The following is a 68,418-nucleotide window of genomic DNA, read 5'->3' on the forward strand; positions in this document are numbered from 1 at the left end:
CCTCTAGGGCAAAGAAAGAATGAGTCTGGCAGAAGGATCCAGAACAGACAGGAGAGTTGGTTCTGTCTTATCCAAAGGAAACCGGAAACCAAACGATTTTCTCTTCCTTTTTCCCGAATCTCATCTTTCACTCTGTTCAGAGAAAGAACACAAGCGCTTTCTTCTTGCTAATATCAGGAATCTGGAATCTGGAAGGTCATTAACCCTTTACACACTGCCCTTTGGGGATGGTTTCTACCAGCTCTAAGGGACACACTTTCTGGAATGTTCTGCCATGAACAGAGTGATTAACTGAGCTGAGTCGAGCGCCTCGGGTGCCTGAGGACAGCCAGGCAGTGAAGCAGCCGGGCCTGCAGGAGAGCAGAACTCAGTGAGACTGTTACTGTTCTACTTCCATGAACAAAAGGAAAGTCACACAACAGAATGACATCCCAGGGGGAAAAAACATCAGCATTTGGATCCCCCCTAAGAAATGTCACAGACTCCTTTTCCTTAGACTCTCTGTTTTCTTAGACAAGGTTGGTCCTACCCTTGAGGACACTGGATGGTGAGATCCTTTCCAAAAGAGGGGAGAACCACCGTGGGGACAGCTCAAAAACGCTTTCCCATCCCTCAGGCTCCAGCTGGGACAGCTCCCCAGCAGGACAGTGGCCCCCTGGCTGCCTGCCACCACCTTGGGGCTGTCATTTCCACAGCAGCCTCTGGGATTGTGTTGAGCAGCTGCTGTTGGCACAGCTCAGGTGCCTGTGCTGGCATTTGCCTGCCCTGACAATACTTCTTGCCTTGTGGTTCCTTTTGCTTAGAGCTAGCTGCTCTTCAGCACCTTGTGCTTTTGTTTCCTGGGCAGCCAGATGTGCAAGGCTTGCCCTCAGTGCCAAGGGCTCAAGTAGGGCCTGTATCTCAGAGGGTGCTTTAGACAGCAACAGCACGGGTGTCCTTCCCTCCAGCCAGAAAGGCAAAGTGTAGCTTTGGCTGCTCCTCCCATCAGCCTCCTGCTGTCCTGCATGCACAGGGAACTCACAACCCCTGACATGTCCTGTTGCTGCAGCCTGCTTTGTCAGTGGAACACGGCAGGTTTGGGCTGCACGTGTTCTGCCATGAGCACAAACACGGCCCTGACACAACTCCAAACAGTCCCTCCGTGTGATCCCCAACGTGGCTCTGCACAGAACCGGCCCCTCGGCGTCAGTGCAGGGGGGAGCTGGGAATGCAAGCTGGGAAATGGCTCAGCAAAGCAAACACGACAGCACAGCCACACTGCATCTGAAGTTTCTAAACACAAAGGGTGTAAATCTGCATCCCTTGTTCAGGCAAACCTCCAACTGCTTCTCTGTTATCAGAATAGGTCCCCAGTAGGAGATCTGCTCTAGAGTGCCTGTTCTTGTCCCTGTGACAGCACCCAGAGACATTTCTTATTGGTACCAATTAGAAACCAGTTAAAGACTTTCCTTTGGGATGGCTGCAGTAAAGCTAAAACTTTATCACCAAAGAATTTCTTCCTAGCACATCTCTCCAGAGTGTGACCAGTGCTGTCAAACAGACACAGGCACCATGTTATTCCAGTTTCAGGTCATCGTGGAAATCCAGCAGGTTACTGCTTGAAATATGCCAAGATATTTGGAAGGAAAAAGAAAAGCAAGAAGCACCTCTCTATCAACTCCAGCACTCACAGGTCAGAGCAGAGTGTTTCTTCCACTGACACCTTCCCTTTCCACACCTTCAGGCAGTTTCCTGCCTGAGGCAAAGCACCTCCTCCCTTCTCCAGTCAACTGGAAGGCGTATTTCAAACAGGCATGTGCCAAAGCCACACTGTAATCAACTGTAACAAAGCCCAGCAGCTCAGGCTGCAAAAGGATACTTGCCATGATCTCCTGGGAGTGCCACTGGGGCACAGTGTCTCAGTGAAATACACATTTCTTGGCTTCCCCAAACAGAAGCAGCAGCTACAGAAATGGAAACCACTGCCTAGCTGTGACTCCACGGCCATACAGGAGGTGCAAAGGATGCCAGGCTAGAAGGTCATTGAAGCAGTCAAATCATCAGTTCTGGCTTTGTCTCCTCTGCCCTGAGCCACCAAGGGAGAGAATGTTTCAAATAGGCCTGTCATGCTGTTTGGCATCACACCCCCACAACGCTTAAAAGGCACAAGGAAGGAGCAACATACTCAGAAAAACACCTTCTCTTCCCTTCTCTGCCCAGAATGGCTCTGCTGTGGCTCTTTGGCACTTCAGCAGAGGAAGGCAGGAGGGTACAGAAAAAAGAAACAGAGGTTCCAGCGGTCAGTGAGAACACTGTGAATCCCATGCACCAAGTTCACGTGCTGTGCTGGCTCTGTTGTACCTGCGCCAGACTCAAACAACGTGTCTCGGCATAGATGGGATTGACAGAGAAAAACATTCCTGTCAGCTACAGACACGCTTCCATCTCTCTGTACAGGACTCTTGTCTGGTCAAAGTACAACCTTCTACCATTGCAGCAAGTGGCACACTTATGCTTTTTCGTTCATACTCTTCATAACAATCTGAGACTCAAAGAGGCAACAATGCACTCACCCAATTCTTTGAGTGTATCATTCCCCTGCTCTGTCCTCACTGCCCACTCCAGTGGCAACAGTTGAACACACACACAAATCTAGGGGGAGAACAGTTGGGTAAGAAATGTGCAGTATACTCTGTACCAACTGGGACCCTGACCCACGAAAAGGTCAAACTGTTCCCATCAGCTTCAGCAGATCTGCTCCATGGCTTGTCTTTTTTGGGAGCTGGGTGGAGGATGGGAGTTGCTGCTCTACACATCTCTCTCCTACACTCACTGCTCTTGAGCAGGCTGATGGGCTCTTTGAGACACGAGAAGCAAAAGAGGGATGAACAATGAGCTCAGCCTGGCTGTGCTTTGCCAGGGGTTCTCACACATCTGCAGAAAAGCCATTGCAGAACATGGCATCACAATTTCTTTTGACCAGGCCAGACCATTTCCAAAGGACTCACTGGAATAGAAAGAGCAAAACTGCAACAAACCCAAAAGCCTCACACAGCCTCGTGTGGCAAGAGCAACTGACTGCAATCCCACTTAGAGGGGGTGCACCCTAAACCAGACCTGCCATAGCACAGGTTGTTGTCATACAAATAGGTATGGAGGGGAATTGGACTGGGCTGGAACTATGAGCTCATTTCACAGATACCAAAGCACTGCTGTTGCACAGGAAAGGTCCCCGAGAAGAGGTGGATTTGAACCAGTAGGCCTTGACATACAGGTCACCCTCAAACTACTGATGTCTTGAGCTTTACAGCCTGAAGAAGGGGAACCAAGAGCAAGCAGGTGGCTTGCTGAGGACAACAGACCACGTTACAAAGATTACAAGCACATCTTGAGGACAACAGCTGGTAATGCATCTGTGACACCTCTGTCTCTAAGCGGAAAAGAAAGTATTTTAAATCACTAGGGGAAGCTCTCCAGAAACTAATGTCCACCATGGGTCAAATTCCTGCTCCTGAAGCCCTGCATTTAATTCTAATGGTTTACACACACTGACTAAACACCCAGTAGCAGGAAAAAGGAAAGAAAATAGCATCCCCGTTCTAAATATACCTTCATACAATAAGCTGAGCCAAGACACCCCAGAGGATTTAGATGCACTAGACAGAAAACAGCACAGGAGGTTCAACAGTTTGGGACAGCACTTGAAAAGAAATGAATCTGCACATGGAGCTCGTGAGAGATTTGCCTCCAACTGAAATGCCCACAGAACACTGAACAGCAAGAGAAAATGTATCACTCTAGTTAATGGAAAAGAGCTGGACAGCACACCCAACAGTATCCTCCCTTTTAGATCTTGTTTCCAAGCTGACAGTAGACACAAGGAAAACTGCCAGTGCACTTATTCTGAAGCCACAGAGACTGCAGTGCCACCAGCACAAAAGGGCTTTTCACAGCTGTCCTTGCCTAAGGGCTGAACACACTACTGAAAATCTCCCTCTTGCTTGCCAAGCTGTAAAGCTGCACCCAAGAGGCTTCAGATGAGCTCAGGTGACTTCTGGTTTATGACAGTCTAGGTGGGATATTGGCTTACAATGGCATCTGTGGTCTTCCTGCAGGACAGAAGGCGATGTAGCACGAAAGAAACTGCAACTTGGGCTCCTACAGCCAAGCAGCTGCTGTTTCCAACAATTTCATCATATTTACAATGTATTAAATGCCTGCAGAGCTCAAATGATTCAGTTCAGTACACAAATGGAGTCAGACAAGTGTTAGAGTTACTGGCTGCAACCAGTAATGCAGCAAAGAACTGAAATGGATGCCAGCAACTTTGACAGCACCAGTGCGACATATCTGGGAGTTAGAAAGACAGCACAGATGTGTTTCTGTCTGCACACAGCTCTTTTTCTGTAGAATTCTGCAATGCTTTACAGCTGGGAGATTCATGGTGTCCATGATCCTGCCTTTTTTCCACTGTACCATCACAGAAAAGGGATTCGCTCATCTTCCTGCCCTGAAGTTATACTTACCCTACACAAAAAGGAGCAGAAAAGGCTTTCTCAGGTGAAGGGAAACAGCTGGAAAGCTGATAAATGCTATTTTGGCTCCAGACATGACAAATATTCCCAAAGAGATTTCAGAACTCCCCAGACGGTGACGCTGTACATCACAGTCTGGGAATGGCTGGGACACACAGAAGCGTGCAAGTGGCAGGTTTCCTTCCAAAATGTCTGGAATGGACTTGTTCTGAAGAGCTGCAAAGCACACACACATCTGATGGCATAAGATGCACCTCCCCAAAGGGCCTGGTCTCACTTCTACCAAGTTCCTGTCTTTACTTAGACAGCAGAAATTGAGGAAACTTCATGGTGTTTTCAGCTTCTCTTCACTCTTAGGGTTTGAAAGGCTGCAGGGAACACACCGTGGCTGCAGGAACAAATCAATAACTAATAATCCAAATTCCAGACAAAGCTTTTAGAACTAGAAAGCAATTAGTGCAATGTGCCTCTCCCTCCACTTCCCTGGTCTTGGTTGGTCACACACATGTACCCACTGCTTAAGGAGTGGCTTCCACCATTGGAAAGAGCTCTTATGACTAAACCTCCATAACCTGAATAATCAGTCACTCAGTGGCTTCCTCTGGAAAATAACTCTCTGTTGCACACTGCTGTAACACATAACCAAGTACAGAACCTAGCAGCAGGCACCATATAAGCATTTGAACCATAACATAATGCAACCCACTAGCACAGATGTCTAGTTACTGTCTGCATGCTGTGTCACCTACTGAAATGTACAGCACCACACACCCTGTCCTGCTCTGGGTACAAAAAAGGACAATCCTGGCAACTTCCAAAATTCAGCAGCTGGTACAACTTCAGGTATCAGTGCTGCTTGAAAAGAAACTTTCTTCAAGTACCTATAATGCAGTTTGAAACTCTGGATGATTGGTTGCCCATCTAAAACAGAAATGTACCACTGAAAGGGCTCTTCTTCTGAAATCTCCTCTGGGGAGCATGTTCCATTGCACAGTCTCACACAGCTACAACACAGCCTTGTCAGGATGAGTTAGCTTTGATACTAATTCTGGGCAGCTCCCCAAATCAACAGAGCCCTCCCATCTGCAAATGATACTTTGATTCATGCCATGACACTTCCCATTGCCTGCCTATGATGCACCAAACTACTCAATTTCACTCTTCATAAGGTCAACATGACCTTGTCTATTGTACATCTACCTGCTGTCTCCCAAACCAAGCTGTTCTTTTGGTGGGCTACTTCCTTTTGGGATGCTTGGTGTGAATTATTGTTTGGAGGAAACCCCAGGATTACTGAGTTTGTTCAAAATGACACCCAAAGACAGCAAAGGAAGCCTTTGGAAATCAGCCTTCCACATCACTGGGGCCTTTGATCAAAAGCTGCCTCATTCACAAACTGGCAGACACAAATTTGATCAGCTTTTAATTTGTCTCTTTGAAAAGAATCCCCTGAAATGCATCTAAATCTGGATTTCAGGCTATTCACACATCCTATCAGTTGAGTGCTGATGCATCCACTGATGCATTCTGGTTTAGACACAGGGAATTTTTTCCTTTGAAAGCACAATTACCCTACTTCTGGGTTCTTCAAAAGGGCCATGTTCTTCCAAATGAGGCCAGCAGAGTGCTTGGGGCAGTTCTGAATGACAGAGCTCCTCACTTAGTCTCTACTTAATGCTCACAGCACAGATCAGGGAGAAGTTCAGTTGGGAATTTCAAACTATGGCCTTGTAACCTTAGTTCTCCCCCATCTGTTGTCATTAACACAGCCATGAGCAGAAACTCTGCAATTATCTCCTTCTTTCCACCTCCTCCAACTAGTTCTGTTCCACAGCAGCTTTTAGGAACCCACAGGCCAGTTGGGCAAGCGCAGATCAGAGTCCACATGCAGGTGGTTCAGGCAGGAGCCTGCTCTGCAGAAATGCTCAGCGAGCACAGGCGGCAGCAGCGGCTCCCAGGCTGCTGCCTTTCAGACCACCTCCATCCATCAGCATTTCCTGAGACACAGAAAAAGGTGACATCTCACTGGCATCCCCTCAGCTTTGCCAAGAGACAGACACAGAGCAATGGCCAATTCCCACAGCACCTCAACACCCTTTGCTGGGTTTGGCAAAATTCGGCTTACTCCTGTGGGCCCTGAAACTTCACGAGCTCCCTGAGGCAGCTGCGTGCTCTTGACCTCACCAGCACTGACCCCACCAGGCAAAGGCCAGCTGACGGGAGACAAAGATTTGCTGCTCTAGAGAAATCTGGATTTCTAAAGCATTTTCTCATCCACCATACCTTTCACACAGCTGCCAGCTTCAGTTTTCCCTCTGGTCAGAGGGTAAAACATTGGATAAAACATTTCTGATTTCCTTCCATTCTAAAGTGGCTTCAAGGGCAAAGACTCAGATTTCTGTCTGAACGCTTCAACCATTTCCTCTACATTTGAAAGCTTAGACCCTTTCTTGGGAGACTTTGCAGACTCGGGCACCGAGGCTTTCAGACACGTTTCAGATGGGGATCCCCACTTGTCTGCCTCTGATCTGCTTTCAGGACAACAAACTTACCAGGAATGCTACAGAGCCAATTGATTGATTGGATTCACACAGATGATTCCCTGGCCTAAAGATCAGAAAAAGGAACCAAGTCAGTACTAAAGGTTTACTCATCACCCTGCCAAAGCTCTGCTGTGCATTTGTGCAGCCTGAAGAAACCACTCCAAAAGTTCAGGACTCACCACGCTCCTCCTGCAATCCTGCCAAATGCATGTGTTAGCTCAGATCCTTCACGTGCCTGTTCCAATATACAAGTTACCCTGTCAACAAATTAAATCCAAGGTGTTGTTCTCCTAAGGACCACAAAGTCTGCACCCATCTGCAGCATCAATTCCCTCTTGGCAGGATCAAATTGGCCAGTCCAGACTTCTACAGAACAAGCCCATTCTTGCTTCTCTCAATTATCTCTGAGAGCAGCATTCCCAAAGGCAGTAGCAAACATTCCTTTCTGCTAAAGGGTGCAAAACCAAGGCTGCTGCTGACCTGGAGCTGCATGTCATGAAGGTGTTGAGCTACATCTTTGCCAGGCCAGGAGTGTTTCACCACCAGGGCACTCTCAGGGGAACCACAGGTTTGCAGAGAAATGGAGAGAGAGGCAATCACAAAAGGACACACACCAACTGTAACCCAAAAAATACTTCAGACAGGGACTCAGTCATGGGGTTTGGAAGGCAAATGATTTGCAGTAATTCTCCACACCGTGCTCTATATTTACACCTTCATAGTTTGGACTTGGCCCTGCAGACAAATTACCAGCCTGGCTAAGAGCACCAGCTCTACTGTGCCTCACCACTACTACCTTGTCAGGCCTGGATGTTGGCTCATACACACAGGAACTAGACTGACCCCAAAACCACAACCTGGGCCCTGCAGCACCGATGATCCAAGTGAGTTCAGGTGGTAGCACACTTCTGAGCCCTGCTCCTTTCTCCAAGACTACACATCCCAGTCAGAGACAAACTCAAACAGACTGTGCAAGCATCCCAAGAACTCCATCCTCTGAATACACCAGGCACTTTGACTTGGTAGAATCTTACCTTCTTGTTTTAATTGTGGAAACTCCCCTCTCCTTTACTGAGCCATAAAAAAGAGCCGGAATGGCTGCTACAGTGAGTAGGAGCTACTGATTTGTTGTGAAGTTGAAAATATAATTATATATGATAATATACGACAGGGCAGAAGTGCACTTCATCAAGCAGCTCAGCAGTGGGTTCCAGCTGCACCTCAGGGCAGCAGTCAGCACAGGTTTAACTGGAAATGTCTGATGAAATCCCAACAGCTGCCTCTGCAAGGTCACATCAATCCCAGAGATACAACAACAACAACCACCAGCCAACACTACCCTGTGTTTTTCACTCCTGAAGGACATCAGGTTGGCACAACAGCCAGGGTCCCTACCTGGGTGTGTGAACTTGCCCCGCCGCGGCTGCCAAAGCAGCGGCACAGCCAGGACGGCGAGCTCCCGGCCGGGCTGTGCCTGCGAAACCTCTGGCCCAGCACCTGTGGGGAGAAGGGAAATGGAGTGAAAGCCCTGCCAGAGTGAGCAGCACCACACACTGTCAGACTGAGATGCTGGGGCGGCTGCGGGGGCTCTGGCAGCTGGGGCACCCGGGGCCTGTGCCCGGGGCCTTGTCTCCATCTCCTGCCCCTCCCCAGCTCTCGGGTCACCAAGGGGCTGCCCCAGCCAGGCCCAGCTCCAGCCTGGAGCTCCCATCACCAGCCCCGGGTGGGCAGCAGGCAGGAGACACCCCCAGAGCTGCCCAAGGGCCTGGCTGGCCCCAGCCCTCACCTCAGCCAGGCCACAGCTGCAGCACAGCCTGTGCCTCACAGCACCGACACGGCTGTGGGCAGCTGAGGGGGCAGCGACAGCTCCCAGAGCGCCCAGCAATGAACAGGGACGGCTGGCAGCCCCTGCCCAGGGCTACAGCTCCCACATGGCCCAGGAGCCAACATGGCTGGCCGGTAGCCAGTGCCCCAGGCCTACAGCTCCCACGTGCCCCGGGGCCTCCTTCCTGCTGCCTGACCCTGCAGGGACACCAGCCCCTGGCCAGGCCCCCCTGACCCTGCAGCCCCATGGCCGCCTCCCCAGGGCTGCACAGGCCCAGCCCCAGGAGGAGACAAAGGAGGAGGAGGAAAATACGGGGGAGGAGCAGGGCACAGGGACAGAGCAGGAAAGGGATGGAGCTGAAGGAGACAGCGAGTGCAGGAGGAAAAAGAGCAACAAGCAGCAGCAGAGAGGGACAGAGAGAGGATTGGAAGGGCAGAAAGGAGAACATGGGATACACAGACACAGGCAGGGAGTGGGACAGGGGGACAGAGAGACAGAAAAGGCACCAGGAGAGTGGAGTGACAGAAAAAATGGGACAGGGATTAGCACAGAAGGGAATAGGGAAGGAAAGAGAAAGGGAGGGGAGGGGAGGGGAGGCAAAGCAAAGCATCCATAGAGAGCAAAGAACAGAGGGCTGTGGATCAGCAGAAGGAGGCGCAGGAGGGTGGAACAGTGATGGCCTGAGAGAGTCAGAGGAAGAGCCCTTTCAAGGGGGTGAGGAGCAGGGTGGAGGCCTGGAGAGAAGAGACAAGTTCCAGCCAGCTGAGCAAGAGAGACGGGCAGGAAAGTGGGGACAGGCTGTGGGGGAGAGAGGGAAAATAAGGCCAGGAAACACAACATGGTGATAGAAAAAGGCAAAGGACAGGGAGCAGGAGAGGAGAAAGGAAAAATAGCAACAGAATGTAGGACAGACAGGGAGGGGTTAGAAAACACAGATAAGGAGTCCTACAGAGGAAGAGAAAGAAAAAACAGTGATGGGCTGAAGACAGAGAGGGAGGAAGTAACAGATGAGAGCAGGGAGCCAGACGAGCTCATGGAGAGAGACCAAAACTAGCAATTATGGACAAGTGCCCTCATTCCCTGAGCACTGCCCAGGAGCTGCATTAGCAGGAGCTTCCAGAAGTGTGGTGCCTGCAGCAGGCCTGTCCTGGGCCCAGCCCTGCACCCTGAGAGTGCTGCTGACCAGCACCTTGTCCAGTGGCCAGCCCTGGGGAAGGGAAATCACCCAGCTGTTTCTTTGGGTTTTTTTGTGATGGTTTTGCTTTCAAAAAGCAACTGTGTGTGCTCTAAATAGCACCTGCAAGGAAAAGGGAAGCAGGCTTCCCAGGTGGGACACCTTTCATGCCTGAACCAGGTACCAGAGTTCAGAGATTTCATGGAATCATAGAATAAAATCACAGAATGGTGGGGTTGGAAGGGGCCTTTAGAGATCATCCAGTCCAACCCCCTGCAGAAGCAGCTCCCACCTAGATCAGGTCACACAGGAACGTGTCCAAGGGGGTCTTGAAGCCCTCCAAGGATGGAGCCTCCACACCCTCCCTGGGCAGCCTGGGCCAGGGCTCCCTCACCTCTCAGTAAGAGTTTTTTCTTTTGTTTAAATGGAACTTTTTGTGTTGTAGCTTCATCCCATCACCCCTTGTCCTGTTGCTAGCTACAACAGAGAAAAGGGATGTCCCAACCCCCTGACACCCATCCTTTAGATAATTGTAAATGTTAATAAGGTCTCCCCTCAGTCTCTTCTCCAGACTGAACAGCCCCAGGTCCTGCAGCCTTTCCTCATGAGGAAGATGCTCCAGTTCCCTGATCATCTTGGTGTCCCTGTACTGGCCTCTCTACAGAAGTTCCCTGGAGCTGAGGAGCCCAGAACTGGACACAGGACTTCAGAGCAGAGGGGGAGCAGAACCTCCTTTGACCTGCTGCCCACACTCTGCTTGATGCCCCCAGGCTGCCATTGGCTTCTTGCCCACGAGGGCACGTTGCTGACTCATGTTCAATTTATTACCAGCCAGCACTCCCAGGTCTATCTCTGCAGAGTATTTAGCTGAAGCAGTGAGAGGCATTTAGGTGCCACTTGAGGCTCCTGCTGAGCTTAATTAAGTTCTAAGGCACCGTGTCTCCCTGCTTTGCCTTTGGAGAACCAGTGTACACCAGAGGAAAGTGCTACTGAAGCTCTGCACCTTTACCTAAAAAAGGCAATTATTTTGAGATTTCCCACGAAAGATGAGAGGGATTTTCCCATTCTTCACCTTCTGGTGAAGAATGCAGCAACCTTGTTCCACTGTGAAGAGGAAGATTGAGACCTTGTGAATTTCAGAAGGGGAGAGATTTGCTTGAATGAGGCCTGTACCAAGAGCAAGCTGGTGGGAGAAGACAGAAGTGAGGAAAGAGCCGAGTTAGAAAGCGCTCTAAGAGAGACTTGACAGAATCTTACTTCCTTGCTTTAATTGTGGTAACTCACCTCTACTTTGCTGAGGCATAAACAAGAGCCAGAATGGCTGCTACAGTGAGTAGAAGCTACTAATTTGTTGTAGAAGTTGGAAATGTTATAACAGATGATAATACATGATTTGGCAGAAGTACACTTCATCAGATTGGGAGAATCTGATTGGGAAATGATCTCTTGATGTTCCTTTCTTGAATTGATGTTCCTTTCTAGTCCGTCTTCCTCCTCCCTGTAACTCCTCTCTTCCTGGATGGTGGCTGCTGAGCTGCCTGTGTGATGTACCATCTGCTCTTGAGCAGCTGTCCCTCAGCAACAATTCCTGTTGCATCCCACTCTTCTCTGAGTTGACTCCTGCCTTTCCATCTTGTCTTGGTTTCAGGGATCTCCATCCAACCCTTATCTCTCTTTCTTCAGCCCCACAACTCCAGCTGTTTCTTCTCAGATGCCTTTGAGATGTCCACTCCCCAGGTCAAGTTGAGCCTCCCTCTTGCAGAGGTTTTGGGCCCTGGGATTTCTCCCAGTTGTTTTGAATGGAGGTGAGCTGGCTGCTGGAACACAAGGGGTACCTCTCCCACTTTATGTTGTCCTTCCTGCTCTGCAAGGACCCTGATGTCCCTTCACAAGGGCATTCTTTCACGCTACTGTAAAGCACAGTGGTTGCCAAAACTGCTGCCTTTCCCCCCGTTTTCCTGCAGGCTGTATTGTTCTCAGCTGTGGTACACAGAGCTCCGGGCTGGCTCCTTGTCTGAGCCTTCTAAGCAGTCATCCAGGTTTTAACTGGCTTGGGCACAGATACAGTGCCTTCAGCAGAAGTGGCAGTCATTTCCCCACGGGCCTGGTGAGGCTCGTCCTTTCCCAGGGTGGTCTCCAGTCGTGGCTGGTTTGGAGGGAGTTTCCCATGGCCTCCTGGCAAGTGCTGTGCCGGAAAGCATGTCTGCTCCCTTTGCTCCCTCCCGAGGAAGCTGTTAGGGCTTGGCAGGTGAAGCCTGGGAAGTTGAAGTCTTGGGAGTTGGTTCTTGGAGAGGGAACTTCAGCAGCAGTAGGGATTTGCTGCCTGACATTCTTGGGAACAAATTCAGCTCCAAGGATGAAAACTCAGCATTGAATGGAAACTCCTGAAGGCTGGTGCTTTTTAACTGGGCAGTCGCAGATGCCCAAACCACAGGTGATGATTCTCTCTTTGCTTGGAAGCCAACCTTAGCAAGTCCTGGGTGCTTATTTCTTTGGTGTTTTCTTTGGTGTTCTTTGGTCAGGAAATGGGACAGCAGATGAACATAGGTCTGCTGCAGGATGCTGGGGTCTGCTCATGGGCTGAACCCTTTGCAATGCCTCCTCTGTCTTTGTCCACACAGGGGCCGTGTCATCAGACCCACGTTTCATTTCAATGTACCTTCCCTCCCCTTGACACCCCTGTGATGTCTCCTTTGGTGAGTGTGCCCTGGGCTTGGCCCCACAACTTGAGGGCTCTGTGTGTTCCCAAAATGGAGCCCTTGACTGCAAGCTCCTGTGTCACTTGTGTGTTCCTCCAGAACAGCCTCAGACTGTTCAACCCAGGGCTGGTGGCTGCTTCAGCAGAGCTTTGCCATCACGGGATCAAACAGGACCCAAGGAACAGAAAGTCAGTGGGTTTGGGTGTCCCTCACAACCTGTGCATCCCTACCCTGCCAGTCCTTGGCAGCAGAATGACTGGGAAAGTCATTCTGGGCCTGGGAAAGGTTTGTCCCAGAAGGGCTCAGGACTGCAGGAGAAGGGAGTTGAAGCCACCCACCAGCCTGTAGAGCTGTGGGCAGATGTTCCTGCTGAAAGGCAACCACAGCATTTCCCTCCCTGACCTTTGGTGTGAGATATTAATTAGTGCCGTGAGGCCTCCTCGTTGTCACTGGCCAGGTAATGTGCCCAAGGCACAGCTCTGCACCAGGCACTGATGTTCTTAAGAGACGTGGGCTCCTTCTCCTTCCTCCCCAGAAGCTCTGCGGCAGAACCAGTGACTGAGCACCCCGAGCATCTCCATTGAGCTGCAGGCCCTGGGTCTCCATCTCAGTCTCACAAAAGGCTTTGTACTGAGATGATCTGCAGTTTAAAAGTGAAATCATTTTCATACTGCTGGTGGACAGAAAACTCATGGTCTCTCCTGAGCCACTTCCTCCCCTCCCCACATCACCCCTCTGCCACTGCTGCAGTTCCTTTTGAAGAAATCTGCCCCCACACAACGCTGAGTGAGCAGCCCATGGGAGATGGCTCCTGGCAGAGCTGGCCAGCCAAGCCAGATGTCCACTCCAGCGCAGCCTGTGGGCTGATGTCCTCTCTCTGCAGAACATCCCCACCTGGTGTAGTTGTCTCCTTGCTTTCCCATTCTGAAGAGCAAGTGTCAAAGCTCTAGTGATGTGAAGCTTTGTGGGCAGTGAGCAGAGCCAGTGTGCAGCGTGGCTGTGCTGTCCCTGTGTGTCAGGTGATGTGAGACACGGTGCCTGCTGATTTTGTGGATTGCACTTTCAGAATGAATGCTCTGTCTGGGTGCATACTTCTAAGTGAGAAATAATTGGTGTTGCTTTAGGGGCAGGTAAGAGAGCTCCTCTCAATTGGAGAGAAACTTCTGATGCTCAGCACTGTTAAGAGTGGGGCATTTCCAAAGCAGCTATGTCTGTGGTCAGTGTGAAAGGGAATTTTGACCATCAGATCCTTGCTCAGCTTCTCAGTGAGCTGTAATTCAGAGGCTGTAGTTAAACTCCAAGCCCAGTTTTGTCGTGTCAGGGTGTTCACAGCGGGAGTCACAGCATAAGTTGTGCACAAATGCATGCTGGTGTCCTTTCCCCAGGCTGCCCTCGCACCTTGGTGTGTCGCCTCACCAACATCTCCTCGGTGCCCGTGACCTTCAGCCTCTGCATTCCCAGGGATGGCTCAGGAGAGCCCAGCACTTCCAGTCTTGTTCAGATCTCAGACAACATTCACCCATCCTGTAGAAAAGGAGCCCAAGGCCATGTCAAGCCAACCGAGTTCTCCATCAGGCCTCGTAGAGGGACCATCTTCCCCCAGGGATCCCTGGCTCTCCAGCTATGGGGAGAGCCAGACGTGCTTGGGCAGGTGGAGCTGAAACTTCACTGATGCATGAGAGGGCTTTAGGGCTGGCAGCTCTGAGCAGAATGCGGTGAGAGATCTGCCCTAGTGTTAGGCTTTTGTTAGCTGGGTTATCCTGGGACTTTTCTGAAGGAGCACTGCTTTGTTTCCAAGATCAATGATGATCACGAACCATATGGTGAAGCACAGAAGCCATTTGGGAGCTGCTTAGAGCAATGTCTTTGATTGAAAGTAGGCAGAGGAAGAGTGAGGAAAGAGCTGTTAAAAAGAGACATGTCATTGCCTAAAGCTGTTTGCTCTTCCTCCCTGTCCTATTCTTCCTCTCCTGTGGAGCAGAAGGAGTTGTACTCCATGTGGTGATCTCCAGTGGGGACTGGAAAAGCTCTGGCACAGCATCTGCTGGGCCATGTTTTGCCCTCAGCTTTCCCCTGGTAAAGCTGAACACCTTCTGTTGAAGTCAGCAGGTTCCCTCTGGATTGATGCTGTTGTAGTGGGGACTTAGAAATTAATTCTAAGGCTGTGCTGAGTAGAGCATGAGTCTAAAGGTGCTTGGATTTAGCTTACAGATGCCCTGATCCCTGCAAGGTGTATTTAACAGACCAGATCTTGTCAAAAGACTCTCATTGCTCCCAGAGGCTGTGCTCTGTGCACAGACCAACAGAGGACAATGGCTTCTAGGAGTGATGAAGCTTTTAATGCTCTTCTCTCCTCTCCCTCCAGGTCTCCCTGTGTTCCACCACAGTAAGGACGTACGAGCTGGCGCTGGCGCTGGACGTGGATGGTGTTGGTGAGGAGGTGTGTGAGCTGCCCATCACTGCCAGGTACCAGCACTTTCCTCACAGCTGAGCCCCTCTCCTCATGCCCCCAGCGCCGAGCTGCCTGTGCAGGGTTCTGCCTCCAGCTCCAAACCAGAGCCAGTTGTGGCCAGCGAGCCAGGAGGGCAGCAGGGCTGGGAGAGCAGCCCATGTTGTGCTCAACACTCAGGCACGGCCCTGAGCCTTTTGCTAAAGGGAACATCATGATATTTGTTATTGGCCTGGGTTTTGGTGCTTGAGCTGTAGCCAGTTTCCAAAGGGCCACCTCTCCTCCTTCCTGCCAGTGGTGGGCTTGGGCTGGGCTGTGACCAAAGTGCAGCACTGGACACAGCGAGGAGCCTGCTGAGAGCTGGTGTGTGGTTCAGCTGACAAAAGCTTGTGCCACATGAGAAAAGGGCTGATGGCAGGACTGGTGAGGGAAAAATAAAGGCAAGGCCTTAGAAAGGGGAAAATGGTCCTTGCTGTGGAAGGTGGACTCAGGTTTCTCTGCTTCCTTCTGGTTCTCTTGAGCAGTCTCAGCCTTGTGCCAGAAGTCGCTCGTGCTGCAGGCAGATTGGATCCCGTTGTGCTGCAGTGGGTGTCAGTTTGATGACAAGAGGGATGCAGAGAGGAAGGAGCCAGCTTTTGTGAGACACTGGAGTCTTGTGTTCCTTGAGCCCAGGTGAGCACTGGTTGATGGTGGGAAAGCTCCCCCAGAGCTCACATCTTGCTGGGACTGTTGGGAGGACCGTCTTTGCAAGCCCCTTGGGGCAAAAGTGCCCATCAGAGAGCTCTGGGACAGGGCCCCGTGGTGCTTAGCCTCAGGGTTTGCCCATCCTTTACAGGTGACTTCACACAAAGTGAAAGGTGATTTATAGCTGTATTAACCATGTTTGACAGCGACAAACATGCTCCATTTCATGCTCTTTGGGGAGCAAACACATTCTGCATTGTCTCAGCATCCCCCATTGCAAGTGATTTGGATAAGACCTTGTGCTGGGAACAGGAATCTACCTGAAGGGAAACCTTGGGAAGCAGTTTATCTTCTCTAGCCTTTGAGGTACAGGAGAACTTAGAGGACAGTGAAGAGCTGCTGCAAGGAAGCTGCCAGCAACAGGAGTGGAGGCAGCAGATTTTAGACCCCCTAGGGCTGCGGAGTCTTGTGTCGGGGTTATTTCCTGCCTTTCTGCTTTCTCCTGAGGGTTTGCTGTGTGGTTCTCCAGCCCCAAGCCATGTGAGATTGGCCCTGCTCATAGCTGAGTGCAGGTGCCGGTTGCTCTGGAAGCCCAAGCGGTGGGAGAGCAGGACACTGTTGTTTCTGTCACTGTGTTTGGGAGGGAAAGATCCCCTCTGGTGAGTACTAGGGAAAGTTGGGCCTTTGTGCCACTGCTCTTGGTGGGGGTAAAGGGTACAGGCAGAGTTGCTGATTGCAGGGATCCTTCCTGGCAAAGCAAGATCTTGTGATCCATGGCTGGTGTGGGCAAGGAAAGAAGAGATTCAAGGTATAAGCAAAATCTGATGCCTTGAGAAGAGGAAGGATGGTCGAGGGAGGGTCTCCTCCTCCTCTCCTCTGCCCTGGTAAGGCCTCATTTGGAGCCCTGTGTCCACTTCTGAGCTCCCCGGCTCAAGAGAGAGAGGGAACTGCTGGAGAGAGGCCAATGCAGGGCTCCCAAGATGCTGAGGGGATGGAACACGTGTGTGAGGACGAAAGGCAGCGGGACTTGGGACTGTTCAGTCTGGAGAAGGGAAGGCTGAGGGGGCACCTCATCAACACTCACAAGTATTTAAAAGGTGGATGTCAGGAGAATGGGGCAACACTTTTTTCTGTAGTGCCCAGTGACAGGACAAGGGGCAATGGGTACAAGCTGGAACACAGCAAGTTCCACTGGCACAGGAGCAGAAACTCCTTTGGTGCTGAGGGGAGGGAGCCCTGGCCCAGGCTGCCCAGGGAGGGTGTGGAGGCTCCTTCTCGGGAGGTTTCCAACCGCACCTGGACACGTTCCTGTGCCCCCTGAGCCAGGGGAACCTGCTTTAGCAGGGGCTGGGGCTGGAGCAGCTCTGCAGGGCCCTTCCAGCCTCTACTATTCTAGGAACCTGTGACTTCCTTTTCTATTTCTGTCATAAAAGTCCCAGACTCGAGGGTGATGTGGGGAGATAGCTGGCTACCAGGGTGCTGCAGGAGGAGAAGCTCACCTCAGCTCTGGTGCTCGTGTCTCATTTCCAGCCACAGGATATAGAAGAGAGCAGTGGAGAGGTCGGAGCCAGCCTGGCAGGCTGCAGAGGGGCCCTGAGGGAAACGTGTTGCAGGGAAGTCGCTGGCCATAAGAGCAGATCGGGAACTCTCCTCTCCCTGCAGGGAGGAGCTTGGCGTGGCTGTGATCAGCAGTGTCAGATGCCTCTGCATCCTGACGTGGAGGCCGGCAGAGTCTGTAAACGGCCTTGTTGGAGCAGGGGAAGGCTGGGACACTGCCGTGGTGTGATAAGCTACGAAGGCAGGCCTGGGAAAGCCAACTGGGATGTTCCGGCGCCTCTGTTTGGAGGCCTAAGTGATGCCAGGGACTGGAGGCGTTTGCCCAGCTGTCAGTCAGGAGGGGCCGTGCTCACTGGCTTCATCCTTGTATCCTTGCCCCCCTCGTGGGAGCAGGAGGTGCTGGTGCAAGAGCAATTGATCTCTGAGGGTGTCCAGTTGTGGCCGTGTGGCTCCGATTCAACAAGCGCCTCCTGTCTTGGTGTTCCCGTGACTCTGCTGTTCTGCCTCGTGTGTTTCTGGGCATCCTTTGCCCCGAGTGCGCTCTTCAGAAAGGGGTGACCCGATGCAGGAGATGCAGCGAGCTGAGGGCAGAGGAACCGAAGCAGCGGGTTGATGTCATCGGAGCAGAAACCTGAGAGACGGCTGTGACAGATGGAGCCCTGAAGCCATGGGCTAAATCAACCCAGCAGCCAGGGCAGAGGGCTGGCCACGGCCTGAGGGGACGGTGTCTGTGCGTATCTGTGTGCCTAGATCTCAGTGGCAGGGAAGCGGGCGTAAGCAGCGGTGTGAAGCGGGCAGACGCAGCTGGTGCGGGACAAAGGTGGGAGCGTGGCTTGGGTTTGGCGGCGATGGGGTTAACTCGGCCCAGCCGCCGCAAGGGGGCGGAGCCAGCCCGCCCGGCGTCGCGGTGACGTCACACGCCGGCGCCCGGGCGCGCGGGAACGGCCGTTGCAGCTGTTGGCGGCGAGCGGCGGGTGAGTCCCGGCCGAGCTTCGTCTGAGCTGCCGGCGAGCTGCGGCTGAGCTTTGACTGAACTGCTGCTGAGCTTCGGGCTGAGGTCCCTCTGAGCTCCCCCTGAGCTCCGGGCTGAGGTCCCTCTGAGCTCCCCCTGAGCTCCGGGCTGAGGTCCCTCTGAGCTCCCCCTGAGCTCCGGGCTGAGGTCCCTCTGAGCTCCGGGCTGAGGTCCGTCTGAGCTCCGGGCTGAGGTCTGTCTGAGCTCTCTCTGAGCTCCGGGCTGAGGTCCCTCTGAGCTCCGGGCTGAGCTCCGTCTGAGCTCTCTCTGAGCTCCGGGCTGAGGTCTGTCTGAGCTCCGGGCTGAGGTCTGTCTGAGCTCTCTCTGAGCTCCGGGCTGAGGTCTGTCTGAGCTCTCTCTGAGCTCCGGGCTGAGGTCCGTCTGAGCTCTGGGCTGAGCTCCGGGCTGAGGTCCCTCTGAGCTCCGGGCTGAGGTCTGGCTGAGCTCTCTCTGAGCTCCGGGCTGAGGTCCGTCTGAGCTCTGGGCTGAGCTCCGGGCTGAGGTCCCTCTGAGCTCCGGGCTGAGGTCCCTCTGAGCTCCGGGCTGAGGTCTCTCTGAGCTCCAGGCTGAGGTCTGGCTGAGCTCTCTCTGAGCTCTGGGCTGAGCTCCGGGCTGAGGTCCGTCTGAGCTCCCCCTGAGCTCCCCCTAAGCTCTGGGCTGAGGTCTGTCTGAGCTCTCTCTGAGCTCCGGGCTGAGGTCCGTCTGAGCTCTGGGCTGAGCTCCGGGCTGAGGTCCCTCTGAGCTCCGGGCTGAGGTCCCTCTGAGCTCCGGGCTGAGGTCTGTCTGAGCTCTCTCTGAGCTCCGGGCTGAGGTCTGGCTGAGCTCTCTCTGAGCTCCGGGCTGAGGTCCGTCTGAGCTCCAGGCCAAGGATCATCTGAGGCTCATCTGATCTCCGTCTGAGCTCGAGTCAGCATCAGGTGAGCACTGGGCTGGGTACTGGGCTGGACATGGGGCTGGGCACTGGGCTGAGCATTAGGCTGCAGGCAGTGAGCAGTGACACTGAACATTGCTCCTTTGCAGTCTTTAGAATTGTTCATTCCCTCCTTGTGTTACTCTGTTGTCCCACTTATTTGGGATCCCCTGGGTGCTCCAGACCCAAGGAGATGAGGTTTTCATCCCTCCTTGCTCTTCTGCTTGCCTCCTCCCCCAGGTGATCACCAGGCTTTGGGCAGAGCGGGAGCCCCATGGGCTCTGCTTGGGTCAGCACTCGTGGGACAGTGCGGGTGGCACTTGCTGCCTCTCAGGGTATTTTGCAGAGCTTAGTGTCAGTGTGATGTTTACCATGCAAACCACTGCAGGAGCTCGAGACTGCTTTGGGGAGTGTGGGGTGGTTTTGAAGACTCAGCTGAAACTTTGTTTGGAGTGCCTTGGAGCCAGGCTGGCAGGCTGCAGAGGGGCCCTGAGCAGGAGAGGGAGATCAGTTGCAGGAAAGTGTCACTGGCCATAAGAGCAACCTCTGGTACCTCTGTTTGGAGGCATAAGTGATGCCAAGGGCTGGAGGCTTTTGCCCAGCTGTCAGTCAGGAGAGGCTGTGCCCACTGGTGTTTCTGAAGTTGCCAATATCTCTGTGATGCCCCTGGTTTCATAGGCTGTTTCCCAGACAGTGTGGGTAGGAGGAGTGTTGCTCATGGGCTGTTCAGGAGAAAGCTGCCTGTGGCTTAAATATGTTTTGGGGAAGTCCAGGTGAGACCTGCTTGATATTCTAATGAGGGAAATTCTCTTTCTCTGTGGGCTAAAACACCCAGGGAAAGTCTGAGAGGCACGTACACTCGTGTGCTTTCCTGTCCCTGTCTGTAGATCTGCCCCTGCGGCAGGGCAGGCAGGGGCCCTGGGGTCCCCTTGCAGGCAGGGCTTCCTCCCAGGGGCAGGGTTCCCGGGCCCCTCGGGCACAGATGGAACTGCTTCTCCTTGCGGCAGGTTTTCCAGCGACATGAGCAGCCAAGTGAAAGCAGAGCTGCACCCCAAAGCTGCTCCTGCAGGCAGCAGGCGCACGGTGCGGGGCAGGGCGGCTGGAGCCGACTGGCTGGGCTGGAAGGATGAGGATTGGTGTGAGTGGGAGCCGCTGCCTGCAGCGAAGGGCAGCCCTGCCGTGAGCCGCCCCAGCCCTGCCCCGGCCGCACGGCCCGGCCCCGCCAGCCACGTCCCGGCTGCAGAGGAGGCGGCAGCTAAAGCGGCCCCGCTGGAGGAGGAGGACTGGCTGATCGCTGCCTTGGCTCGCAAGAAAGCCCAAGCGCAGGCCAAGGCCCAGGAGAGGAATGCCGAGGCCTCGGAGGCCCCAGGGGAAAGGCTGCATCCCCGTCCTGCTGTCAGGTAAAGGCACAGTTGATGGCCACGCTGCTCCCGTTTGCTCCACGTGTAGCTGCTCCAGCAGCACCTCTCCCAAAGCCTCGTCTCAGATTGAGGCCATTAGCTGTAAGCGCTAGTTTGTCTTGGGGTGGAGCCCTGGGAGCCCAGCACCTGAAGCTGTGCAGCAAGAGCTGGGTGCCGCCAACCCGCTACATCTGCTGTAAATCTCCCTTTGAACGGCTCCTTGCTTAAATGCAGTAGTGCCAGCACTGCAGTCTTTTATCCCAGTGCTATTTGAGCCTCGTTGTATGTTTTGTGATGTGGCTGCTGTGGTGTGGCCGTGTGCTCTCTCCATTTCCCACTGCCTGGCCTGACTGTCCTTAGGACACTCTTGCTGAGCTCACGTGTGGTGCTGCTAACACTCAGACTTGTGTCACAGCTCTGTTCTAGGGGATGATTTCTTCAGCAAGCTCTCTGCAGAGGACAGCAAAGCTGCAGGGGTGAGTCCATATTTCAGGAGAGAGCCCAAGTGTGTCAAGGGCTGGGACTGGGCTGGGCTAAGATTGCCCCTGATCTCCCCGTGTCCAAGTCAGTAGTGGGATATGGGAGATGGACTGTGCAATGTGTCTGAAGAGGTAACCCCTCTGTGGCATCCCTGTGGAGTGGGGAAGATGGGACAGGGGAGTGGGTGGATGGGGGGAGAAAGGCTTCCAGGTGCCAGGAATTATGTGCTGCTGCAGCCTTCCTGGGTGCGCTTCAGGGAAAGTGTTGTAAGAAGAACACTTGCCCAAATCAATGCCTTTGAGTTTTCCTGATGCTTGTCCCTGAGGCAGCAGAATCTCAGCAACAGAAGCAAGGCACAGGGAGGTTTTGAGTGAGAAGGGCACCCAAAGGTGCTCGTGTGCTCTTCTTTCTCATAAACCGAGGAAAAGCAGAGGCTGGAGTGAGGGGGGGGGAAGTTTCCAAAGTCTGCTCATCTCTGATCTCTCCCCTCCCTGGCACACAGGGACCCAGGACCTCTGCCACAGACGCAGAGAATCTGCTGCAGAACCTGAAGGTGAGTGTGGAAATGCCTCCCACTCCCCATACCGTGCCTCCAGCCGTGGCCTCCAGCATCAGCTTCCAAAGGGAGCAGTGACACTGAGGCCTTAGCAGTGCTCACCCTGCTCCCATCCTTGTCCCCTTGCTTCCCAGGATATGGATGACCTGGAAGCTGATCTCCTGGGGATATCAAAGCCCAGTTCTGCAGCAGAGAAGACAACAGTGAAAGGTCCTGAGGAATGGGGTTCCTTGGGAGAAGGACGAGCTAAAGCCCCAGGGAAGCTGTTAGCTCCTGAGAAAGGTTAGAGGGAGATTTTACTTTTGTCTTCACAACTTGATTGGGAATGAGCAGGGGATGTCTTCATCTGGGAACAAAAAGTGGAAGGAGAGCCAAAGGGGTTGCATTAGAGGTATGCCAGCCACAAGGCTGTGGGGAGGAATGTGTGGCGTCACATGTAGCTGCAGAGGAGCAGGGGGGCTGGCGTCTTTGCACCCAGTTGCTCCTCTGGGCATTGACTCAAGGCTGCTTGTTTGAACAGAGAAGGAAGAGGACTGGAAGAGGAAAGATGATGTGTCTGGCGAGTACGAGTCCTCGGTGGCCTCCACACCCAAGAGCCCAGTGGCGAGGAGGCGGTCTGTCAGGTGTGGTGCTGCGTGTGTGTCCCTAGCTCCAGGCACACTGCCCCTGCGACAGGGCAGGCAGGGGCCCTGGGGTCCCCTTGCAGGCAGGGCTCCCTCCCAGGGGCAGGGTTCCCGGGCCCCTCGGGCACAGATGGAACTGCTTCTCCTTGCGGCAGGTTTTCCAGCGACACGAGCAGCCAAGTGAAAGCAGAGCTGCACCCCAAAGCTGCTCCTGCAGGCAGCAGGCGCACGGTGCGGGGCAGGGCGGCTGGAGCCGACTGGCTGGGCTGGAAGGATGAGGATTGGTGTGAGTGGGAGCCGCTGCCTGCAGCGAAGGGCAGCCCTGCCGTGAGCCGCCCCAGCCCTGCCCCGGCCGCACGGCCTGGCCCCGCCAGCCACGTCCCGGCTGCAGAGGAGGCGGCAGCTAAAGCGGCCCCGCTGGAGGAGGAGGACTGGCTGATCGCTGCCTTGGCTCGCAAGAAAGCCCAAGCGCAGGCCAAGGCCCAGGAGAGGAATGCCGAGGCCTCGGAGGCCCCAGGGGAAAGGCTGCATCCCCGTCCTGCTGTCAGGTAAAGGCACAGTTGATGGCCACGCTGCTCCCGTTTGCTCCACGTGTAGCTGCTCCAGCAGCACCTCTCCCAAAGCCTCGTCTCAGATTGAGGCCATTAGCTGTAAGCGCTAGTTTGTCTTGGGGTGGAGCCCTGGGAGCCCAGCACCTGAAGCTGTGCAGCAAGAGCTGGGTGCCGCCAACCCGCTACATCTGCTGTAAATCTCCCTTTGAACGGCTCCTTGCTTAAATGCAGTAGTGCCAGCACTGCAGTCTTTTATCCCAGTGCTATTTGAGCCTCGTTGTATGTTTTGTGATGTGGCTGCTGTGGTGTGGCCGTGTGCTCTCTCCATTTCCCACTGCCTGGCCTGACTGTCCTTAGGACACTCTTGCTGAGCTCACGTGTGGTGCTGCTAACACTCAGACTTGTGTCACAGCTCTGTTCTAGGGGATGATTTCTTCAGCAAGCTCTCTGCAGAGGACAGCAAAGCTGCAGAGGTGAGTCCATATTTCAGGAGAGAGCCCAAGTGTGTCAAGGGCTGGGACTGGGCTGGGCTAAGATTGCCCCTGATCTCCCCGTGTCCAAGTCAGTAGTGGGATATGGGAGATGGACTGTGCAATGTGTCTGAAGAGGTAACCCCTCTGTGGCATCCCTGTGGAGTGGGGAAGATGGGACAGGGGAGTGGGTGGATGGGGGGAGAAAGGCTTCCAGGTGCCAGGAATTATGTGCTGCTGCAGCCTTCCTGGGTGCACTTCAGGGAAAGTGTTGTAAGAAGAACGCTTGCCCAAATCAATGCCTTTGAATTTTCCTGATGCTTGTCCCTGAGGCAGCAGAATCTCAGCAACAGAAGCAAGGCACAGGGAGGTTTTGAGTGAGAAGGGCACCCAAAGGTGCTCGTGTGCTCTTCTTTCTCATAAACCGAGGAAAAGCAGAGGCTGGAGTGAGGGGGGGGGAAGTTTCCAAAGTCTGCTCATCTCTGATCTCTCCCCTCCCTGGCACACAGGGACCCAGGGCCTCTGCCACAGACGCGGAGAATCTGCTGCAGAACCTGAAGGTGAGTGTGGAAATGCCTCCCTCTCCCCACACCGTGCCTCCAGCCGTGGCCTCCAGCATCAGCTTCCAAAGGGAGCAGTGACACTGAGGCCTTAGCAGTGCTCACCCTGCTCCCATCCTTGTCCCCTTGCTTCCCAGGATATGGATGACCTGGAAGCTGATCTCCTGGGGATATCAAAGCCCAGTTCTGCAGCAGAGAAGACAACAGTGAAAGGTCCTGAGGAATGGGGTTCCTTGGGAGAAGGACGAGCTAAAGCCCCAGGGAAGCTGTTAGCTCCTGAGAAAGGTTAGAGGGAGATTTTACTTTTGTCTTCACAACTTGATTGGGAATGAGCAGGGGATGTCTTCATCTGGGAACAAAAAGTGGAAGGAGAGCCAAAGGGGTTGCATTAGAGATATGCCAGCCACAAGGCTGTGGGGAGGAATGTGTGGCGTCACATGTAGCTGCAGAGGAGCAGGGGGGCTGGCGTCTTTGCACCCAGTTGCTCCTCTGGGCATTGACTCAAGGCTGCTTGTTTGAACAGAGAAGGAAGAGGACTGGAAGAGGAAAGATGATGTGTCTGGCGAGTACGAGTCCTCGGTGGCCTCCACACCCAAGAGCCCAGTGGCGAGGAGGCGGTCTGTCAGGTGTGGTGCTGCGTGTGTGTCCCTAGCTCCAGGCACACTGCCCCTGCGACAGGGCAGGCAGGGGCCCTGGGGTCCCCTTGCAGGCAGGGCTCCCTCCCAGGGGCAGGGTTCCCAGGGCCCCTCGGGCACAGATGGAACTGCTTCTCCTTGCGGCAGGTTTTCCAGCGACACGAGCAGCCAAGTGAAAGCAGAGCTGCACCCCAAAGCTGCTCCTGCAGGCAGCAGGCGCACGGTGCGGGGCAGGGCGGCTGGAGCCGACTGGCTGGGCTGGAAGGATGAGGATTGGTGTGAGTGGGAGCCGCTGCCTGCAGCGAAGGGCAGCCCTGCCGTGAGCCGCCCCAGCCCTGCCCCGGCCGCACGGCCTGGCCCCGCCAGCCACGTCCCGGCTGCAGAGGAGGCGGCAGCTAAAGCGGCCCCGCTGGAGGAGGAGGACTGGCTGATCGCTGCCTTGGCTCGCAAGAAAGCCCAAGCGCAGGCCAAGGCCCAGGAGAGGAATGCCGAGGCCTCGGAGGCCCCAGGGGAAAGGCCGCATCCCCGTCCTGCTGTCAGGTAAAGGCACAGTTGATGGCCACGCTGCTCCCGTTTGCTCCACGTGTAGCTGCTCCAGCAGCACCTCTCCCAAAGCCTCGTCTCAGATTGAGGCCATTAGTTGTAAGCGCTAGTTTGTCTTGGGGTGGAGCCCTGGGAGCCCAGCACCTGAAGCTGTGCAGCAAGAGCTGGGTGCCGCCAACCCGCTACATCTGCTGTAAATCTCCCTTTGAACGGCTCCTTGCTTAAATGCAGTAGTGCCAGCACTGCAGTCTTTTATCCCAGTGCTATTTGAGCCTCGTTGTATGTTTTGTGATGTGGCTGCTGTGGTGTGGCCGTGTGCTCTCTCCATTTCCCACTGCCTGGCCTGACTGTCCTTAGGACACTCTTGCTGAGCTCACGTGTGGTGCTGCTAACACTCAGACTTGTGTCACAGCTCTGTTCTAGGGGATGATTTCTTCAGCAAGCTCTCTGCAGAGGACAGCAAAGCTGCAGGGGTGAGTCCATATTTCAGGAGAGAGCCCAAATGTGTCAAGGGCTGGGACTGGGCTGGGCTAAGATTGCCCCTGATCTCCCCGTGTCCAAGTCAGTAGTGGGATATGGGAGATGGACTGTGCAATGTGTCTGAAGAGGTAACCCCTCTGTGGCATCCCTGTGGAGTGGGGAAGATGGGACAGGGGAGTGGGTGGATGGGGGGAGAAAGGCTTCCAGGTGCCAGGAATTATGTGCTGCTGCAGCCTTCCTGGGTGCACTTCAGGGAAAGTGTTGTAAGAAGAACGCTTGCCCAAATCAATGCCTTTGAGTTTTCCTGATGCTTGTCCCTGAGGCAGCAGAATCTCAGCAACAGAAGCAAGGCACAGGGAGGTTTTGAGTGAGAAGGGCACCCAAAGGTGCTCATGTGCTCTTCTTTCTCATAAACCGAGGAAAAGCAGAGGCTGGAGTGAGGGGGGGGGAAGTTTCCAAAGTCTGCTCATCTCTGATCTCTCCTCTCCCTGGCACACAGGGACCCAGGGCCTCTGCCACAGACGCGGAGAATCTGCTGCAGAACCTGAAGGTGAGTGTGGAAATGCCTCCCTCTCCCCACACCGTGCCTCCAGCCGTGGCCTCCAGCAGTGCTCACCCTGCTCCCATCCTTGTCCCCTTGCTTCCCAGGATATGGATGACCTGGAAGCTGATCTCCTGGGGATATCAAAGCCCAGTTCTGCAGCAGAGAAGACAACAGTGAAAGGTCCTGAGGAATGGGGTTCCTTGGGAGAAGGACGAGCTAAAGCCCCAGGGAAGCTGTTAGCTCCTGAGAAAGGTTAGAGGGAGATTTTACTTTTGTCTTCACAACTTGATTGGGAATGAGCAGGGGATGTCTTCATCTGGGAACAAAAAGTGGAAGGAGAGCCAAAGGGGTTGCATTAGAGATATGCCAGCCACAAGGCTGTGGGGAGGAATGTGTGGCGTCACATGTAGCTGCAGAGGAGCGGGGGGGCTGGCGTCTTTGCACCCAGTTGCTCCTCTGGGCATTGACTCAAGGCTGCTTGTTTGAACAGAGAAGGAAGAGGACTGGAAGAGGAAAGATGATGTGTCTGGCGAGTACGAGTCCTCGGTGGCCTCCACACCCAAGAGCCCAGTGGCGAGGAGGCGGTCTGTCAGGTGTGGTGCTGCGTGTGTGTCCCTAGCTCCAGGCACACTGCCCCTGCGACAGGGCAGGCAGGGGCCCTGGGGTCCCCTTGCAGGCAGGGCTCCCTCCCAGGGGCAGGGTTCCCGGGCCCCTCGGGCACAGATGGAACTGCTTCTCCTTGCGGCAGGTTTTCCAGCGACACGAGCAGCCAAGTGAAAGCAGAGCTGCACCCCAAAGCTGCTCCTGCAGGCAGCAGGCGCACGGTGCGGGGCAGGGCGGCTGGAGCCGACTGGCTGGGCTGGAAGGATGAGGATTGGTGTGAGTGGGAGCCGCTGCCTGCAGCGAAGGGCAGCCCTGCCGTGAGCCGCCCCAGCCCTGCCCCGGCCGCACGGCCTGGCCCCGCCAGCCACGTCCCGGCTGCAGAGGAGGCGGCAGCTAAAGCGGCCCCGCTGGAGGAGGAGGACTGGCTGATCGCTGCCTTGGCTCGCAAGAAAGCCCAAGCGCAGGCCAAGGCCCAGGAGAGGAATGCCGAGGCCTCGGAGGCCCCAGGGGAAAGGCTGCATCCCCGTCCTGCTGTCAGGTAAAGGCACAGTTGATGGCCACGCTGCTCCCGTTTGCTCCACGTGTAGCTGCTCCAGCAGCACCTCTCCCAAAGCCTCGTCTCAGATTGAGGCCATTAGTTGTAAGCGCTAGTTTGTCTTGGGGTGGAGTATTAGCGCAGGGCTTTCTCCTACTTGATCCAGCCTGCAGCCCTCCAGGCTCACCTTGCTGTTGTGGCCAGAATCGCACCCGCTGTCCCAGGTCTTGCAGAGCTGTCCTGGATAAGCACAGCCCCACATCACACGCTGTGTTCCTTGTTACTGTTTGCATTCCCCTTCGTTCCTCCTAGTTCCAGACACACCGCCTCCTCCTGCTGAGTTTCCACCGGCACAGGTTGAGCCTTGTGCCGTTGGAATGAGGCGCAGAAGGGAATTGCAGAGAGCCGTGTGTGATGTGCAGGGCTGTGTTAGCTGGGGCTGCTGCTGTCCGGGGTGAGGGGGGATGAAACGAGTAGGAACAGCAGTGATGGAGGTTTTGAGACAGAGGCTTTCAGCTGCAAGGCAGGAATTGGTGTTGGGGACAGGATCTTGCCTTCCCTGAGCTCTTCCACATCTGGTGTTTCTGCCTGCAGTCATCCAGCCGCCTCCACAGGAGCCCCACAGCAGGCAGCTGCCCTGCAGGACACAGCCAGTGCAGACAGCTCTGGGTAAGGCCTCTGTCAGCTCTCGGGCACCCTCCGTGGGACAGATGTCCTGCAGAAAGCAGCTGCGTGTGTGCAGTGGGGGAGTGGGGGGGGCTGGGAGCCAGCAGCGATCCCTTTGGGCCTGAGACCTCTGTAGCTAGGAGGGAGGGCAGCTCGGCATGTGGGTTGGGTTCTTGTGTGTTGGAGCACTAGGAAAGCCAAGCTTTCAACTTCAATGGCAAGCAGAGCAATATCTGTGTGCCTCTCCCTGCTGTGCATCACTTGTGTCTCTGCCCCTGCAGGCAGCCGGTGCCCTGGCTCAGCACCACGAAAGGAGCCTCAGCTCAGGCGTCGGAGGCTGAGAAGGAGGATCCCTCCGGAGACACCAGCGCCCTGGGTGCGTTTCCTGGGATTGTGCAGCTTGGGCAGCAGGATGCAGAGAGGCTCCCCCTGCCCTGCAAAACAAGAACAAATCAGGAGGCACAGCATTGCCCTTGGCCATGGAGTTGCTGCCCAGGCTTTGAGCAGCCGGTGTGGGAGCAGTTTGCCACGCTGCAGGATCCCACCATCCCCCTTTTGTGGTGTGGTGGAGACACGGTGCTGGGGCACACTGAACTCTGCAGGGCTGCCTTTGGGCTTTCAGAGGGCTGCAAAAGACTTGGTTTCTCTTGGTGGGCATGAGTTCATGCTGTCCTTTCTCTCTTCCCCCTTCCCTCTTCCTGCCCACGTGCTGGTCCCACTAGTGCTGTGTCTGGGCTGAAGCTGTGCACCAGTTCAGAGCCTACTGAAAGCAACTCTTTTAGGATTCAGCCTCCTCCCTAGGTGATGGAGATGGAGGAGGAGCCATGCTTTGCCCTCAGCCTTTCTCTGCAGGGCAGAGTGCCAGCATTGTGGGGGTGCAGGAATGGACAGGCCTGCCTGACCCTCTGTCCCCATCACCACCCACCAGAGCAGAGCAGGACCCTTCTCACTCTGCCCGGGAGAGCCAGACCTTTGTCCTTCTGGGACGGGATGATTGCTGTTGCCATGTCTGAATGGCAGACTTGTTCCATTTTCAGCCTCTACAGCCTTATTGCCAGGAGAGCAGGAGGTGCAGGGCCCTGTCCCACTTGCTCAGGTAGGTCTGCTGGGCCTGTGGCCCTGTGAGGTGCAGGATCAGGCTTGTGCTGATGGCCCTCTGCTGCCAACTCCTCGTCATCCAGCTCTGTGCATCCATGGGAGCCTGGGTTCATGGAGGGAAAGTGTTGGGAGAGCTCTGGGATACCACAAGTTGTATTTATCAGGCCAAAGCACATGTGCTGTGGATGCTTTGTAAATCACAGCAGTTGACACTGCTGCATTGCCTGAGCAGCATGTACAGACTTCTCCAGGCACATATACGTCATATTAACAGCAGAGATTGCAGTTGATAGAGGAATTGGCTTCCTCAGCATGGTAGTGAGGATACTCGGAGATGGTTTCTAGAGCACTGGAGGGCCATCAGAGCCTTTGGCAGAGAGGGCAGCTCTTGCTTTGTCTTTGAAGCCCCTTTTCACGTCTGCCTGGGCCTCCTTGCCCTGCCTTCATGGCAGGACAGCTGCTGTCTCCCCGAGAGCTGCCGGCCTTCTCCTTGAATCTACCCCCACAGCAAGAGGAGCCCAACATCATTTTGTCTGGGATAGGGGCTGCTGAGCATCAGAAGGGAGCCAGGCCAGCAACAGGGTTGGGCTGGGGAAGGGTAGAGGAAGGGCCTCAGTAAGCTGGGTATGAATTACCACTCCCAGGCTAGGAAGAATGTTCCCTCAGGACTTGACCTGCCTGAGAGCAGCCCTGTGTCTCTGCAGGTTCCCACGCCCAGGACACGTCTCCAGGCTGCCCCACAGCTGCAGGTGAGACACACGCCTTCCTGTGTGGGCTGATGGCCACCCCACAAAGCCACGGATCCTGAAGGGCCTTGATCTTCCCTCTCCATCCTCACAGGCAGAGTCCTCAGGCCTGGGCTTGCTGCATGAGAGGAGGCCGGGGCATGGCACTGCCCAGCTCTGTGAGGATGCATCAGGCTGCCGGGCAGCTCTGGTCAGCGCCCAGGCCCGTGTGGCAGAGCTGGAGAGCCAGGTGAGCCCCGTCACCTGCTGGAAGGGGGCCACGGGTGACACAGCGGGAGGAGAAGGGCTCATGTCCACTCCAATGGCATCAGAGTGACAGGGGAGAGAGGAGAAACCTCTCTGTCCAGAAGTAGCCATGGCCACTGAGTGAGTGCTGCTGTGGGAGCTGTGTCCCTGGAGCAGCACAAGGACCTTCTCCCCGGGTGCCCGGCAGGTCCAGATGCTGGAGGTGGAGCGGACGCAGCAGAGGCTGTTGCTGGAGAGTCTCCAGCAGCAGCACCAGAAGAACCTGGATCTTCTCGAGAGCCCCTACAGGTACCAGGCTCTTACCTGTGCTCCCCTCCTCTGTCAGATCCTTGCCTGCAGCCATCTCCTCTGAGGTAGGGAGGGCTGGGCTGCTTCCCCAGTCCATCCTTGGGGTGGACAGGCACAGAGGCACGTCGGAGTGGACCTGGTGGGGACAGAGAGCAGCCCCACAGGTGAACAACCAAGGTTGGAGTCCACTCTGACCAACACTGTCTGGTGGGTGGTGAGGAGGAGGAACAGGTTTGGAGGAAGTCTTTGCCAGCATGTCCCCAGCCAGTGCAATGCACTGAGCAGCAGCAGGAGGGTTTGAGGCTCTGACTGTGGAGAGGCCGAATGTTTCCCATGTGCACAGCAACACTGATCTGAATCCCCACGTGCACTTTGGGTGGAGAGCTCCAGGTATTGCCACGAGAGCAACACTTCTCCCTTGGTGTGACCTCTACGAGCAGGCGGCAAATGAAGGTGTTGGAGGAGAGCCACGGGCGGCAGGAGGAGAGGCTGCGGCAGGAGCTGGAGCAGCTGAGGGCTCAGCTGCTGTCGCAGAGCCAGGACGCGGAGCAGGCGCAGGCAGAGCTGCGGGCACAGCACCAGCAGCAGCTGGCAGCACTGGAGCAGCAGCACACGCTGGAGGTGAAGCGGCTGCAAGAGCTGCAGAGGTGAGAGCAGCACACACGTGGGGTTAGTAGCCCTGCTCTTGGCAAAGGAACCAGGGAACAGCCTGGGGCTGCGGTGAAAGGAGGCTCGAGAGGCACTGGGCTGTGGGTGGCTCAGTGGCTTTTGGAATGGGGATTTGCTTTGTAGGTTGGCACAGGGAGATGTGGCTGGAGGTACCATTTCAGAGAGAATGTTTTACCTTTTTACTTAGTCCAGTGAGCCACTGGTGTCGCACGTAGTTTGGGTCAATGAGAAGCCAGGTTTTGGTAGAGAAGCCCTTAAGCCCTGCATGTGGTCCGTGCCAAATGTGGATGGCTGTCAGGGGCGTGCCCTGTGACAGCCCACCACGCCAGCTCAGCTCCTGGCACCACTCAGCTCCATGACCAGGCCTCTTGCACAGTGCCTGTCACGGGGAGCACGGCTTTGAGACAGCCCGTGGTGGGCTCCTCACCCGTGTCCCGCAGGACGTCCATCCAGGAGCTGCGCCAGGACTACGACGAGCAGCTGCGGCGGCTGCGGCGACTGAAGGATCAGGAGGTGGATGCGGTGACCAGTGCCACGTCACACACCAGGTACCAGCCCCCTGGCCGTGGTGTTCCCCGCAGAACCAGCCTCAGGCTGTGGCAACAGAGCCCATCCCCTCTTCCCCCTGCTGCCTCTCGCAGGGCTGCTGAGCACTTTGCTCTCTGTCAGTACTCTGCTAAGCAGCAGCTCTGTCTTCCCACCACTCTGCTGTGACCCACAGAGGGGCAGGGCAGGACTGCCTGGCCTTTGGCCCACCACATCTCCCCCTCCATCACAGTGAGGTGAAGCGTGTGCCACAGGGTTGACTTTCTCCTCGCTCTCCTCCGCAGGTCTCTGAACGGCGTCATCGAGCGGATGGAGAAGTTCTCCAGTGATCTGCACGAGCTCTGGCACAAGGTGGAGGCCAAGCACCACAGCACCTCCCAGGAGCTGGCCACGTGGGCACAGCAGCTCAGGGGTACGTCTGTCAGCCATCTGTCAGTGCTGGAATGGCTCTGGAGGCACCCAGGAAATGGGGAGAAGGTGCCCTGAGTCAGGCAGGGACTGGGAGCCGAGGCTGGCAAAGCCTGGCCTGCCTCGGCCACTGAACACCTCGGGGTGTCCCCGTTACGAAGTGGGGTCCTGGGGGTGTGCAGAAGGGGAGCAGCACAAATGCATGCAGGTTTTCTGCTGTGAGTGGGCAGAGAGGGCTTCCCACCTCGTGCTGCTCATGGCTCGTCTGCTCCCTCTGCACAGTGCTCCAAGACAGGATGTTGCAGCAGCAGAAGGACATGGAGGAGGAACAGAGACGACACCAGGACGTGATTGCTAAAGTGGAGGCCAGGCTGAGCGAGCAGTGTCAGCAGCTGGAGCAGGTGAGCCCAGGCTGTCTCTTTTGCCCGAGTCAGCCCTCCTGTCTGGGTTTGGGATAGGTATGTGTTGTCCCAGGAGCCTGGAACAGCCCCTGTCTCTCCTCCCTGTCCAAACCCAGGAGCGCTGCAGGGCGCTGGCGGAGCAGTGCCAAGTGGGATCTCTGCAGCGCTCGCTGGAGGAGCGGCAGCAAGTCCTGAGCCAGCAGCTCTCCAAGGAGCGAGCAGAGCTGGAGAGGGCCAAGGTGAGGTGGGACAGACAGCTCCAGGTGCTGTTCACGTGTGCCCCGAGTGTGAGCGGGGCTGCAGTGCGCTGTGTGGTGGAGGAAGGAGCCGGGTTCTGGGCTGCAGCACTTTGCTCCCTCAATCCCACCCCCAGGCGCAGTGACTCACAATCAGAGTGGTCCCCTGGCAGCTGGAAGCTTGGGGCTGAGCTCTCCAAGCAGGGCTCACCCCAAGCACTGGGAGCTTGAACCAGCTTCTGGATGTTGCCTAATGTTTGGTGGCAGAGATGGGCTGAAGGAGAAAAATCCATCAGCAAAGGGGACTCAGTGCTTTGCCTCTCCCTCTCTTGTGACATTCTGCAGAGCACTTTTCTGGCGGAGCAGCAGTTGGTGGTGCAGAAGTGCTCAGAGGAGTACCAGAAGCTGGCGACTGAGTGGGCTGAACTTCGTGCCCAGCAGCAGCAGAGCAGGGTGAGGATGGAACTGGACACGGGCACATGGGTTCCCAGGGAGAGGGCACCATCAGCAGCCTGGCCAAAGTACTGCAGCGCAGCCCCTTCCCATGCCCACAGGGCAGGCTCTACGCTCCTTCAGGTGTTTCAGACAGAGATGTCCCTTGGGGTGGTGAGAATCAGGCTGCCCCAGGAGCAGCCTCCACCAGCCTGCTTTAGATGCTGACAGAAGCGTGGGTTCCTCTGTCTCTCCCCTCTGCCTGTGAGGAGTTGGGGCAGCCAGACCAGGCACAGCCACCTCCGTCATGAGAGGAAACCCCCACGGTGGGTGTAAGCAAAGCCTCCCCCTGCCACGAAGTTTTCCGCTCTTGGCCTAAAAACCAGGCTCGAAGCCTGAAAAATGAACCAGACTCGAAGTCTGAAACCAGACTCGAAGCCTGAAAAACCAGCTCCAAGCCTACTTCATGTGGCGATCAACCCAGGGTCCGATTCTCAGCTGGGTGGGAAGAAATCAGTCCTACTCCATGTGAGTGATAGCAGAAATCTTCACTTTATTGAGAGCAGGCTCTAACTTATATATCCAACAGCTTCAAAGCTAGCTCAGAACCAGCAGCTAATAGATTACATTCTCATGTTCATCCTACTTGCGGTTCCTGCCATAAGCAAGCTCCCTCACATTTTCCCATCTTGTTTTTCTCCGTGGTTGTTTTCCACCTTGAGCTGTTAGCTCGTTAGCTGAAAACAGCCCGACCTTGAAGGAGCAGAAAGCGGCCTGCTGTCTGCGCTGACTACGTGACAGCAACTGCTTTAACCATGGCTCTGACTCTGGTCTTGATTGTGCATTAAATTCATATAACTAGAACTCAGATTGCCTTGCCCCGTCGGGCCTAACATTATACCCCGGGATCCATGTCCATTCTCCCTTAACCATTCCTCCACATCCCCCTGCCATGGGGACGTGGCCAGAGCCAGCTCTGCTCCCTCCTAGGGCTATCCAGAGGGGATCTGTGGCACAGACAAGGTGGCAGAGCTGCCACAGTGGAAAAGAAGCATTCAGCCTGAGTATTTCCACTGCTGACAAATTGTTTTGCTTTGAGCATGTTTGAGGGTGTGCAACATGGTTGAGGGGCTCTGTCCTTCCCAGGGAAGGGAGTGTGTGTGTGTGTACAATCCCAGCTCTGCCAGCCCTGGTCCCCAAGGGGTGATGGATGAGGGCACTACTTAAGTACCTGGAGGTGTTGCTCTGCACCCCACACTGGCACACACGAGAAGCTCAACGGGGGCAGATCTCTCCCATCACTTGGGAAAGACTCACAACAGTGAACAGGACAGGGCAGGTAGTGCATTGGTTTCCCCCGTACCCATCCCAGGAGCTGGCAGAGCTGAAAGCCAAGGAGGAGCAGCTGGAGAAGGCCAGAGAGCTGCAGGATAAGGCCTGGCAGAAGCTGAGGCTGGAGAAGGAGAGGGTGAAGGTGGCTGCGCAGCGCGTCCGGCAGCAGGAAGAGAAGGTGCAGAGCAGGGCCAAGGTGAGCACAGCATCTGCCTGAGTCTGGCAGCAGAGCTGGGAGGGGTCACAGCCCTCCCCAAGCCAGGAGGAGTCCTAGTGCTGTCCTGGAAGGAAATGAGGGGATGCAGAAAGGAGCCCTGCCCCATAGCAGCAAGGGACCCTGTCCCCAGCCTCCCCAGCCTCTCTACCTTGCAGCTCTCATCCCAGAAGGACAAGAGGGGGCAGCGAGTGCTGCAGAAGGCTTGCAGGGGGGAGTGTGAGCACCCAAGGAGGCTGCAGGCCATGCAGCAGCGCTTGAAGCAGCTGAGGCAGCAGGAACAGCACCTGCAGGAGGTACACCCCCTCGCCTTTCCTTCTTGGCCTGAAGCCACCGTGTTGAGGGCCTCAACCTTTGCCAACAGCGTCTCTCTCTCTTTCTCCTGGGGATGGGGCAGGAGTGGCTGAGCACGGCTCTGAAGAGGAGACAGCTAGAAGAGCGATGTGAGGAGCTGCCCAACAACCCCATGATGCTGCTGACTGCAGACCAGGACCTCGGTGCCCCTGTGAACGGCCTCTCCAGCACACTGTGTAAGGCTTTCTGCCTGTTGCCAATGGGAAGGGACATGCTGGGGGGGGAGCTGCGCTTGTATTCCACTTTTCAGGAGGCTTGGCATGTTGCTGAGGGCTGAGTTAGTTCCCCTGATGATAAACCTCAGCTATGAGTTGGCCCCTTGTCCTCTGAAGGCAGGGCAGTGCCAGGAGGGTGTAGAGGGGGCAGAAGGGGAGAGGCAGCTGGATTAAAGCCCATTTGCAGTGGGTGGTTGGGGAGGACCTTGCTGTGGGGACATGCAGGCAGCTGGAAAAGGAATGCTGTTGTCTCTGTCTGCAGTTCCCCTGACAACAGCGGCACCACAGAGCTGGGGTCTTGTTGCAGAGCCTCCAGCTCCTGTCAGGGTGCTCCCTCAGCACAGCCCTGGGGCTGGCAGGGACACCCTGGCCACAGCCAGCGGCACCGAGCTCATTGACGCCACACTGCTGCTGCTGAAGTTCAGGGCCCAGCAGGTGAGGGGGAGGAGGCTGGGGCTGGAGAAGGGGCTTGGAACCGGCTGGATGGGAACAGGGCTGGCTAAAGCGTGCTTTGAGGCCGGCAGCCACAGCATGGGGTGTCTCCTCAGACCATTACTGAGCTGTTGGGCTGGGTGGGCTTCCAGAAGAGGACCTAGAGGACCTGTCACACCTAGAAGAGTGATGCCAGAAGCAAGGAGGGGTGAACCTTCACAGCTTGTCTCAGGTTCATTGATAACATGCAGGACCTGATGGTTCATCCCTCTCCTCACACCATCCCTGACTGGGAGAAGCCATCTCTGCTGGACTCTGGCTTTGTGATGTGCCAGTCCCCTCCCTTCAGCCCCCTGCTTCCCTGCTGGGGCTTTCTCCAGGCTGGGCTGCTCTTTCAGGCTGCTTCTGTAGGATTCGGGGTACTTTCCTCACCCAGTGACACCCCGGGCTGTGACTCCGTTTGTGTTGCACTCTGATATCTGTCCCATCATCCCTTTCTTCTCAGGACCATGATTTCTTAGAGAATGAGGAGTTCTACCTGGAGAGTCTGACAAAATCATCCTATCACACGTCAGCTCGGTCACGAGGATGGTGGTCAGCACATCTCACACCAGCAAAACTGCAGCCACGTCTCCACCAACTGGTGACAAAGAAACCCAAGCTTTCTTAGGCATTGTGGGCTTTTGGAGGCTGCACATTCCCAGCTGCTGTAAATCCTCTCTATCGAGTCACCTGGAAGAAAAACTATGTCAAATGGGGCTCTGAACAACGACAAGGCTTTCAACAAATTAAACGAGAGGCTGCTCAGGTGGTGTCCCTTGGGCCAGTCTGAACAGGACCAGACGTGACAAACGTGCTCTGCACTGCAGCTGGAGAGAATGGCCCTACCTGGAGCCTCTGGCTAGAAGCACGTGGGGAGGCTGGAGGCTGAGCCCTGGGCTTCTTGAGTCAGGGATGCAGAGGATCCGAGGCCCGGTGCACTCCCACCAAGAAGGGGAGACTGGCAGCAGATGAAGGAGTTTGAGCTGCCTCAGAAGGAATTGGCATGGAAGCAGGACTGTTCTCAGCACCCAACTGCCAGTGCTGGGCTGGGTGTCCAAAGGGAGGGTCTCCTCCACACATCAGGCGACTGACGCCACATGGAGTGAGGGGGTTGTGTTGAGCACTCAGTGAGCTCCTGTAGGAAACCGCAGTCACCCCAGCATCCTGCACGTGATCACCAACTGGCCAGAGGGCAAGAGCTCTGGACTACTGCCTGAGAAGGAGCTGGCAGATGCTGAAGAGGCCCCACCATGTACTAAGCTCTCAGCAGATGAGAAGCAAAGTGTGTCGCTCACCGATGGCTCCTGTTGTGCTGTGGGACAGCATCGGAGCTGGAAGGTGGCTGTGGGGCGTCCCCTGTGACACGTGGCACAAGCTGCAGAAGGAGAGGGGCATTGGAGTCAGGTGACAGAGGTGGAAGCCTCCCAGCTGGCTTTAGACATCCCCCAATGAGAAAAATGGCCAATAGTTTGTAGTGACTCTTGGCTGGTGGCAAATGCTCTGTGGGGTGGCTGCAACCATGGAGACAGAACAACTGGCAATGCCAGGGCCACCCCATCTGGGCTGCCTCATTGAGGCCAGGCATCGCTGCCCACCTGGAGAAGCTGGCTGTGATGGTGTGCCACCGAGATGCCATGTACCCAGGAACCAGGCCCCTGAAGAACATCAGCACAAACAGGAGCCAGGATGGCAGTGGCCCAGGTGTGTTGGGACTGGCAATGGAAATGTGAATGTTTGTAGCTCGGGGGGCCCACGATGCCTCAGGCCACCAAGGAAGAGATGCAGCTCTAGATGGGCTGTTGCACAGGTTGTCCATGGATGCAAGATATGCTGCCCTCAAACAAGCCAAGCGGTTGAAGTCTCTGTGCTCTGAAGGACAATGGCTCAAATACCAGTGCAGAGAGGCCTGGCAGATGGACTCTAGCACACTCCCACATGCTGAGGCAAGCACTAAGTGCTCACCGTGGTGGAAGCGACCACTGCATGGCTGGAAACAGATCCTGTGCCTCATGCTACTGCCTGGAACACCGTCCTGGGCCGTGAAAGGCAAGTCCTGTGGCAACAAGGCACCCCAGAAAGAATCGAGTCAGACAATGGGACTCGTTTGTGAAACCTTAGGAGACAGCTGGCGGCCACAGCGCTGGGTCTCGGGGTGACGCAGGTGCTCGGGGATGCACCACGTGTCTGTAGAACCCAGGCTGAGGCAGCAGCAGCTGGGATCACAGCACCCATGGGCCCATCAGGCACATCTCCTCCCGCCTCCACAGCACACTTCTCCCATTCAGCTCAAGCTACAAGACCACTGCAGTAGACACTTGCTTCCCAAAACATAATCCCTGGGTGCGAGGCCCCGGCGGTTCAGAGCCTGGCCTCGGCCGTGCAGGCAGGAAGCAATCTGAGGCAGGCTCATCCCTTTGCCCTGGGCAGGCTCCGTCTCCCTCCCAGCCTCCCTCCCTAAGAACACAGGCCTGAGCCCTCTCCAGGCCCCTCACCTCCAGGCAGATCTTGTCCTTGAGCCTGAGCACCTTGGTGGCCTTGAAGTGCAGCCGCACGCTGAGCTCGAGGACGCCCCGATCTTGCGAGACAGAGAAGTCCTTGACATTTCCCAGCCCAAGGAGTCGGGCTGCGGTTCTGCAGGACCAGGCTCTTGCTTTCTGTCCTGCAGAGAGTGGAGGAGGCTCAGCACTGGCTGCTCGACGGTCACACCAGCCTTGCAACTGCCTGCAGCTGGGAGCAGCCCTATCCCGGCGCCTGGAGCCACAGTGAAACGCCTTCTCTTGGTCACGAGTCTCAGAAGGGCAGTCCTGGGGGACAGCTGGGTGCTACAGGTGTATCCAGCAGCAAGGCGATCAGGAGGAGCCACTGGGCTGCTCTCTGAGCAGCAGACGGGACACAAATCCCTCAACACGCCCAGCACGCAGCATCGCTGGGGGCTGCAGAGCTTGGGGTGCCACAGGACACCTGAGCCAGCCAGGAACGGCCAGCAAGAGACTGGGAGCTGCTGGGAGAAAGGGACACCAACCCAGCTGCCAACCTGAGCGGCCACACGGCCAGCAGGAGAAGCTGGCCCTGGCAGATCCTGTGGGTGACTGACTGTACAGCAGCCTGTTGCAATGCAGCTGCTTGGGGCTGATCTCCAGCTGCACCTTCAGCCCCTGGCAGCGCAGGCTCCGGGTTGTCCCTAATGTGGCAGATGAGCCCAGCTGCAGCGGGGTAGGCCCAAAAACTCCGCTCCTGGCCTTGTCCCTGCACAAACAGAGACACGAGAGCATCCAGTGAGCAGGAGGAACGGTTCCTGGGTACTTCTCCCCACCTAGCCCTACCTCCCTCTCCTTGGGTTTCAGCATCATGCTGGGAGGGCCCAAGGGGAAGGTGACCCCAGGTGGATCGTGCTCAAAGGAGAAGCTCAGCTCAGCTTCCAGGAGGGTGGCATTGAGGATGGAGAGCTGCTGGTGGTTGCCAGGATGGGTCAGGGCCTCGTACCTGCCACAAACAAGGGAATGGCTGCAGAGGACACCGCTGCCTTCATCCCTGGCTGAGGAAGGTACCACGGCCTGGCAGCGGGAGGCTGCGCTGGAAGCCACAGTCTAACAAGCAGCCCAACTTGTACCTTCTCCCTTCTCAGCCTTCCTTCAGCCGTGGAACAGATTTTGGAGCTAAAGGGGAAAAAAAAGCAAACAGAACCCCAAGACCATTCCTCAGCCTGGCTAAAGATCTGCCGTAGGGTTTTTTGCTGGGTTGGTTTCATTCCCTTGGGATCTCACAACAGCAGCAACTCTCCAGAGCTCCCCCCAAGAATAGACCTAAAGTGCTAATGTTAAAAAAACCCACCCAACCAACGCTGGGAATGGAAATCCATCAGCAGCTCCAAAGGCAACTGCTTTAGGCAGACTTTATCCAACAGAGAGGAACAGGGACATGTAATCCCTGTTTTCATTCCTCTGCACCTTACCCCGCTGCCCATACTGGCAGGTGACATCAAAGTCCTATGAAGATAACAGATGAAGGGTTGGTTTACCAAGCCATCAGCAGAGTAACTGCTCCTTTAGTCTACCTGCAGAGCTCAAAGCACTTGGCAGAAGCACCACAGAGTTCAAGTCATAGGTGGTGAGGCTGAGATGTGGATGGGAGGCACGAGGTGCTCCAAGTCACCTCCAGGCTGGAAGCAGCCACCTGGCTCCGGCCACCGAGGCCCCACCAGGCAGGGAGATCAGCTCCATCCTTCCCCAGCTCCTCCAAGTCTCCCGTGCCTGTCATCTGCTCAAGTTCACACACCCCTGGCCCTTCACCCCGAGTATCTCTCAGGTTTCTCCCTGGGCTTGCCCTCAATTGTGCCTCGGGGACAGCACATCCCCAGGTGTGTCCCTGAAAGCAAAAGGCCCTGCAGATCCCCTCCCAACATCTCACTGCTCACAGGGGCCATCAGGATGCTCGCCCAGAGCCGGGAGCACGTACCGATCCCTCGACGTCCCACACAGCTGCACACCAAAGTGGAAGATGCCCGTGTTCATGACAAACTGCTTGGAGATGATGGCATCATCTGCCTTGCTCCTGCTGCAACGAGGAAACACTGCCCTGGGCAGAGAAAGCAGAGGAGGAGCTGTGAGATGCTCCAAGCAGAACTCCTGCTCACAAAGCCACAGCCCTACTCGGTCGTCACAGCAGCAGCCCCGGTTGCCAGCCCCAAGCCTGGGAAGAGGCGTCGGGCGCTCAAGCAGCACGAGCTGCCCCAGGCAGCAGGCTCTGAGCTCCGGGGGAGCAGCGTGGGGGGCTCCCACGGGACAGCCTTTCCGTGGGTCCTGGCTGACGGTGGGGTACAGGCAGGTGCCCCTGCACTGCAGCTGGTGCAAGCCCTTTGTCCCCTGGGTCTCAAAATGCAGCGTCTGCTCGAATTGTCCTGGCAGCGCGGAGCTGAAGTGGACCCTGAGCTCCACCTCGCCGTGGGCAGGCACGATCCACCGGCCACTGCTCAGCCTGGCCACTGGGAGCCGAGGCCTGTTGTGCTGGGAGCTGGCCTGTGCTGCCCTGTGCGGGCTGTCTCACAGCAGAAATGTCACTTTGGGAAGTGCCACCTAAAGCTTAGAAGCAACGGTTTCACTTCAGGCAGGAGACGTGTACTGCATCGATGCGCGTTTCTATGGCAACATCGGCCGCTTCATCAACCATCACTGCGAGCCCAACCTCTTCGCTGCCAGGGTCTTCACATCCCATCAGGACGTGCGCTTCCCCAGGCTGGTCTTCTTCAGCACGAGGGACATCAGAGCTGGAGAGCAGCTTGGGTAGGTGCCGGCCCTGGGCCGCAGGGAGGATGGAGAGCAGAGGGACGAGCGCTGGGCTGCTGCGAGCTGCTGGGCTCCAGCGCTGTGTTCCTGGGGCCGTGCCCCCGCCAGCACTCGCCATCCCCTGAAGCTTTGCCAAGCCCCAAACGGTGGCGGCGCCGCGGGCTGCCGCCCCCCCATCCTGCAGCTCTGGCTGCCCCATCCCTTTGGCTGCCCCGTGCTGCTGCTCTGCACTGAGCCCGGCTCCGTCTCTCTCCCGCAGCTTCGACTACAAGGAGGATTTCTGGGCCGTCAAAGGCAAATCCTTCAGCTGCAAATGCGGCTCTGGCAGGTGCAAGTACACGAGCTGGGCGCTGGCCAAGCGCCAGGCGCGCGCCCTGTCCCGCAGCAGGAAGCCAAAGGAGGCCCCTGTCAGCAGCTGGGCGGCAAAGGCTCCACGGCACAGGCACTCAGTGGGTGTCACCCTGTGTGCTGGGCTTGGCGGGGAGAGGGTGAGCTGTCCCTGGCACTGCAAGGGGCTGTGGGCAGGAGAGAAGAGAGAGAAGAGGGAAGAGGGAAGAGAGAAGAAAGAAGAGAGAAGAGGGAAGAGAGAAGAAGAAAAAAGACAGAAGTCAGGAGAGAGGAGAGGATGGGGATTGGGGGAGGAGGTGGGATAAAAGGGGAGGAGAAGAGAGGATCAGGGGAGTGCAGAAGAGGAGAGGAGAAGATGGGAATTGGGGAAGGAGAGGAGGGGAATTAGGGGAGGGGAGAGGAGAGGTGTAGAAAAGAGAAGAGAGGAGAGGATGGGTATTGGGATAGGAGATGGGAGAGAAAGGGAAGAAGAGGACAGGACGGGGAAGGGAAGGGAAGGGGATAAGGGGAAGAGAAGGAAAGGAGACAAGGGGAGTGAAGTAGAATAGGAAGATTAGGTGAGAGGAGAGGAGAGGAGAGGAGAGGAGAGGAGAGGAGAGGAGAGGAGAGGAGAGGAGAGGAGAGGAGAGGAGAGGAGAGAGGAGAGGATCGGGGTTGGGAAAGGAGACGGGAGAGAAAGGGAAGAAGAGGACAGGACAGGGAGAAGGGAAGGGAAGGGGATAAGGGGAGGAGGAGAGGAGGCAAGGGGAGTGAAGTAGAGGAGGAAGATTAGGTGAGGGGAGGGTAGGGGAGAAGAGGGGATACAGGGAGGAGAGGGGAGAAGGGGACTGAAGTAGAGGTGGAGGATTAGGGGAGGGGAGAGGAGAGGATTGGAATTGGGGGAGGAGATGGGATAAAACGGGATGAGAGGAGAGGATCAGGGGAGGGGAGAAGAGGAGATGAGAACATGGGAATTGAGGGAGAAGAGAAGAGAAGAGAAGAGAAGAGAAGAGAAGAGAAGAGAAGAGAAGAGAAGAGAAGAGAAGAGAAGAGAAGAGAAGAGAAGAGAAGAGAAGAGAAGAGAAGAGAAGAGAAGAGAAGAGAAGAGAAGAGAAGAGAAGAGAAGAGAGAAGCCCACAGCCTGACCTGCAGCTCCCCATCAGTGTGGGACCTGCTGCCATCAGAGAAGCATCTTGTTACGTTTTATTTTCTGTTTATGTTCTATGTCATTGTATTTTGTTCTGTCACATCAACACTTTTCCCCAGCATTGTTTCACAGGGCAAACACGGCTCCTTCTTGTGTTACAATTAAAAGTACTTGCCCCAGCTTGAAAGAACATTTAGTTCTCAGTCTTCACAGGATGTCTCTAGGAGCTTGCTCTGACATATTCTGTTTTCCCTCCTGTCCTCCACTTGCTGGAGAAGAAACAGGCACAGTACTGCTAAAGTGGCTGGGTGTGACATGTGCTTGAGGCACAGCATCTGTCTCAAGGGCTGTGTTGAGGAGACAGCCTGGAAAGCAAAGGCAGAGCCTGATTCCCCGTTCTGCTGTGCAGCTTTGCAGCCCTGGCACTCTCCTGCTGTGGGGCTGAGCCTGAAGCCCCGAGTCTCTCCTGGGAGGGAGCAGCACTGAGGCCTGAGAAGAGGAAAGATTGCCCAGCATGAAGCTGCTGTCAGCCTTTGGCAGGCAGGGTGGGGTTTCTGAGCTGCCTGGCGCTGCCATTCCTGGGGAGCACTGAAGGGCCAGGGCGGCTGCCTGTAGCCGCAGGCAGGAGCGTGGGCAGCAGCAGTGAGCGGGGCTGTGTGCAGCTGGGGAACGGCTTTGGCACCGGCACCGGGACTGAAGTGCCCGAGCCCAGGGCAGCATCGGCAGCGTCGTTCCTTTCTGTCAGCGCCGGCTGCTCGGGGCATCGCTGCACCCAGCGTGCCCCTGGGAAAGGAAACAACACAGCTCCCATCCCTTACGGAGAGACGAAGCCACGATCCCACTCTGGGCACTGTGGCCTGGCTGGAAATGCTTTCAGCTGCTTTGGCTGCTTGGTCCCACCATTTACAGCCCAAACACAACTGACTGGCCCCCATAAGGCTCGCTCCCTCGGCCCTTCCCAGGCTGGTTGCAAAGGGCTCCTGCTCACAGGCGTCTGCACAACACACAAGTGGCTCCTGGCACTATTAAACACTTTCAGCCCTTGGCTTGCCATTCTCTCCCCATTCATCACTCAACTCCTCGTCTAAGCCCACACCTGCTGGTATGAAATAGCAACAGAGGACAGGGATCTGGGGCCTGTGAATGGGAAAGCTCTCAAGTCTGGTACCTGGTTCAGGCATTAAAGGTGTCCCACCTGGGAAGCCTGCTTCCCTTTTCCTTGCAGGTGGTATTTACAGCTGAAACAGTTGCTTTTTAAAAGCAAAACCATCACAAAAAGCCCAAAGAAACAGCTGGGTGATTTCCCTTCCCCAGGGCTGGCCACTGGACAAGGTGCTGGTCGGCAGCACTCTCAGGGCAGGGCTGGGCCCAGGACAGGCCTGCTGCAGGCACCACACTTCTGGAGGCTCCTGCTAATGCAGCTCCTGGGCAGTGCTCAGGGAATGAGGGCACTTGTCCATAATTGCTAGCTTTGGTCTCTCTCCATGAGTTCGTCTGGCTCCCTGCTCTCATCTGTTACTTCCTCCCTCTCTGTCTTCAGCCCATCACTGTTTTTTCTTTCTCTTCCTCTGTAGGACTCCTTGTCTGTATTTTCTAACCCCTCCCTGTCTGTCCTACACCCTGTTGCTATTTTTCCTTTCTCCTCTCCTGCTCCCTGTCCTTTGCCTTTTTCTATCACCATGTTGTGTTTCCTGGCGTTATTTTCCCTCTCTCTGCCCCACAGCCTGTCCCCACTTTCCTGCCCGTCTCTCTTGCTCAGCTGGCTGGAGCTTCTCTCTTCTCTCCAGGCCTCCATCCTGCTCCTCACCCCCTTTTAGCTCTTCCTCTGACTCTCTCAGCCCATCGCTGTTCCACCCTCCTGCGCCTCCTTCTGCTGATCCACATCCCTCTGTTCCTCGCTCTCTCCAGATGCTTTCCCTTCTCTTCTCTGCACCCTGCCTTCTGTCCCTGCCTTCTCTCTCCTTTCCCTTTTCCCTTCTGTGCTAATCCCTGTCCCATTTCTCTGTCACTCCACTCTCCTGCTGCCTTTTCTGTCTCTCTGTCCCCCTGTCCCACTCCCTGCCTGTGTCTGTGTATCCCATGTTCTCCTTTCTGCCCTTCCAATCCTCTCTCTGTCCCTCTCTGCTGCTGCTTGTTGCTCTTTTTCCTCCTGCACTCGCTGTCTCCTTCAGCTCCATCCCTTTCCTTCTCTGTCCCTCTGCCCTGCTCCTCCCCCGTATTTTCCTCCTCCTCCTTTGTCTCCTCCTGGGGCTGGGCCTGTGCAGCCCTGGGGAGGCGGCCATGGGGCTGCAGGGTCAGGGGGGCCTGGCCAGGGGCTGGTGTCCCTGCAGGGTCAGGCAGCAGGAAGGAGGCCCCGGGGCACGTGGGAGCTGTAGGCCTGGGGCACTGGCTACCGGCCAGCCATGTTGGCTCCTGGGCCATGTGGGAGCTGTAGCCCTGGGCAGGGGCTGCCAGCCGTCCCTGTTCATTGCTGGGCGCTCTGGGAGCTGTCGCTGCCCCCTCAGCTGCCCACAGCCGTGTCGGTGCTGTGAGGCACAGGCTGTGCTGCAGCTGTGGCCTGGCTGAGGTGAGGGCTGGGGCCAGCCAGGCCCTTGGGCAGCTCTGGGGGTGTCTCCTGCCTGCTGCCCACCCGGGGCTGGTGATGGGAGCTCCAGGCTGGAGCTGGGCCTGGCTGGGGCAGCCCCTTGGTGACCCGAGAGCTGGGGAGGGGCAGGAGATGGAGACAAGGCCCCGGGCACAGGCCCCGGGTGCCCCAGCTGCCAGAGCCCCCGCAGCCGCCCCAGCATCTCAGTCTGACAGCAGCAGTGTGTGGTGCTGCTCAGTCTGGCAGGGCTTTCACTCCATCTCCCTTCTCCCCACAGGTGCTGCGCCAGCTACAAATCAGCAGCTTCTACTCACTGTAGCAGCCATCCTGGCTCTTTCTTTGGCTCAATAGAGGAGAGGTGAGTTCTCACAGTTAAGCAGGTAAGAATCTACCAAGCCAAAAGTGCCTGATGTATTCATAGGATGGACTTCTGGGGATGCTTGCACAGCCTGTTTGAGTTTGCTTCTGCTAGTGGGCTGCATTATGTTAGGGCTCAAATGGATACAGCACTGTGCTCCTTGTGGAGGTTTCAGGGTGGTCGCCTGTTCTATGAGCTTACAGGGCTTTCAGGCTGTATCTTTCCTGTCAAAGCTGCTGTGCATTTGTGTCGGCATGGGGCAGATGTTAATGTACCTGTCCCAAAGCAGACTTGCATTTAGGCCTGCTGGGACATGGGGTTCCAACTGCAACAATGGCAACTTTTAAGATGGTTGTCTTGGGCTTGGCTCTTGGGGTTGTTTTTTCTGAGCCCCAAGTTGCAGATGCTGTTTCCTCTACGCTGAGAGGTTCCTTATTCTCTGTGTTTGCTGTTTCTGCTTTTAGAGCAAAGACAAACACCCAGTGTAGCGTAAACACCTGATTTGTTCCCATCTCAGAAGAGTCTGATTCTCCGTGTTTGACTATTTCTTGCATTCTGAAACCTCCAACTGGGGGTTTTGTGTCCAAGTGATAAAGAGCAAAAACATGCCAACAACAACTTCATTTGTAAGCAACTGCTCTTCTTTTCCTAAAGACAATGTCCATTCCAGGCTGGAGAAAAAGAGCAATACCCTGCAGGGCATTGCCTGTGGTGTGGAGTGGGATGAAGGGATAGTTAATCCTTCCCCAAGGTGAAGCTCTGCAAGCAGTTGATCACATCAGCAAGTGCAATGAGTTCTCTTTCCAAGTCTGTTTTTCTCCTAAGCTGACTCTATGCTCCAGGTTGAATTCTGTATCCCTGAGCTTTATGGAGGGGAGAGAATCAGGTGTCTTGGTTACAGTGACAGCTATTCCACTGCACTCCTGGCTCCAGGAGTGTTGCTGCCATGGATGTATTTGTACAGTCCAGTTCTGTCTCAGCCACACGAGCATTGTTGGCATGGTCATGTTTTCCAGCCCCCTTAAAGAGGTGTGTCTCCCCCACAATTAGTACATGTCCTTGGCTTGTGGTTCTGCTCTGTCTTTCTAATGTTTGTTCTCAACCAATAGACTGAGGAGTCAGAGTGTGTCTCAGACCAACAGCATTCTGGTAGCCATCTGCAAGCAAAAACCCCTGACTTGACGTGTCTCTGCCTGTAAACTTTGGGCACATGACTCCAGCAGCTGTGGCAGTGCTTTCCAGCAGTCCCTGGTCAGGAGCCCCTCTCCTGGTATGGAAATGCTGCCTGAAAGGGAGAGGACTTTTGTTTCTTCTTCTAGAGGTCCATGTGAGCCAGTGAATGGTACATCAAAAGCTGTAAGTAAAGACACAGTCTCCCACTGTTTTTGTACACACTGCAGTTAGTTCTGAACACTGCAGCCTTGTATTAACCTTCCAAACATTGACTTAATCTATCTTCCAGTAAAACCTTGTACATGTGGTAAACACAGTGTGTGTGATTCAGTGCAGTACAAACTGTGTGCTGCCATCACTTGCATGGCTCTGATGTGACCCTTGGTGTCTGTGCCTAGTGATGCTCTGTATTTCCTAGGAACATGCCAGGACATGGGCTGTAGCACCTGGACAGGTGACCTGGGATGGTTTGGAGGTCATGTAGGTTTCAGGTCTACAAGCTGAGCTTGGTGCTGTGTTCTACCTCTGTGTGTAACAGGTATGTTTGCACAGGTTGTGATGTGCTTTCATTTAGAATCAGAGAATTAGAGAATTGCTGTGCTTAGAAAAGACCTTGAAGATCATTGAGTCACACCCCTCACCTCACACTGCCAGGCTCATCACTAAACTACCCCCTGTCCCTCAGCACCTCCTCTGTGTGTCTTTTGAACGTCTCCAGTGATGGGACTCCACCAGCTCCCTGGGCAGCCCGTTCCAATGCTTAATAACCCTCTCAGGGAAAAAAGTTCTTCCTTAATGGCCAATCTAAACTTACCCTGGAAGAATTTTGCACCTATTTCCTCATGGCCTGTCATTTATTCCTAGAGAGAAGAGACCAACTCCTACCTCACTACAGCTCCCCTTCAGGCAGTTGTACAGAGTGAGTGCTCATGTCTCCTCTCAGCCTCCTCTTCTCTAGGCTGAACATCCCAATCTCTATCAGTCTGTCCCCATCAGACTTGTTGTCCAGACCCTTCACCAGCTTTGTTGCCCATCTCTGGACACACTCCAGCACCCCGATGTCCTTCTTGTAGTGAGGGGCCCAGAACTGGGCACAGTATTGGAGGTGCAGCCTTCCTGCCCTGGTGCTGCTGACCACGATTGCTGGTCCAAGCCAGGAAGCCATTTGCCTCTTGGCCACCTGGGCATACTGCTGGCTCTTACTGAGAGGGCTGTCAAATAACCCCCCCAGGGCCTTTCCCTTTGGGCAGCTTTTCAGCCCCTGGGCCCATTGCTTTTCATTGCCCTCTTGCTTTTCTCTGCAGAGAGGGATCGAGGCAGCTGGGACTTTGCAGCCCTAAGGACAGAAGGAGGTGTCACTGGAGCAGGGGGAGGGACAGGGTAGATGTTTTGGTTTTGATCAGCTGGGGACAAAGAGCCAGGAGGGTGCTGGCTCACTGCTGGAACCAGACACAAGGGGAAACATCAAAAGCTCCCAGAACAGTTTAATAGAACAACAACAAGGAACAAGGGAAGGAGAAACAGTTCTAACAATGCACGAGGGGATGTACACAGGGGATGGTGAGTGACGCCGTTGCTTATCAGCCGGGACCCAACACAACTGCACACGTGCTGGGCACAATGTCAGGATGGGATCCAACACCTGCTGGCCAGCCTGGGGCAGCTGCCCATGCTACACCCCTTCCCACATCCTTCTAGAACATAACCTTTTGCCAGCAGAAACGAGCACAGTGTTTGTTGTCTAGACAAAGGTGCTGGAACCTCCCGCCAATCAGGCTCAGCGCTCTGTCCACTTGATGGGAGAGGCCTGGAAGACAAAAATCCCACCCAAGGTCAGCAGCACAGGTAGGCTGAGGACACCTCCAGCCCTGCCAAGGGAGGCAACCCAGCTGCCAGAAGCCTCCTGTGCTGCATCAACCAGTTCAGTTGGAAAAGATTGGCCACCAACCCTGAGATCCAACCACCGTGAGCAGCTCAGAGCCCCAGGCCCCACTTGGAACGGCTTTGGCCTGCAGCAGGGACCCAATTGGCTGGCAGATACTTCTCAGCCCCAATTGCTCCAACATCCTTCCCAGTCAAGATGCTGACAAGCATCCCCTATCTGCTGCTTCAAGCCCAAAGGGATCTTGCAAAAGCAGCTGGTTCAGCTCCAGCAGCCAAAGCTGCTCAAATGCATTCCCAGCCCTACAACAGAGGCTGCACGTGCCCAGGCCCAGGCCACTGCCTGAGCAGAACACTTGGCTAAAAGCTGTGGCCTTGCCAAGCCACTGAATCCATTTCTAATCTAATTCAAGGCCCCCAAGCTACATCCTAGACCCTGCACAAAGAGGCATTCCTCTTACCTTTGATTTGACAGACTTCGTAATCATCAACGTCAGGGAGCGCTGAGAGAGAAATTGTGGCCCCAGACTCTCTCCTCAAGCTGTTAATAAACTGCCCTTGTTTGCCAATCATGTGTCTGACTGTATCCTTGAGGAAAGACAAGAAAGCAAGAGTCAAGGAGGGAAATGTAGATCAAACCCCACTGTGCCCTGGGGCTTCTTTTGCCCATCTTCCTGGTTCCTGCAGCTCATTTGCAGGGTGGGTTTGGACAGGCAGCTGGAACGTGACCCTCCTGCACAGGGGAAAGCACCACAACTCATCCCCTGCTCTCAAGGACTGTGAACTCAAAGCCTGCTGAAGGCTTTCAGAGCATCACCCTGACAGATCAGGCTGGAAAGTGATGGAGAAAAAGGACTCCAACAACCATCCCAGGGTGTAGCCCTAACAGCTAAACGCTGAAACCTTCGTTGGCTGGTTCTGAATCTTCCTGGGGTGGCCTGAGATGGAAGAAGGAGGAGATGGCTGTGTAGGGCAGGGCAGGAGGCACGAGCAGGACAGTGGCTGCTTACCTTGGGCACCTCTATTTCCCACACCAGGACATTGGACTGCCGGGACTTTTTCTTTCGGCGCCGGTTCTGGCGACTCACTGTCTGCCCCTCGAGACCGTCTGTGTCCTCCAAGTCCATGTGAGTCACACTGAAACCTGCCAGAAAGGCACCATGTCAGCATTCAGACAGCCCACACAACGCAGCTCCCACACACCAGCCCAGGAAAAGAGATCCTTTGGCAGAGAGATGCCACTGAGCACTTGCTCCGCATTCTGTTGGGATGCTCCTGCCTCAGGGTCCCCAGGATGTCAGAAAGGGTCAAGTCCCATCACACAGAGCCCACTGAAAGCTTCCCTTGATGCCTGGGGACCACTCAGCCCAGCTCTGGGAATGCCACCACAAGAGGCTCGAGTCGAGCAGCAGCCCTTCACACAGCGTCAGCCCTTCCCCAGCACACACCATCTAGGGTCTGGAAGCCAAGAGCCAAAGAGCCCAACGGGGCCGAGCAGCCCTTACCTGGCGCGGGCTCCACTTCGCTGCCCGCCGGCATCCAGCCGCCAGCAAACCTCCTGGCAGCCGTGTGCTGAGCGGCGGGGAAGGGGCTGCGTGTGCCACAGCCGGCAACGGCCCCGCTCGCAGCCCGGGGCTGTGCCTGCGGGGATGGCGGCAGCGCAGCGGCGCTCTGGGCACGGCTCGGCTCCGGCGGGGTCCCGCACACGCTGCTGGCGCTGCCGGCGCTGCTGCCGGCCGCGGGGCTGGGTTGGCAGCTCAGCCTCAGCCCTGCCTGGGACACTGCGCTCTCAGGGAGCGGGAGGGCACAACAGCCAGCGGGGACGGCGGCTGCTGCTTCGGGCCGGGATTCCTCCTCTAGCCCTCGTTCCTCCTGCGCTTCCTCAGCGCCTGTGGCCGCTTCCCCGGGAGCGCTCTGGGCACCGCTCGGCTCCTGCCCGGCTCCCACACGCGCTGCTGGCGCTGCTCTGCGTAGGCGCCTGAGCCTGAGCCCTGTGCGGGGCTGGCTGCAGCGCTGCCGGGACACTGTGCTCTGCACGGGGACAGAAACAGCAGCAGGGACGCCGCTCTCCTCTGCACATCCTCCTGTCTCTGCTCCTGCCGTGTCACTCTCAGCAGTGCTGGGCTCAGCTCTTGGTGCTGACACATCCCGAAGGTCGGGCTCTGGGGGTTCCTCTGCTGCTGACAAAGGCAGTTCCTGAGGGACACAGGCTTCCCTTTGGGGCGATGATTCCTCCTCTGTCCCTCCTCTCTGCTGCGCTTCCTCAGCAGCTGCTGCCGCTTCAGCACCAGCTCTGGGCTGCTCTTTGCTGTGGGAGTAGAGCCACCAGCAGCCCAGCAGTGCCAGCGCTCCAGGCACGGCGTAGGGGATGACGCTGGCCAAGCAAAGAGCCATTGCACAGAGCCACAGCAGCATCTAGCAGGAGAAACAGACAGCATGGTCAAGTCGTCCCAGGGAAGGGAACAGCAATAGCTTGAGCTATTGCTCTGTGCTCTCAACCCTCATGTTTTGGCCCAAAGCATTGCTTTTAGCTTCCAAAGCCTCATCTTGAGGCCCACAGAAGAATCACCAGACAGCAACACTACCCATAGCCTTGGCCAGGCTCTGGAGGTGGAAGAGCTCAGCATCGAAATGGACTGCGAGGTGCAGAGCAGCCTCTCCTGTCATCCCTGTCTACATTCTCTTCCCTGTCCTGAGAGTTTGGGTCATCCTTACCTTTGGAAGAGGATGGAAGTTGAGGAGAAGTGGTCAGCAAACGAGAAATGGCTGTAAGCAAGCAAGAAGGCAAGTAGCCAAAGAAGGAGCTGAGTCCTCCAGAGGACAGCTCAGCCCAACTGGCTCTGGCTGTCCTGCTGGGAGGCTTTATAGTCCCTGGCCAGGTGAGGTCACAAATGCCGGGTGGGGTCTGGAACAGCCCCTGTGTGACATCAGCAGCGCCCAATGTTCTCTGTCTCCCTTGGTGACGGCCACAGCGCTGCCCCTCCCCTGGGATGACCTCTGGAATCATCAAAGGGTCAAGGATAAAACCTTTGCACACACACTCACACACTGGTTATGGAACATTTCCCACAGACACACACTGGCTGTCAAAGCAGTGGGGTTGCACAGGATGGTCTCTAAAGGTCCCTTCCAGCCCCCACCATTCTGTGATTCTATGATTCTATGAACATGTCCAGGTGGCTTTTGAAGACCTCCAGAGGAGGAGATCTCCTCTCCCTGATCACTTTGAATGGTTCATTAATAAATCAAACCTTTTCTCCCCACGCTGAGTCTGTTTTGCCCCAGACACTAATTGCTGAGGGATCTCCCTGTCCTTACCTTGCCTCACAAACCTCTTGTTTTATTTCTCTCTCCCCTGTCCAGTTGAGGAGGGGGAGGGATAGAGCGACTTGGTGGGCACCTGGCACCCAGCCAGGGCTAAAGCACCACACCAAAACCACAAGCTGCAGCCAAGCTGTAGTCCCAGGCAAGGGAACAGGAATAGCTTGAGCTATAACTAGGAGCAGGTTTCCGGCTGCTCCTTCCATTCACAGCTCTGCTCTACCAGCTCTGTGCTCTAAACCCTCATGATTGGGCCCAAAGCATTCCTTTTAGCTTCCAAAGCCTCATCTTGAGGTCAACCGAAGAATCACCAGACAGCAACACTACCCATAGCCTTGGCCAGGCTCTGGAGGTAGAAGGGCTCAGCATGGAAATGGACTGGGAGGTGCAGAGCAGCCTCTCCTGTCATCCCTGTCTACATCCTCTTCCCTGTCCTGAGAGTTTAGGGCATCCTTACCTTTGGAAGAGGATGGAAATTGAGGAGAAGTGGGCAGCAAATGAGAAATAGGTAGAAGCAAGCAGGAAGGCAAGTAGCCAAAGAAGGAGCCGAGTTGTCCCGAGGGCAGCTCAGCCCAACTGGCTCTGGCTGTCCCGCTGGGAGGCTTTATAGACTCTGGTCAGGTGAGGTCACAAACGCCGGGTGGGGTCTGGAAAAGTCCCTGTGTGACATCAGCAGCGCACAACTTTCTCCCTCTCCCTTGGTGACGGTCACAGCGCTGCCCCTCCCCTGGGATGGCCTCTGGAATAATTCCTGGCAATAATTTAGAACTTCAACTTCTACTAAAGGCACAGCACTGTTCACACTGTCAGCAAAAGTCTGACACTGAGCAGGGCTGCAGGGAGGAGGCAGCTGGGGAGCAAGAAATCTGCTTCACAGTGGCTCCCTGGGACACCAGCACAGAGGCTGGGACAGAGCAGAGACTGTGTGGGCAAGTCCTGTGAGCTCTTGCAGAAGGAGGGAGCTGCAGGGTACTGTGGAACTCACAAGCTGCATGTTTGTGATGCCAGGAAAGTGCCAATCAGGACTCAGTAGCCAATGTGACTGTCAAGCAGGCCTTTCTGGCAGCACTGGGCACACAGGGGATGGCTCCACCAAGTGTGTGCCCTGCTTAGAGCAAAACTTTCCACATGTCCCAGACTAGATCTGCATATTCATTGCACTTCTGCATGAGTTCCCCTCATTGTCCTGCCTCAGTCTGCCCAGGCCACAGCTCCCTCAAACCTCTTTAGCATGGCCTCAGGGGCCATTGAGGATGAAGATCTGAGTCTTCCTCACAGTGTGTTTTTCACCTTTGTTTGGCCAAACCACAGGACAGACTTGAGCAGTTTCTGATTCATTTCCCTCACTCTGATTGGCCCAAGATAAGTTCTTTTCTTGCCAGATAACAACAGGAGTGAGATGTACTGCAGTGATGGCTTCTTGTGACTCTCCAAGATCAGCAATGTCCTGAAGCTTGTACTGCCACAAGGGACAAGTTCCTAAGGCCAATATTTCAGATACCAAACACTTACAAATGTGTTCTTGCAGATTTCTGGCTGAATGACGCTTCTGTGCTCTGAGGCTTCTGTAACATCTGCAATTCATTTGACACCTGGGCCAACAGCCTGTCATTGTCTGAAAAAACGCTGAGTTTGGGTGAACTTTGCTCATTAGACTCTGATTATAACACCGAAACACAGCTCCATCCCAAAGCCCACACAGCTCCAAGGTACCATCAGCCCTCACTGAGCATGTGCTCTGCATTCTCCTTACCCCACACCTTTAAAAGCAAAGTGAGAGCATTACACAGCAATCCAGATGAAGGTGTGTGTGACTAGAGTCACTCCAGCCCCACTTTGAAGGGAAAGAGAGTGTAAAAATGGCTTAAGAAAGGGGGCTGTTGGGGAAGACACCATCGTGAATCCGTCAGGGAAGGTTCCATCTCAGGCTGCCTCTGACTCCTGGGAGCAGCCGACGGCTGCACCTCTCTGCCCCCACAGGGACGCCTCTGGCTCAGAGCTGGTTGTGCCAAGGGCTGGCTGGGGAAGCTCAGAAATCCCTCTGCACAGTCGCTTCTCTGATCTCCTGCTGCACTATTCGCAGCCTCAACATCTGCACGAGCTTTGGCAGACGCTGTGTCCATCCCCAGCAGCCCACCAGCACCTGGGGAACCTGTTGCTGCCAGCAACTGCACCGTGGCTTCAGCTGGGTGTGAGAGTCCCAGCGAAGCTGGGGAAGGGTCACGAGAACAGGTCTGATGAGGAGAGGCTCAGGGAGCTGGGGATGTTGAGCCCAGAGGAGAGGAGACTGAGAGGAGACAGGATCACTCTCTACAGCTGCCTGAAGGGGGTTGTAGTGAGGTGGGGGTCAAGCTCTTCTCTCCTGCACTGAGTAACAGAACACGAGGAAATGGGTTTAAGCTGCGCCAGGGCAGGTTCAGATTGGACATCAGAAGAAGTTTGTCACTCACAGGGTTGTGAAGCACTGGGACGGGCTGCCCAGGGAGCTGGTGCAGTCCCCACCCCTGGAGATATTCACAAGTCGTGCAGATGAAGCGCTGAGGGATGTGGTTCAGCGATGGGCCTGGCAGTGTGAGGTGAGGGCTTGGACTCGGTCATCTGAGAGGCCTTTTCCAACCATAACAATTCCATGGTTGTATGACAGAGGTAGGAAAGCTGCAGCTGGGTTCTTCCTTGTGTGCCTCAGTGCCCACCCCATCTCTCTGGCCTGCGCCCTGCATTTGTTCATCTGGGCTGAGCAGACGAACTGCACACGACTGAGGGCAGCTCCCACACCTAAAGGGCTGGGAAGGTAGAACGTGGCTGGCTCAGTCCTCGCTCTGGAGCCAAGACCTCCTGGTTGGCATCCAAAACCACATTTTTAGCTTCCAAAGTGGTACTTTTGGGAACAAATCCTTATTTTCACCATCCAAAGCAAAAAGCTTTGCTTCCAAACCCTCCTCTGGGCTCCCAAACCCTCCTTTTTAGCTTCCAATGCCTTATTTTGAGGCCTAGGCCACCATGTAAATCTTTCAAACCTCACTTGGTGACCCAAACTCTAATTTTTGCTCCCAAAGTCCGATTGTCACATTCCAAGCCTTGGGTTTAGATTTCAAATCATCCTCTTCTAGGTCCAAACCAGCACCTTTCTTTTCAAAGTCTCATTTTTCTGCTCAAACCCTAATTTCTTAGCTTCCAAACACTCAATTTTAACCTCAAAAGGCACAGCGGGTGCCAAGGGGGGACACACACATAGGTGCCCTCCCCCGCCATCATCCCGAGGGCCACAATGCCGCCCCCCCCCCCCCCCGCCTTAAATCTCTTGATCTACACAATGAATACGGCGGGGGGCGGCTCAGGCGCGGGGGAGGCAGCGGCGGGGCCAGGCCGGGGGGGCACAGGCAGCGGAACGAGCCCGCGGTGTTGAGGCAGCGGCCGGGCTGGCAGCGGGGGGGGCCCGAACACTCGTCCACGTCTGGGGAGGGCGGCGGCACAGAAGGGGTTAATGCGGTATTGGGGGGGGGGGGGATGGGATGGGGGGTGGGGATGGGGAGGGCTCAGGGTGCTGGGGAGGGGGTTTGGGTGCTGGGGAAGGAGTTTTGGAGGCGGTTTGGGTGCTGAGGAGGGCCCTGGGAGCTAGGGAGGGGATTTGGGTGCTGGGGGAGGGGACCCGGGTGCTGGGGAGGGGATCAGGGTGCTGGGGAGGGGGTTTGGGTGCTGAATGAGGGGGTTTGGGTGCTGGGTTGGGCTCAGGGTGCTGGGGAGGGGGATAGGGAGGGGCTTTGGGTGCTGGGAAAGGAGTTTGGGGGGGGCTTGGGTGCTGGGGAGGGGTTTTGGGTACTGGGGGAAGGGCTCAGGGTGCTGGGGAGGGGGTTTGGGTGCTGGGGAAGGAGTTTTGGAGAGGGGCTGGGTGCTGGGGAGGGCTCTGGGTGCTGAGGGAGGGGGTTTGGATGCTGGGGGAGGGGGTTTGGGTGCTGGGGAAGGAGCTAGGGAGGGGGTTGGGTGCTGAGGGAGGGGATCAGGGTGCTGGGGAGGGGGAGTTGGCTGCTGGGGAGGGCTGGGTGCTGGTGAAGGAGTTTGGGAGGGGGTTTGGGTGCTGGGGGAGGGCTCAGGGTGCTGGGGAGGGGGATAGGGAGGGAATTTGGGTGCCGAGGAGAGAATCTGGGAGGGGGTTGGGTGCTGGGGCAGGGCTCTGGGTGCTGAGGGAAGGGGTTTGGGTGCCTAGGGAGGGGATCAGGGTGCTGGGGAGGGGGTTTGGGTGCTGGGGAAGGAGTTTGGGAGGGGGTTTGGGTGCTGGGGCAGGGCTCAGGGTGCTGGGGAGGGGGATAGGGAGGGAATTTGGGTGCCGAGGAGGAAATTTGGGAGGGGGTTGGGTGCTGGGGCGGGCTCAGTCTTGAAAGGGGGCTCCTGGTGTTGGGGGGTGGTCAGGGTGCTGGGGGAGGGGTCAGTCTGGTTGGGGGGTTCAGACTGAAAGGGGGCTCAGGCTGATTTGAGGGAGTCAGGCTGGTTTGGGGGCTCAGGCTGGTGTGGAGGTGTCTGTGTTTTGGGGGGCTCAGGCTGGTTTGGGGGGCTCAGGCTGGTGTGGGGGTGTCTGTGTTTTGGAGGGCTCAGTGTGTTTTTGGGGGCTCAGTCTGGTTTGGGGGCTCATTGTGTTTTGGGGGGCTCAGGCTGGTTTTGGAGGGCTCAGTGTGTTTTGGAGGGCTCAGGCTAGTTTTGGGGGGCTCAGGCTGGTGTGGGAGTGTCTGTGTTTTGGGGGGCTCAGGCTGGTGTGGGGGTGTCTGTGTTTTGGGGGGCCTAGGCTGGTGTGGGGGTGTCTCACCGACACAGTCGAGCTGCGCCGGGTCCAGCCGGTAGCCGGGGTCGCAGCTGCAGGTGAAGCCGTCGGGGAGCCGGACGCAGCGCCCGTGGTGGCACCCACTGAGCACCCCACACTCCTCCCCTGGGGCTGGGGGGGTCAGGCTGGGGGTCAGCACCCCAAAATCCACCTCCCCTCCACCCCACCCCCTCCCCAAACTCACCCTCCTCCTCTTCCTTCTCCTCTTCCTCCTCCACCAAGGCTCCGTGGGCTTGGTAGGACCAGGCGTGGGGGTCGGGGTGGGGGTCAGGGTGGGGGTCGGGGGGTTCATAACGGGGTCCCCGAGGTCGGTGAGGGATGAAAGGTAAAGGGGGGGCCTCAAAATCATCCCCCTCGTACCGGGGGGGGCGTGTAAAGAGGATCGTGAGCACCGATGCCGCCAAGCCCCGCCCCGAAGGAGTAAGGGTCGTATTCGGAACGGGGGGGCAGAGTGGGGGGGGGCGAGGTGGGGCCCCCCGAAATAGTCGGGGCTGTAAGGGGGGGGGTAGGGGGGGCGTAAGGGGGGGGGGTGCTCGAAGGGGGGCGCAGCGTAGCCCGGGGGGTGCAGAACGTTGCACAGGAACTCGAAGTCGTCTGGGGAGGAGAGAGGAGAGAGAGAGGAGAGAGGGGGGTTATGGGGGACCCCCACACACAGTAAACGGGAATGGGAGGGGGTTGGGGGGCTGGGGAGGGGGTTGGAGTGGGGGTTTGGGTGCTGGGGAGAGGGTTGGGGAGAGGGGCTGAGTGCAGGGGATAGGGTTGGGATGGGGGTTTGGATGCTGGGGAGGGAGTGTGGGTGCTGGAGGTGGGCTCAGGGTGCTGGGGAGGGGGTTGGGTGCTGGGGGAGGACTCTGGGTGCTGTGGAGGGGGTTGAGGAGGGAGTTTAGGTGCTGGGGAGGGGGTTTAGGTGTTGGAGGTGGGCTCAGGGTGCTGGGGAGGGGGTTGGGAGGGCTCTAGGGTGCTGGAGAGGGGGTTGGGGTGGGGGTTTGGGTGATGGGGAGGGGGTTTGGGTGCTGGAGGTGGGCTCAGGATGCTGGGGAGGGGGTTGGGAGAGATCAGGGTGCTGGGGAAGGGGTTAGGAGGGCTTGGGATGCTGGGGAGGGGGTTTAGGTGTTGGGGGTGGGCTCAGGGTGCTGGGGAGGGGGTTGGGAAGGGGGTTTGGGTGCTGGGGGTGGGCTCAGGGGGTCTGGGTGGTGGGAGGGGGTTGGGGGGGACAGGGTGCTGGGGAGGGGGTTTGGGTACTGGGGGAGGGCTCTGGGTGCTATGGAGGGGGTTGGGGAGGGGGTCTGGGCACTGGGGTGGGCTCTGGGTGCTGGGAGGGGAGTCAGGGTGCTGAGAGGGAGGGGGATTGGTGCTGGGGGGATAAAAACGCCCCCCAAAGGGGTCCTGAGATGGGGGGGTGGGGGGCTACGCGCGACCTTCTTAGTGAGGCACTTGGGGTCCCATCATGGGGGTGCATGGAGGGGTCAGCTGGATCCCTCCCATCGCCACGGGGTGAGTGGGGGATGTTGAGGGGTCCCTGTGTTAGCGGGGGGGTGCCCCGAGGCTCCCACCTGAGCGGCGCTCGGGGCACAGGGCGCAGTCCATGCCCCAGGCGTGTCCGTACAGGCAGCAGCACTCGCTGTACGGCACCTGCCCGTCCCGCCGCGCCCCCCGCACACCAGGTCCGGCCGCAGCTCCTGCCAGCACACGGCCCGCGCCGCCGCTGCGGGGGGGGCAGCCGTCACGCGCCGCGACCACCCCCCGCACAGCGCCACACACCCCCAGATCCGCGCTGGCCCCGCCGAATGCGCTTGGGGACTCCAAAGACTCCCCCAAAAACACCCCAAAACTCCCCCTTTTGTCCCTCGGAACTCCACCAAAACGCAACTTTTTCACTCAAAACTCCACCAAAACTCCCCTTTTCCCCTCAAATCTCCTCTAAACTCCCACTTTTGCCTCAAAGCTTCACCAAACCTCACTTTTTGCCCTCAAAAGTCCCCCCAAACCCCCCTTTTATCCCTTAAGACCTCAAAACCCCTCCTTTTCCCCTCAAAAGTCCTCTAAACTCCCATCTCTTTCCTCAAAACTCCCCCAACACTCACTTTTTGGCTCCAAACTCCCCCAAAACCTCATTTTTCCTCTCAAAACCACCCTTTTATCCTTTAAGACACCAAATCTCCCCCTTTTCCCCTCAGAACTCCCCCAAAACCCAACTTTTCCCCTCAAATTTCCTCTAAGCTCCCACTTTTGCCTCAAAACTTCACCAAACCTCACTTTTGGACTCAACCCCCCACCCCCAAAACCCCCCTTTTCCCCCTCAAGACCCCCAAACTCCCCATTTATCCCCTCAAAACTCCCCCAACCCGCACTTTTTGACTCACCCCCCAAACCCCCCCTTTTTTCCCTCAAAACCCCACTTTTGCCCCTCAAGACCCCAAGACTACCCCTTTTCCCCTGAAAACTGCCCCCAAACCCCCCTTTTGCCCCTCAAAACCCCAAATTCCCCATTTATCCCCTCAAAACTCCGCCTGCCCTCATTTTTGGACTCAAAACTCCCCCAAAAACTCCTTTTTCCCCTCAAAACCCCCCTTTTATCCTTTAAGGTCCTTGAAACTTCCCCTTTTCCCCTCAAAACCCCACTTTTCCCCTCAAATCTCCACTAAACTCCCACTTTCTCCTCAAAACTTCTTAAAAACCCCACTTTTTCCCCACAAAACCCCCAAAGCCCCACTTTTCCCCTCAAAACTCTAACAAACACTTTTTCCTCTAAATTCCAAGAAATCCTTTTTTTTCCCACAATACTCCACCAAAATCCTACTTTTTCCCTCAAAACTCCTTCAAGACATGACTTTTTCCCTCCAAAACACCACAAAAACCCCACTTTTTCCTCAAAACCTCTCTTTTATCCCTTAAGATCCCCAAACCTCCCCTTTTTTCACCTCAAAACCCTTTTTTATCCCTTAAGATCCTAAAACTCCCTTTTTTCCCCTCAAAACCCCTCTTTTATCCCTTAAGATCCCCAAATCTCCTGTTTTTCCCCTCAAAACCCCCTTTTTCCCCTCAAAACCCCTCTTTTATCCCTTTAGACCCCAAACCCTCCCATTTTCCCCTCAAAACCTCCATTTTTCCCCTCAAACCCCCCCTTTTCCTCTCAAAACCCCTCTTTTATCCCTTAAGACCCCAAAACCCCTTTTTCCCCTCAAAACCCCCTTTTCCCCGCCTTTAGACCCAAAGCCGCCCCTTTTCCCCTCAGCGCCAGGCCCCGCCCCTCCCCTCGGCCCGTCCATTTCTCACGGGGGGGGGTGCGAAACAAACCCCCCTCATTTTATACAAAACCTTTATTCTGTAACTGTGTTGGGGTGGGGGGTCCCCCAAACCTCCCCCCCGCCACCCCCCAACACTGAGAGGGGGGAGCACAGCGGGTGCCAAGGGGGGACACACACATAGGTGCCCCCCCCCCGCCATCATCCCGAGGGCCACAATGCCGCCCCCCCCCCCGCGCCTTAAATCTCTTGATCTACACAATAAATACGGCGGGGGGCGGCTCAGGCGCGGGGGAGGCAGCGGCGGGGCCAGGCCGGGGGGGCACAGGCAGCGGAACGAGCCCGCGGTGTTGAGGCAGCGGCCGGGCTGGCAGCGGGGGGGGCCCGAACACTCGTCCACGTCTGGGGAGGGCGGCGGCACAGAAGGGGTTAATGGGGTATTGGGGGGGGATGGGATGGGGGGTGGGGATGGGGAGGGCTCAGGGTGCTGGGGAGGGGGTTTGGGTGCTGAGGAAGGAGTTTTGGAGGGGGGCTGGGTGCTGGGGTGGGCTGGGTGCTGGGGAGGGGGTTTAGGTGCTGGGGGAGGGGGTTTGGGTGCTGGGGAAGGAGTTTTGGAGGGGGTTTGGGTGCTGAGGGAGGGGGTTTGGGTGCTGGGGAGGGGGATAGGGAGGGGGTTTGGATGCTGAGGGAGGGGGTTTGGGAGGGGGCCTGGGTGCTGAGGGAGGGGGTTTGGGTGCTGGGGAGGACTCTGGGTGCTGGGGAGGGGGACCCGAGTGCTGAGGAGGGGATCAGGGTGCTGGGGAGGGGGTTTGGGTGCTGAATGAGGGGGTTTGGGTGCTGGGTTGGGCTCAGGGTGCTGGGGAGGGGGATAGGGAGGGGCTTTGGGTGCTGGGGAAGGAGTTCGGGAGGGGGTTTAGGTGCTGGGGAGGGGTTTTGGGTACTGGGGGAAGGGCTCAGGGTGCTGGGGAGGGGGTTTGGGTGCTGGGGAAGGAGTTTTGGAGGGGGGCTGGGTGCTGGGGAGGGCTCTTGGTGCTGGGGGAGGGGGTTTGGGTGCTGGGGAAGGAGTTTTGGAGGGGGGCTGGGTGCTGGGGAGGGCTCTTGGTGCTGGGGGAGGGGGTTTGGATGCTGGGGGAGGGGGTTTGGGTGCTGGGGGAGGGCTCAGGGTGCTGGGGAGGGGGATAGGGAGGGAATTTGGGTGCCGAGGAGGAAATTTGGGAGGGGGTTGGGTGCTGGGGCAGGGCTCTGGGTGCTGGGGCGGGCTCAGTCTTGAAAGGGGGCTCCTGGTGTTGAGGGGTGGTCAGGGTGCTGGGGGAGGGGTCAGCCTGATTGGGGGGGTTCAGACTGAAAGGGGGCTGAGGCTGATTTGAGGGAGTCAGGCTGGTTTGGGGGCTCAGGCTGGTGTGGGGGTGTCTGTGTTTTGGGGGGCTCAATCTGGTGTGGGGGTGTCTGTGTTTTGGGGGGCTCAGGCTGGTTTGGGGGGTTCAGGCTGGTTTGGGGGTGTCTGTGTTTTGGAGGGCTCAGGCTAATTTTGGGGGGCTCAGGCTGGTGTGGGGATGTCTATGTTTTGGCGGCTCAATCTGGTGTGGGGTGTCTGTGTTTTGGGGGACTCAGGCTGGTTTGGGGGCTCAGTGTGTTTTGGGGGGCTCAGGCTAGTTTGGGGGCTCAGGCTGGTTTGAGGGCTCAGTCTGATTTGGGGGTGTCAGTGTGTTTTGGGGGGCTCAGTCTGGTTTAGGGGCTCAGGTTGTTTTTGGGGGGCTCAGTCTGGTCTGGGGGGCTCAGTGTGTTTTGGGGGACTCAGGCTGGTGTGGGGGTGTTTGTGGTTTGGGGGCTCAGGCTGGTCTGGGGGGCTCAGACTGGTTTTGGAGGCCTCAGGCTGGTGTGGGGGTGTCTGTGTTTTGAGGGGCTCAGGCTTGTGTGGGAGTGTCTGTGTTTTGGGGGGCTCAGGCTGGTTTTGGGGGACAGTGTGTTTTGGGGGGCTCAGGCTGGTGTGGGGGTGTCTGTGTTTTGGGGTCTCAGGCTGGTTTTGGGGGATAGTGTGTTTTGGGGGGCTCAGGCTGGTGTGGGGGTGTCTGTGTTTTGGGGTCTCAGGCTGGTTTTGGGGGATAGTGTGTTTTGGGGGGCTCAGGCTGGTGTGGGAGTGTCTGTGTTTTGGGGGGCTCAGGCTTGTTTGGGGGGCTCAGGCTGGTGTGGGGGTGTCTCACCGACACAGTCGAGCTGCGCCGGGTCCAGCCGGTAGCCGGGGTCGCAGCTGCAGGTGAAGCCGTCGGGGAGCCGGACGCAGCGCCCGTGGTGGCACCCAGTGAGCACCCCACACTCCTCCCCTGGGGCTGAGGGGGTCAGACTGGGGGTCAGCACCCCAAAATACATTCCCTAAGGAATACATTGACCAGGGTCTTGTAGTTCAGGTAACAGCCAAGGTAACCTAAGGAATACGTTGACCAGAGTCTTGTGGCTAAGGTAACACGTCCCCATCAGGTGTGGTATGTAACTCTTGCAGTTTGATCCTTATGTGATTCAAAGGAATACTTACTTAATCCATAGGTGTGTGAGTTATTTGAAGTGCTGAGCTAACTGATTGGTCTCTTACTAACTAGGTGCTTAACAAGTACTTCTGGTGGTGATAAGTGGTTCACTAAAATAATTGTGTGTGTGCAACAAGAAGGGACCTTTAGAGATGATCTAGTCCAACCTCCCATGGCAAAGCAGGTCCACCTAGATCAGGTCACACAGGAACATGTCCAGGTGTGTTGGGAAGCCCCCCAGAGAAGGCTACTCCCCACCCTCCCTGGGCAGCCTGTGCCCATGCTCCGTCACCCTGACAGTGAACTAGTTTTTCCTTAGGGTTAAATCATAGAATGATAGAATGGTAGGGGTTGGAAGGGAGCTTTCCCCTTCTCCTTGGCTCCTTGACCACTTGTGACGGTTGTCACGAGCACTGTGCAGGAAGCTCCTGGCCTGTGTGTGCTTGGCTGAGTGGCTTTGCCAGCAAATATCAGGGGTGTTGAGGTCCCCGTGAGGACCGGGGATGAGGATTGTGAGGCAGCTCTGAGCTCTCAGCATCTGAGACTCGATGTGTGCCTCGAGGAGACTGAACCTTGTGGACAAGTAACGTGTGATGTGAGCTGTGTGTTGTAGGAAGCACCGCGGCAGGAACAGGCTGAGCTGATGAAGAACGAGGTGTGGAGGCTCGTTGGCGCCCCGCAGCCTCCATTTCCCATCACCCCCAGCGCCTCGCTGCCGGCCAAAGCTGTGGGCGGGAGCCGCGGTGCCTGCCGGGAGTTGTAGTTGTGCGGCGGCGCCTGGCAGGAGGCGCCGTGCGGCGGGGGGGGGGGGGGGGGCCTCGGGTTCCCAGCGTGCCCCGCGCGGAGCCCGCGCTCGTGCCCTGCTCGCGTGCCGGCTCCTCCTCCTCCTCCCTCGGGCTCCTCTTTGTCCTCGGGGTCTCTGTGAGAGGATTCTCGCCCTGGAAAGAGAAGATTCACAGTGCTCAGCGGACCGGGGATGATGATTGTGAGGCAGCTCTGAGCCGTTTCTTCGAAGGCCCGATGCACTTCTTCTTCCTGCTCAGGTGGCCTAAAGTGCCATAGTAGGATCACCCACACTAGCCTGCCCCTTTGTTTTCACCCAGAAGCACTCACCCCAGCCCTCATCCCCACTGCTCTCTCACCTAGAGAACAACTCCAGCCCCTCGGCCCAGTTGCCTGTGTTTCCTAAACAGCACGTAGCCATGGCTGGCTGTGCTCCAGCCCCGTGAGCTGGCCCAGCACGTCCGTGTCACTGGCGTGAGATCATGGGCGCCCTATCTCTGCACCCACATCTCTAGTTCCCCCTGCTCACTCCCCAGGCTGTGTGCGTTGGTGTACAGGCAACACGGGCTCCCTCCAGCAGATGGGTTTCCCTGGCCCCTGGCAGGCCACACCTTTCCCCCCTCCTTGTCCCATCTACGGACGGGTGTCTCGATGCCTCTTCACAGTGAGTCACCCCCAAGGAGCAGCCCTTGCTTTTTACAGGGCCTGTTGCCAGGGGCACAGTTGGTGGTGTATTGGTTGTTGAGATTTCCCCACCCAGACCGTGTTCATTCATGACCACATTTATTAGAGCTACAAAGGTATAATTTATTGGAACACGGGAGGGAGGGTCACGAAGGGGAGAGGGTCGTGTACCAGAGAGTGGCAAAGCGGAGAGGGGAGAGGGTCGCGATGCGGAGAGAGTCTTGAAGTGGAGAGGGACGTGGAGAGTGTCATGAACATAGAGAGCGTCCTGAAGCTGGAGTCCTGAAGCTGGAGTCCTGAAGCTGGAGTCCTGAAGCTGGAGTCCTGAAGCGGGGAGTCTTGAAGCTGGAGTCCTGAAGCTGGAGTCCTGAAGCGGGGAGTCCTGAAGCGGGGAGTCCTGAAGCTGGAGTCCTGAAGCTGGAGTCCTGAAGCGGTGAGTCCTCAAGCTGGAGTCCTGAAGTGGGGAGTCTTGAAGTGGAGAGGGTCACATAGTAGAGAAGTCGTGAAGTGTAGAGGGTCGTGGAGGGGGTCGTGAACTGGAGGGTCTTGAAGTGGAGAGGGTCGTTAAGCGTGAGTCGTGGAGACAGTCTTAAAGTGGAGAAAGTTGTAAAGCTGCAAGGCTCTTGGAGAGGGTCTTGAAGTGGTGAGTCATGAAGCGCAGAGTTGTGGAGGGTGCCCGAAGTGCAGAGTCTTGAAGTGGAAAGGGTCATGAAGCAGAGAGTCGTGACCTTGAGATGTTTGTAAACTATGGAGTGTCGAGAAGCAGAGAGTCGTGAAGTAGAGAGGGTCGTGAAACTGAAAGGATCGTGGAGAAGGTCCTGAAGTGGTGAGTGGTGGAGGGTCGTGGAGAGGGTCGGAAGCATCGAGTCTTGGAAGTGGAGAGGGTCGTGAAGTGGAGAGTTGTGAAGTTGAGAAGTTTGTGAAGTGTAGAGAGTCTTGGAGAGTCGTGAAGTGCAGGTGGTGGGAAGCACAGAGTGGTGAAGTGGAGAGGGACGCGAAGCGGAGAGTGGTGGAGAGAGTCGTGGAGACAGTCATGAAGCTGAAATAGTGAAGAGGGTCGTGAAGCGGAGAGTGGTGGAGAGAGTCCTGTACCTTAGAGTCCCAAAGTGGGGAGTGGGGAAGTGGGGAGGGTCGTTTACCTTAGAGTCATGAAGTGGGGAGTCGGGAAGTGGGGAGGGTCGTAAAGCAGAGAGGGTCACGAAGCGGAGGGTCCAAGGTCTTGTGCTGCAATGGATTCTGACACTAGAGTGGCACTCTGACATCAATATTTCCGTGGTGTTGCAAAGAGGAGCCTTGGCATTCGTTTGTAGTGCCGGGACCCATACTGTGGTGGATCGACCTCCATGGGCTCTTCCTGATCCTGAGGTGGATCCACCTCCATGGGCTCCTCCTGATCCTTTGGTGGATCCACTTCCATTGGCTCCACCCTGTCAGCTGCTGGAGGAAAAGCCATTGCAGCAGGAGCAAGAAGAGTTGCGGGAGGAGGAAAAAATGGTGCGGGAGGAGGAAAAAATGGTGCGGGAGGAGGAAAAAATGGTGCGGGAGGAGGAAAAGGGAGGGGAAAGGCAGCCATCGGTGCAGGGGGGCAAGTCGTTGTTGCAGGCATTGCTGGAGGAAAGGCAGGAGGTGCTGGAGGAGGAAAGGTGAACGTTAGTGGTACAGGAAAAGCCATTGGTGCAGGGGGAAAAGCTGGCGGAAAGGCAGGTGCTGCTGGAGGAGGAAAGGCAGGTGTTGCTGCTGCTTTGTTGATCTTGAGAAGTCTCTGAAGCCACATCTTCACCCTCCTGAACTTCTTCCCTTCTTGGCCAGGCAGAGATGAGCAACTGCTGTCTTTGGTGCTAAGGATCCCCGTCCAAGTGTGTGGAGGTCACGACGCCAGGAGCTCTGCAGCTGAGAGTCAAGTGCCGTGTGTCGGTTGGTATGCTAATGGGGTTAACGGACATGGCAGGAGACAGCGTGATGTCAGCAGCACACGCTGGGGTGAATGCAAATGTCCACGCGGACGACTGTGATTGGCTCCTGTGTGTGTTGGCTTGGCAGCGTGAGCTTAGGACTAGATGATGGTCAAGGCCTTTTCCAAGCAAACTAATGCTATGATTTGATGAAAGGTAGCGTGGTGTGGGAGGAAGAGGGGGGCTGTGAAGGGGCAGAGGGCCCCTTCCTGGGAGTGTCCCCTCTGTGTCCATTGCTAAAGGAGGGCCGTAGCAGGGATTGGGTCTGACCTGTGGTTTCTGGGTGTTAAGTAGCAGAAACACAGCACGTCACAAGGCAAGGCTGCTGCGGCTTTCAAAGCTACCCTTGAACTGGATTTGTGACTTAGGCACCTTGATCTTGTAGAGAGGGCTTGGATGGGATTGCCGAGTGGGTGGCCTCCACAGTGCTCCAAAATATGCCTTTCTTGGCTGCTGAGAAGTGCCAGTGGGCTGATGCTTCTTGTCCAAGTGGTGCTTTGCAGCCCTACTTTCCTGACTTTGGGCCAGAGCCCTTCCGAGTGGGCTTGTCAAGCCCCAGAAGTGCCTTCTAAGCTGCACTGGATCTCATGGATGTGAAGCCGTGCCGTTCGTTGCCTTCTCTCCTTTGGCACTTAGTGCAGGGAGCTTTGGCTGCTTGTCTGTCAGCATCAGGATGTTGTGAGTTCAAGGCTCCTGCCTTCCATTGGCTGCATCCTGTTGGCTCTGCAGACTGGGAGCAGGCTGGCATTTTTCAGGCAGGAGCAAGGTAGTTCTGATCCTCTGGCACTATCAGAAAGCATCAGTGTTTGTGCTGTAGCAAGACTGAAAAGAGTCCCCCGCAGAGAGTGACTGGGAAGAACAGGCAAGCTGCTGCTGCCAAGGAAGGCTACGTCTTTCTGTCCAGCAAAGGCTTTCACGTTTATTGCCAAGGCATAAGGTGCCCGTCATGCGCAAACAGTTGCAAGGTGTCTTTGGAAGGCAGCAAAACCTGTTGCTTCCTGATCTCGCTTCACATCTCCAACGTTGCTCTGCATGAAGCATCTGAAGGGTGGAGAGGAGTGGGTTGGTATCTAAAAATCAATCCTCGTTTTGCTTTAATTCTAAAGCAAAGATATCCTCGTGTCCTCTCATCTTGAGAAAGAGGATCCTGTGTGTAGTCAAGCACATAGTTAAATACCTTTATCTGGTAAGGCCATTGTTGCTGCCTGCAAGAAGATAATGTGCCCAGAGCTGCTGGAGGTGGGATTTGAACTCCTTCTCTTGTTGCAGATGGCGGAAGCTGTGCAGACTCAAGATCAACCAATGGAGGAGACCTTTGCCTTCCAGGCAGAGATTGCTCAGTTGATGTCTCTGATGATCAACACTTTCTATTCCAATAAGGAAATCTTTCTGAGGGAGCTGATTTCCAACTGATCAGAGGTAAGTCCTTTAAGGTCTGCCCTCATTCATGTCAATAAAGCTGCTAGAATGTTAAAAACCAGGCAATGCTAAAGCCTGCGTCTTCTTTTAAAGGCTCTGGACAAGATAAGGTACGAGAGCTTGACAGACCCAAGCAAGCGGGATTCTGGAAAAGACCTGAAAATTGACTTGGTTCCAAACAAGCACGATCGCCCACTGTGGATACAGGCATAGGGATGAGCAAAGCTGACCTGGTCAACAACCTTGGTACTATTGCCAAATGTGGTACTAAGGCTTTCATGGAAGCACTGCAGGCAGGAGCTGATATGTCCATGATTGGGCGGTTTGATGTTGCTTTCTACTCGGCTTACTTGGTTGCAGAAAAAGTGCCAGTGATCACCAAGCACAATGATGATGAGCAGGACGCTTGGGAGTGGTCAGCTGGAGGATCTTTCACTGTCAGACTTGATAATGGTGAGTATGAAATGTCTCTGCTCAAGTATGCTTTCTAGAAGGTTTTTGGTACTCGGATACCTAATGTATTCATTGAAAATGAAAGGAATTGGGACTAGTCATGTGTCAGGTGAAGCCCAGGCCCAGTTGTTCTCATACCATTCCTGTTTGAGTAGCTGTTGGTACCAAAGGGAATGCTTCATAATGAACAGTAAGCTTTCAAAGCTTGTAGATATCAATATTTCTGTAGGTTCCTACAGTTTATCTACAGAAACTTGAAAGAAACCATGTGAGTAGATGAATGAGTTTCAAATCTCTTAGACTTGCCTGAAGTACCTTCTAGGTACGGTCAGCCCGAGGAAGTGTCTGTGAGGCTGTTCCTGTGCCCAGAAGTTTCCCTTCTCCCAGTAAAGATACTGCAGGACTTAGTCAAAGAAAATCTGCTTTAATATTCATTCCAAAGTCAAAGTGTAGGCTTCTGCTGCACAAATTAAAGCCGTCAACACCGTTCTAGGTGAACCTTTGGGCCCTGGAACAAAAGTCATCCTGCATCTGAAGGAAGATCAGACTGAATACCTGGAAGAGTGGCAAATCAAGGAGATTGTGAAGAAGCACTCTCAGTTCATTGGCTACCCCATCACACTCTTTGTACGTACCTTGCTTCAAGTTTTTACAAGGCTATTAATACATTTCACAAGATCTAGGTAAGTCATGTCATTTTAAGGGTTGGAAGGGACCTGGAAAGCTCATCCAGTGCAACCCCCCTGCCAGAGCAGGACCACCTAGAGTAGGTCACACAGGAACTGATCCAGATGGGTTTGGA

General features: G+C 56.0%; 1 protein-coding gene and 3 long non-coding RNA genes across 4 annotated transcripts; all 4 read left to right on the forward strand.

Moving 5' to 3' along the window:
- Positions 1-21,995: 21,995 nt before the first annotated feature.
- On the forward strand, positions 21,996-22,969 carry LOC133627441 (uncharacterized). The gene is made up of 3 exons (XR_009820196.1): positions 21,996-22,085; positions 22,324-22,426; positions 22,582-22,969. It is a non-coding gene; the product is annotated as an uncharacterized LOC133627441 (long non-coding RNA).
- Positions 22,970-24,185: 1,216 nt separating this feature from the next.
- On the forward strand, positions 24,186-25,144 carry LOC133627443 (uncharacterized). The gene is made up of 3 exons (XR_009820198.1): positions 24,186-24,292; positions 24,531-24,633; positions 24,790-25,144. It is a non-coding gene; the product is annotated as an uncharacterized LOC133627443 (long non-coding RNA).
- A 1,210-nt stretch (positions 25,145-26,354) lies between these two features.
- LOC133627442 (uncharacterized) lies at positions 26,355-27,344 on the forward strand. Its single transcript, XR_009820197.1, has 3 exons — positions 26,355-26,461; positions 26,700-26,802; positions 26,958-27,344. It is a non-coding gene; the product is annotated as an uncharacterized LOC133627442 (long non-coding RNA).
- Positions 27,345-27,724: 380 nt separating this feature from the next.
- LOC133627489 (fas-binding factor 1 homolog) lies at positions 27,725-36,300 on the forward strand. The gene is made up of 18 exons (XM_062013227.1): positions 27,725-27,801; positions 27,942-28,016; positions 28,295-28,389; positions 29,051-29,109; positions 29,816-29,860; positions 29,952-30,086; positions 30,291-30,391; positions 30,832-31,038; positions 31,501-31,608; positions 31,891-32,018; positions 32,297-32,415; positions 32,532-32,654; positions 32,997-33,104; positions 34,456-34,611; positions 34,788-34,925; positions 35,027-35,159; positions 35,461-35,633; positions 36,136-36,300. The coding sequence occupies exons 1-18, from the start codon at positions 27,725-27,727 to the stop codon at positions 36,298-36,300; spliced, it is 2,145 nt and encodes a 714-aa protein (XP_061869211.1).
- The last annotated feature ends 32,118 nt before the right edge of the window (positions 36,301-68,418 follow it).

Source organism: Colius striatus, chromosome 21 (genome assembly GCF_028858725.1).
Source record: "Colius striatus isolate bColStr4 chromosome 21, bColStr4.1.hap1, whole genome shotgun sequence".
NCBI lineage: Eukaryota > Metazoa > Chordata > Aves > Coliiformes > Coliidae > Colius > Colius striatus.

Excerpts from the sequence above, each read along its gene's own strand:
- LOC133627489 (XM_062013227.1), top strand. The coding sequence starts at position 27,725 with ATGAGGCGCAGAAGGGAATTGCAGAGAGCCGTGTGTGATGTGCAGGGC. Across the intron at positions 32,655-32,996 it reads CAGAGCTGGAGAGGGCCAAG|AGCACTTTTCTGGCGGAGCA; the intron begins GTGAGGTGGGAC and ends GACATTCTGCAG. Across the intron at positions 33,105-34,455 it reads CCCAGCAGCAGCAGAGCAGG|GAGCTGGCAGAGCTGAAAGC; the intron begins GTGAGGATGGAA and ends TACCCATCCCAG.